This window comes from Salvelinus fontinalis, chromosome 40, assembly GCF_029448725.1.
Source record: "Salvelinus fontinalis isolate EN_2023a chromosome 40, ASM2944872v1, whole genome shotgun sequence".
Lineage (NCBI taxonomy): Eukaryota > Metazoa > Chordata > Actinopteri > Salmoniformes > Salmonidae > Salvelinus > Salvelinus fontinalis.
This window is the reverse complement of record NC_074704.1, coordinates 2,962,516-3,034,604: the sequence shown is the minus strand read 5'-3', so window position 1 is coordinate 3,034,604 and position 72,089 is coordinate 2,962,516. Positions and strand designations below refer to the sequence as shown.

Sequence of the window (72,089 nt, the reverse complement as noted above, 5' to 3'; positions counted from 1 at the left end):
ACTCTGCTCTCTCTCTCTCTCTCTCTGTAGTGTACACTCTGCTCTCTCTCTCTCTGTAGTGTACACTCTGCTCTCTCTCTCTCTCTCTCTCTCTCTCTCTCTCTCTCTCTCTCTCTCTGTAGTGTACACTGCTCTCTCTCTCTCTCTCTCTCTGTAGTGTACACTCTGCTCTCTCTCTCTCTCTCTCTCTCTCTCTCTCTCTCTCTCTCTCTCTCTCTGTAGTGTACACTCTGCTCTCTCTCTCTCTCTCTCTGTAGTGTACACTCTGCTCTCTCTCTCTCTCTCTCTGTAGTGTACACTCTGCTCTCTCTCGCTCTCTGTAGTGTACACTCTGCTCTCTCTCTCTCTCTGTAGTGTACACTCTGCTCTCTCTGTAGTGTACACTCTGTGCGCTCTCGCTCGCACTCAAAGGGTCTGAATACTTCTGTAAATAAGGTATTTCAGTTTTTTATTTGTAATAAATTTGCAAGCATTTCTGAAAACCAGTTTTTGCTCTGTCATTATGGGGTATTTTCTCCGCCCTACCTGTTTCTCCACAGGGCCAAGGGCCCATTTATGGCTTGATAATGAAGTGTTACTCTACTGAGGATCTCCACCGGGGCTTGATAATGAAGTGTTACTCTACTGGGGGCTTGATAATGAAGTGTTACTCTACTGAGGAGAAACACTGGGGCTTGATAATGAAGTGTTACTCTACTGAGGATCTCCACCGGGGCTTGATAATGAAGTGTTACTCTACTGGGGGCTTGATAATGAAGAGTTACTCTACTGAGGATCTCCACCGGGGCTTGATAATGAAGTGTTACTCTACTGGGGGCTTGATAATGAAGTGTTACTCTACTGAGCAGTTACACTGGGGCTTGATAATGAAGTGTTACTCTACTGAGGAGTTACACTGGGGCTTGATAATGAAGTGTTACTCTACTGAGGAGTTACACTGGGGCTTGATAATGAAGTGTTACTCTACTGAGGAGTTACATTGGGGCTTGATAATGAAGTGTTACTTCATTATCAAGAGACAGGACGGACAGCTGATCGTCCTCGCAGTGGCAGACCACATGTAACAACACCTGCACAGGATCGGTACATCCGAACATCACACCTGCGGGACAGGTACAGGACAGGACAACAACTGCCAGAGTTACACCAGGAACGCACAATCCCTCTATCAGTGCTCAGACTGTCCGCAATAGGCTGAGAGAGGCTGGACTGAGGGCTTGTAGGCCTGTTGTAAGGAAGGTCCTCACCAGACATCACCAGACAGGACTGGCAAAAAGTGCTCTTCACTGACGAGTTGTGCTTTTGTCTCACCCAGGGGTGGTGGTCGGATTCACATTTATCCTCGAAGGAATGAGCGTTAAACCGAGGCCTGTACTCTGGAGCGGGATCAATTAGGAGGTGGAGGGTTCATCATGGTCTGGAGCGGTGTGTCACAGCATCATCGGACTGACCTTGCTGTCATTGCAGGCAATCTCAACGCTGTGCGTTACAGGGAAGACATCCTCCTCCCTCATGTGGTACCCTTCATGCAGGGTCATCCTGACATGACCCTCCAGCATGACGATGCCACCAGCCATACTGCTCGTTGTGTGTGATTTCCTGCAAGACAGGAATGTCAGTGTTCTGCCATGGCCAGCGAAGAGCCCGGATCTCAATAATCTCATCGAGCACGTCTGGGACCTGTTGGATCGGAGGGTGAGGGCTAGGGCCAATCCCCCCCTAGAAATTTCCGGGAACTTGCTGGTGCCTTGGTGGAAGAGTGGGGTAACATCTCACAACTAGAACTGGCAAATCTGGTGCAGTCCATGAGGAGGCGATGCACTGCAGTACTTAATGTAGCTGGTGGCCACAGCAGATACTGACTGTTACTTTTGATTTTGACTCCTTCTTTGTTCAGGGACACATTATTCAATTTCTGTTAGTCACATGTCTGTGGAATTTGTTCAGTTTATGTTTCAGTTGTTGAATCTTACGTTCATACAAATATTTCAAGTTTGCTGAAAATAAAACGCAGTTGACAGTGAGAGGATGTTTCTTTTGCCGAGTTTAATTAGCTCGTGGGCTTTTCTCATCAAGGAGGGTATTCTATATGCAGTATGTTGTTGGGATCTGTAACCATGGTTACCCTTAACCTCTTGGAACTATAGGGGGTGCTGTTCCGCATTAGCATATTTGTGTCTCCAAATTAAACTGCCTCGTGCTAAATTCTTGATCGTACAATATGCATATTATTGTTATTATTGGATAGAAAACACCTTCTAGTTTCTATAGAAGTTGAAATTTTGTCTCTGAGTTGTACAGAACAATTTCTACAGCACTTTTCATGACAGGGTTCAGATTTCAATTTTTTTTACCTCTGATCTGGGGTCTGTTTTTAAGGCGACAGTGAATGCTATGAAGAAACCGACACTGCCTACGTCTTCCTCTGGGTGTCTGTACGTCATCACGCTTTCAATGGAATCGATGGGATATTCACAGCCAGTATAAAAGACCAAAATGTATAGAGACCGCCCTTTCTCGTCGTGCGCCTGAAGCGTGAAGGGCATCGGACCTGCCTCGTTCCAAATCGTTTTCTAACCAGCAATATTTCTCCGGTCATGTTTTTACTCGTTTTAGGTGTTAAAAACATCATAATGTAGTTAATTTGAACCGTTTTATAGCAATTTATATCCGTTTAGTGCGATTTTAGAGGAATTTATTTGTTGTGCACTCTGAAACTTTGGACACGTTTTGGGGTGTCGGTCGTTGGTGGTGGACATTTCGAAGGACAGAGGACATCTATCGACCAAAAGACGTTTATAACATAGAAAGGATACATTGCCCAAGAATCTGATGGAAGAACACCTCAAAGTAAGCAATATTTAATATGATAAATCGTGTTTCTGTCGAAATATTTTAAACGCATATTTCGCCATTTTGTTTGGTATAGCTTCACTTGGCGAACCCTGTATTGAAAAGTAAGGATAATTTTAAAAATGTAAATCAGCGGTTGCATTAAGAACTAATTTGTCTTTCGATTCCTGTAAACCCTGTATTTTTTAGTCAAGTATATGATTAGCTATTAATTAAACTAGATCACTCTGAAAGATGGCGACCGACATTTTCAGGCTTGTTTTGCTACTATTTTCATTGTGTAACCACGGTTTTGTATGGCTAAATATGCACCTTTTCGAACAAACTGTATATGTATATTGTAAAATGATGTTACAGGAGTGTCATCGGAAGAATTCTGAGAAGGTTAGTGAAAAAATTAATATCTTTTGGCGATGTTGACTTTTATCGCTCACTTTGGCTAGAATCAATGCTGGGCTGCTATGTGCTATGTGCTATGCTAATATAACGATTTATTGTGTTTTCGCTGTAAGACACTTAGAAAATCTGAAATATTGTCTGTATTCACAGGATCTGTGTCTTTCGATTAGTGTATGCTGTGTATTTTTACGAAATGTTTGATGATTAGTAGTTAGGTAAACACGTTGCTCATTGTAATTATTCTAGTCCATTTGTGACGGTGGGTGCAATTGTAACCTATGGCAGCTACCTGAAATATGCACATTTTTCTAACAAAACCTATCCCATACCATAAATATGTTATCAGACTGTCATCTAATGAGTTTTTTTGTTGGTTAGGGGCTATAAATATCTTAGTTTAGCCGAATTGGTGATGGCTACTGGTGTTGGTGGACAAATAAAAGATGGTGGATTATGCTAATGTGTTTTTAGGTAATAGATGTACATCTTTACATATTGTGTCTTCCCTGTAAAACATTTTAAAAATCGGAAATGGTGGCTTTATTCACAAGATCTGTATCTTTCATCTGGTGTCTTGGACTTGTGATTTAATGATATTTAGATGCTACTATCTACTTGTGAAGCTATGCTAGCTATGCTAAACAGTGTGTGGGGGGTGGGGGGTGCTCCCGGATCCGGGTTTCTGAGGCAGTAGAAGTTTACCCTTAACAGTTTCTTCCCATTCAACAGACAGTTCAGTGATAGATCCATGTCATTTCAGTTGATTTGTCTGTCTGCCTGTCCCTCTGTCTGCCTGTCCGTCTGTCTGTCTGCCCGCCCGCCCGCCCGTCTGTCTGCCTGTCTGTGCGTTGGTATATTGGATTGTGTATAAAAGTGGAACCCCCTGATTGTATTTTCCTTCCTTTTTAGACCACATAGGCCTAATAAAATTGTTAAAATGGTAGGCATCTCTCTCTCTGTAGATCGTTCACCATCCGCTCTCCCTGTTCACCTCTCACACAATCTCCCTTCTCTCTCTCTCACGCTCTCACTCTCTACCACCTCTCTCTCTCTCTCTCTCTCTCTCTCTCTGTGTCTCTGTCTCTGTCTGTCTCTGTCTCTGTCTCTCTCTGTCTCTCTCTCTCTCTCTCTCTCTCTGTCTCTGTCTCTGTCTCTGTCTCTCTGTGTATGTATGGATGTATGTATGTATGGTGACTTAAATAAAAGTAAAGTTAATGCCTCATCATGCCGAATTTATCTGAATTTCTGTCGGTGTCCATTTTGACAGTGCTGAACGAACAGGCCTTTTTTAGTCACAGCTCGTTTGCTTGCACTTGCTCATACTTCATGATATAAGAACAAATATGATGAGTTTACTGAACCTAAATGTAATGTTTGTCTGTGGTTCAAAGTCTAAACTCATTGCGGCGTTCGTTGTTATTGAAGGCGAATGCGGTTCTTATCGAGTTCCACAAGGAGTCACTAGAAGCCATATTTATTTCAGCAAGTCAGCCATGTTTTTTTTTTTTGAAAGGCAGTAAATGAGAATGAATGAACTGTTTCTCTGCCAGACAAGACTCCGCTGATAGCCAGGTAGTGCAGTGGTAAGGATTCACTCCATGGTGCTGAAAACAAATATCACCAAGGCAAGTTTACAAGTCACCGGCAGCGTAAAGTCATCTCTGGTAGAATGGTGGAACTCATTTTAGTGATTGTTTGTAATTAGCACGGCCAGGCACGGAACACCACACAGCCAGACACAGAACACCACACAGCCAGGTACAGAACACCACACAGCCAGGCACAGAACACCACACAGCCAGACACAGAACACCACACAGCCAGACACAGAACACCACACAGCCAGACACAGAACACCACACAGCCAGGTACAGAACACCACACAGCCAGGCACGGAACACCGCACGGCCAGACACAGAACACCACACAGCCAGGTACAGAACACCACACAGCCAGGTACAGAACACCACACAGCCAGGCACAGAACACCACACAGCCAGGTACAGAGCACCACACAGCCAGGTACAGAGCACCACACAGCCAGGCACAGAACACCACACAGCCAGGCACAGAGCACCACACAGCCAGGTACAGAGCACCACACAGCCAGGCACAGAACACCACACGGCCAGGCACAGAACACCACACGGCCAGGCACAGAACACCACACGGCCAGGCACAGAACACCACACGGCCAGGTACAGAGCACCACACAGCCAGGCACAGAACACCACACAGCCAGGCACAGAACACCACACAGCCAGGCACAGAACACCACACAGCCAGGCACAGAACACCACACAGCCAGGCACAGAACACCACACAGCCAGGTACAGAGCACCACACAGCCAGGCACAGAACACCACACAGCCAGACACAGAACACCACACAGCCAGACACAGAGCACCACACAGCCAGACACAGAGCACCACACAGCCAGACACAGAACACCACACGACCAGACACAGAACACCACACAGCCAGACACAGAACACCACACAGCCAGACACAGAACACCACACGGCCAGGTACAGAACACCACACGACCAGACACAGAACACCACACTGCCACACAACACCACACAGCCAGGTACAGAACACCACACAGCCAGACACAGAACACCACACAGCCAGACCCAGAACACCACACAGCCAGACACAGAACACCACACAGGCAGGTACAGAACACCACACGGCCAGACACAGAACACCACACGGCCAGACACAGAACACCACACGGCCAGACACAGAACACCACACGGCCAGACACAGAACACCACACGACCAGACACAGAACACCACACAGCCAGACACAGAACACCACACAGCCAGACACAGAACACCACACAGCCAGACCCAGAACACCACACGGCCAGGCACAGAACACCACACGGCCAGACACAGAACACCACACGGCCAGACACAGAACACCACACAGCCAGACACAGAACACCACACAGCCAGACACAGAACACCACACAGCCAGACACAGAACACCACACAGCCAGACACAGAACACCACACAGGGATGACAAACGTTAGTGAAAAACCCCCATCGCCAAACAAAGTCTTTCGCAACAATTGTTAGTGTGTAATTTAATTGTGCAGCATAACAATATACCTACTCTATTATTTCTGATCTAAGGACCTGGAGAGTTGTAAGACAGATATTCTGATCCTGTCGGAAAGAGCCAGAGGAAGAAACACACAACCTCAGACTAGTTATTGCCTCAACTACTTCGACTAACCGGTGCCCGCCGCACATTGACTCTGTACTGGTACACCCTGTATATAGCCTCCACATTGACTCTGTACCGGTACCCCCTGTATACAGCCTGCACATTGACTCTGTACTGGTACACCCTGTATATAGCCTCCACATTGACTCTGTACTGGTACCCCCTGTATACAGCCTGCACATTGACTCTGTACTGGTACCTCCTGTATATAGCCTCCACATTGACTCTGTACCGGTACCCCCTGTATACAGCCTGCACATTGACTCTGTACTGGTACACCCTGTATATAGCCTCCACATTGACTCTGTACCGGTACCCCCTGTATATAGTCTCCACATTGACTCTGTGCTGGTACCCCCTGTATATAGTCTCCACATTAACTCTGTACTGGTAACCCCTGTATATAGCCTCCACATTGACTCTGTACTGGTACCCCGTGTTTATAGCCTCTACATTGACTCTATACCGGTACCCCATGTATATAGCCTCCACATTGACTCTGTACCGGTACCCCCTGTATATAGCCTCCACATTGACTCTGTACTGGTACCCCGTGTTTATAGCCTCTACATTGACTCTATACCGGTACCCCATGTATATAGCCTCCACATTGACTCTGTACCGGTACTACCTGTATATAGCCTCCACATTGACTCTGTACCGGTACCCCCTGTATATAGCCTCCACATTGACTCTTTACCGGTACCCCCTGTATATAGTCTCCACATTAACTCTGTACCGGTACCCCCTGTATATAGTCTCCACATTGACTCTGTACCGGTACCCCCTGTATATTGCCTCCACACTGACTCTGTACCGGTACCCCCTGTTTATAGTCTCCACATTTAACTCTGTACCGGTACCCCCTGTATATAGCCTCCACATTGACTCTGTACTGGTACCCCCTGTATATAGCCTGCACATTGACTCTGTACTGGTACCCCCTGTATATAGCCTCCACATTGACTCTGTACTGGTACCCCCTGTATATAGCCTCCACATTGACTCTGTACTGGTACCACCTGTATATAGCCTCCACATTGACTCTGTACTGGTACCCCCTGTATATAGTCTCCACATTGACTCTGTACTGGTACCCCCTGTATAAAGTCTCCACATTGACTCTGTACTGGTACCCCCTGTATATAACCTCCACATTGACTCTGTACCGGTACCCCCTGTATATAGCCTCCACATTGACTCTGTACTGGTACCCCCTGTATATAGTCTCCACATTGACTCTGTACTGGTACCCCCTGTATATAGTCTCCACATTGACTCTGTACTGGTACCCCCTGTATATAGCCTCCACATTGACTCTGTACTGGTACACCCTGTATATAGCCTCCACATTGACTCTGTACCGGTAATTCCTGTATATAGCCTCCACATTGACTCTGTACTGGTACCCCCTGTATATAGCCTCCACATTGACTCTGTACCGGTACCTCCTGTATATAGCCTCCACACTGACTCTGTACCGGTAACTCCTGTATATAGCCTCCACATTGACTCTGTACTGGTAATACCTGTATATAGTCTCCACATTAACTCTGTACCGGTACCTCCTGTATATAGCCTCCACATTGACTCTGTACCGGTACCCCCTGTATACAGCCTGCACATTGACTCTGTACCGGTACCTCCTGTATATAGCCTCCACATTAACTCTGTACCGGTACCTCCTGTATACAGCCTGCACATTGACTCTGTACTGGTACCACCTGTATATAGCCTCCACATTGACTCTGTACTGGTAATACCTGTATATAGTCTCCACATTGACTCTGTACTGGTACCCCCTGTATATAGTCTCCACATTAACTCTTTACTGGTACCCCCTGTATATAACCTCCACATTGACTCTGTACCGGTACCCCCTGTATATAGCCTCCACATTGACTCTGTACTGGTACCCCCTGTATAAAGTCTCCACATTGACTCTGTACCGGTACCCCCTGTATATAACCTCCACATTGACTCTGTACCGGTACCCCCTGTATATAGCCTCCACATTGACTCTGTACTGGTACCCCCTGTATATAGCCTCCACATTGACTCTGTACTGGTACCCCCTGTATATAGCCTCCACATTGACTCTGTACCGGTAATACCTGTATATAGCCTCCACATTGACTCTGTACTGGTACCCCCTGTATATAGCCTCCACATTGACTCTGTACCGGTACCTCCTTTATATAGCCTCCACACTGACTGTACCGGTAACTCCTGTATATAGCCTCCACATTGACTCTGTACTGGTAATACCTGTATATAGTCTCCACATTAACTCTGTACCGGTACCTCCTGTATATAGCCTCCACATTGACTCTGTACCGGTACCCCCTGTATACAGCCTGCACATTGACTCTGTACCGGTACCTCCTGTATATAGCCTCCACATTAACTCTGTACCGGTACCTCCTGTATACAGCCTGCACATTGACTCTGTACTGGTACCACCTGTATATAGCCTCCACATTGACTCTGTACTGGTAATACCTGTATATAGTCTCCACATTAACTCTGTACCGGTACCTCCTGTATACAGCCTGCACATTGACTCTGTACTGGTACCCCCTGTATATAGTCTCCACATTAACTCTTTACTGGTACCCCCTGTATATAACCTCCACATTGACTCTGTACCGGTACCCCCTGTATATAGCCTCCACATTGACTCTGTACTGGTACCCCCTGTATAAAGTCTCCACATTGACTCTGTACCGGTACCCCCTGTATATAACCTCCACATTGACTCTGTACCGGTACCCCCTGTATATAGCCTCCACATTGACTCTGTACTGGTACCCCCTGTATATAGCCTCCACATTGACTCTGTACTGGTACCCCCTGTATATAGCCTCCACATTGACTCTGTACCGGTAATACCTGTATATAGCCTCCACATTGACTCTGTACTGGTACCCCCTGTATATAGCCTCCACATTGACTCTGTACCGGTACCTCCTTTATATAGCCTCCACACTGACTCTGTACCGGTAACTCCTGTATATAGCCTCCACATTGACTCTGTACTGGTAATACCTGTATATAGTCTCCACATTAACTCTGTACCGGTACCTCCTGTATATAGCCTCCACACTGACTCTGTACCGGTACCTCCTGTATATAGCCTCCACATTGACTCTGTACCGGTACCCCCTGTATACAGCCTGCACATTGACTCTGTACCGGTACCTCCTGTATATAGCCTCCACATTAACTCTGTACCGGTACCTCCTGTATACAGCCTGCACATTGACTCTGTACTGGTACCACCTGTATATAGCCTCCACATTGACTCTGTACTGGTAATACCTGTATATAGTCTCCACATTAACTCTGTACCGGTACCTCCTGTATACAGCCTGCACATTGACTCTGTACTGGTACCCCCTGTATATAGTCTCCACATTGACTCTGTACTGGTACCCCCTGTATATAGTCTCCACATTGACTCTGTACTGGTACACCCTGAAAATAGCCTCCACATTGACTCTGTACCGGTACCCCCTGTATATAGCCTCTACATTGACTCTATACCGGTACCCCATGTATATAGTCTCCACATTGACTCTGTACCGGTACCACCTGTATATAGTCTCCACATTGACTCTGTACCGGTACCCCCTGTATATAGCCTCCACATTGACTCTTTACCGGTACCCCCTGTATATAGTCTCCACATTGACTCTGTACTGGTACCCCCTGTATATAGTCTCCACATTGACTCTGTACTGGTACCCCCTGTATATAGCCTCCACATTGACTCTGTACTGGTACCCCCTGTATATAGCCTCCACATTGACTCTGTACCGGTAATACCTGTATATAGCCTCCACATTGACTCTGTACTGGTACCCCCTGTATATAGCCTCCACATTGACTCTGTACCGGTACCTCCTGTATATAGCCTCCACACTGACTCTGTACCGGTAACTCCTGTATATAGCCTCCACATTGACTCTGTACTGGTAATACCTGTATATAGTCTCCACATTAACTCTGTACCGGTACCTCCTGTATATAGCCTCCACATTGACTCTGTACCGGTACCCCCTGTATACAGCCTGCACATTGACTCTGTACCGGTACCTCCTGTATATAGCCTCCACATTAACTCTGTACCGGTACCTCCTGTATACAGCCTGCACATTGACTCTGTACTGGTACCACCTGTATATAGCCTCCACATTGACTCTGTACTGGTAATACCTGTATATAGTCTCCACATTAACTCTGTACCGGTACCTCCTGTATACAGCCTGCACATTGACTCTGTACCGGTAACTCCTGTATATAGCCTCCACATTGACTCTGTACTGGTAATACCTGTATATAGTCTCCACATTAACTCTGTACCGGTACCTCCTGTATACAGCCTGCACATTGACTCTGTACCGGTAATTCCTGTATATAGCCTCCACATTGACTCTGTACTGGTACCCCCTGTATATAGCCTCCACATTGACTCTGTACCGGTACCTCCTGTATACAGCCTGCACATTGACTCTGTACCGGTAACTCCTGTATATAGCCTCCACATTGACTCTGTACTGGTAATACCTGTATATAGTCTCCACATTAACTCTGTACCGGTACCTCCTGTATATAGCCTCCACATTAACTCTGTACTGGTACCCCCTGTATATAGTCTCCACATTGACTCTGTACTGGTACCCCCTGTATATAGCCTCCACATTGACTCTGTACTGGTACCCCCTGTATATAGCCTCTACATTGACTCTGTACTGGTACCCCCTGTATATAGTCTCCACATTGACTCTGTACTGGTACCTCCTGTATATAACCTCCACATTGACTCTGTACCGGTACCCCCTGTATATAGCCTCCACATTGACTCTGTACTGGTACCCCCTGTATATAGCCTCCACATGAACTCTGTACTGGTACCCCCTGTATATAGTCTCCACATTGACTCTGTACCGGTACCACCTGTATATAGTCTCCACATTGACTCTGTACCGGTACCTCCTGTATATAGCCTCCACATTGACTCTGTACCGGTAATTCCTGTATATAGCCTCCACATTGACTCTGTACTGGTACCCCCTGTATATAGCCTCCACATTGACTCTGTACCGGTACCTCCTGTATATAGCCTCCACACTGACTCTGTACCGGTAACTCCTGTATATAGCCTCCACATTGACTCTGTACTGGTAATACCTGTATATAGTCTCCACATTAACTCTGTACCGGTACCTCCTGTATATAGCCTCCACATTGACTCTGTACCGGTACCCCCTGTATACAGCCTGCACATTGACTCTGTACCGGTACCTCCTGTATATAGCCTCCACATTAACTCTGTACCGGTACCTCCTGTATACAGCCTGCACATTGACTCTGTACTGGTACCACCTGTATATAGCCTCCACATTGACTCTGTACTGGTAATACCTGTATATAGTCTCCACATTAACTCTGTACCGGTACCTCCTGTATACAGCCTGCACATTGACTCTGTACTGGTACCCCCTGTATATAGTCTCCACATTGACTCTGTACTGGTACCCCCCGTATAAAGTCTCCACATTGACTCTGTACTGGTACCCCCTGTATATAACCTCCACATTGACTCTGTACCGGTAATACCTGTATATAGCCTCCACATTGACTCTGTACCGGTACCCCCTGTATATAGCCTCCACATTGACTCTGTACTGGTACCCCCTGTATATAGTCTCCACATTGACTCTGTACTGGTACCCCCTGTATATAGTCTCCACATTGACTCTGTACTGGTACCCCCTGTATATAGCCTCCACATTGACTCTGTACTGGTACCCCCTGTATATAGCCTCCACATTGACTCTGTACCGGTAATACCTGTATATAGCCTCCACATTGACTCTGTACTGGTACCCCCTGTATATAGCCTCCACATTGACTCTGTACCGGTACCTCCTGTATATAGCCTCCACACTGACTCTGTACCGGTAACTCCTGTATATAGCCTCCACATTGACTCTGTACCGGTACCCCCTGTATACAGCCTGCACATTGACTCTGTACCGGTACCTCCTGTATATAGTCTCCACATTAACTCTGTACCGGTACCTCCTGTATACAGCCTCCACATTGACTCTGTACCGGTAATACCTGTATACAGCCTGCACATTGACTCTGTACTGTAAATAGTCCTGCTATTATTATTTTACTGCTGCTCTTTAAATACTTGTTACTTTAGTTCTTATTCGTATAAAAAAATATATATATATCTCTATTTTATTTCATTTTAAACTGCATTGTTGGTTAAGTTCTTGTCAGTAAACATTTCAAATTAAGGTCTCTACACCTGTTGTATTCGGACGCATGTGACTAATAAAATGTGTATTTGATTTGACAGAATCACATTATGTTAAAACATTATTATAAAGCCTGATAAGCTAAACAATGAGTTTACAGTAATGACTATAAGACCTTGCAGAAGTACTGAGATCGCTGTGTGTTTGTTCAAAGCCGCCGTGGAGGGTTTTGTGAACACGCCCCCCATCTACTTTAGTGGGTGTAATCTGTATTCGATATGAACGCCCGACTTTTAGTGGCTCTCTACGAGCAGACACATATACAATGAAACATTCTAGCTCGTGGATTTGATAATTGTGATGTTTATGATAAAAACGTAATGTTGTTAATATAGTAAGGAGTATATTATATATATTATATATATACGGTAAGGAGGGTATTATATATATTATATATATATGGTAAGGAGGGTATGCCATGGCAGATCCAGAGTGAAATTCCCCCTTTATATCCAGAGGAACACTTTTTACACATGTCACTTTCGCTACATCGATTTATAGCAATCAAAGTTCTCTCATCTCTCTGTAGATCGTTCACCATCAGCTCTCCCTGTTCACCTCTCACACAATCTCCCTTCTCTCTCTCTCACGCTCTCACTCTCTACCACCTCTCTCTCTCTGTCTCTCTCTCTGTCTCTCTCTCTATCTCTCTCTCTCGCTCTCTATCTCTCGCTCTCTATCTCTGGTATCATGAATCAGCACTTTTCTACCCTGCTGAGCGGAATGAAGAAGCAGGCAGATAAAGACCAGGCCATCGAACTGAAGGAGAGAGTCCTGACCTCTGACCTCTGAACCCTAACCTCTGAACACTAACTTTTCACCTTACAGCTCTGAGTCTTGATTGTAATACAAACACACACATATACATACACTGCTCAAAAAAATAAAGGGAACACTTAAACAACACAATGTAACTCCAAGTCAATCACACTTCTGTGAAGTCAAACTGTCCACTTAGGAAGCAACACTGATTGACAATACATTTCACATGCTGTTGTGCAAATGGAATAGACAAAAGGTGGAAATTATAGGCAATTAGCAAGACACACCCAATAAAGGAGTGGTTCTGCAGGTGGTGACCACAGACCACTTCTCAGTTCCTATGCTTCCTGGCAGATGTTTTGGTCACTTTTGAATGCTGGCGGTGCTTTCACTCAAGTGGTAGCATGAGACGGAGTCTACAACCCACACAAGTGGCTCAGGTAGTGCAGCTCATCCAGGATGGCACATCAATGCGAACTGTGGCAAGAAGGTTTGCTGTGTCTGTCAGCGTAGTGTCCAGAGCATGGAGGCGCTACCAGGAGACAGGCCAGTACATCCGGAGACGTGGAGGAGGCCGTAGGAGGGCAACAACCCAGCAGCAGGACCGCTACCTCCGCCTTTGTGCAAGGAGGAGCACTGCCAGAGCCCTGCAAAATGACCTCCAGCAGGCCACAAATGTGCATAGAAAACTTCTGTCTTTGTGGTTGAATCTGTGTTTGAAATGCACTGCTCGACTGAGAGACCTTACAGATCATTGTATGTGTGGAGTACAGAGACGAGGTGGTCATAAAATAATCATGTTAAACACGATTATTGCACACAGAGTCCATGTAACTTCTTATGTGACTTGTTAAGCAAATCTTTACTTCTGAACTTATTTAGGCCATAACAAAGGGGTTGAATACTTATTGACTCGAGACATTTCAGCTTTTCATTTTTTATTATTTTGTAAAAGTCTCTAAAAAAACATAATTCCACTTTGACACATTTCACTTTGTGTGAAGGCCAGTGACATCATCACATCTGAATTGAATACATTTTCATTTCAGGCTGTAAAAAGAACAAAATGCAGAAGAAGTCAAATAGTGTGAAAACTTTCTGAAGGCACCATATATAGTATAATATAATACATATATAATATAATATATAGTATAATATAATATATATATATAATATAATATTACACTTAACCGACGCTTTGGTGTTTTTTAAGGCTATGCCTTATTGGAGTCAGTAGTTGTGGTCAGTAGTTGTGGTCAGTAGTTGTGGTAAGTGGTTGTGTGGTCAGTGGATTTGTGGTCAGTAGTTGTGTGGTCAGTAGATGTGGTCAGTAGTTGTGGTCAGTAGATGTGGTCAGTAGTTGTGGTCAGTAGGTGTGGTCAGTAGTTGTGTGGTCAGTAGGTGTGGTCAGTAGTTGTGGTCAGTAGTTGTGGTCAGTAGTTGTGGTCAGTAGTTGTGTGGTCAGTAGATGTGGTCAGTAGTTGTGGTCAGTAGTTGTGGTCAGTGGTTGTGTGGTCAGTAAATGTGTGGTCAGTAGTTGTGGTCAGTAGTTGTGGTCAGTAGTTGTGGTCAGTAGTTGTGGTCAGTAGATGTGGTCAGTAGTTGTGGTCAGAAGTTGTGGTCAGTGGTTGTGTGATCAGAAGATGTGTGGTCAGTAGTTGTGGTCAGTAGTTGTGGTCAGTAGTTGTGGTCAGTAGTTGTGTGGTCAGTGGATTTGTGGTCAGTAGTTATGTGATCAGTAGTTATGGTCAGTAGTTGTGGTCAGTAGATGTGTGGTCAGTAGATTTGTGGTCAGTAGGTATGTGGTCAGTAGTTGTGGTCAGTAGATTTGTGGTCAGTAGTTATGTGGTCAGTAGTTGTGGTCGGTAGATGTGGTCAGTAGTTGTGGTCGGTAGATGCGGTCAGTAGTTGTGGTCAGTAGTTGTGTGGTCAGTGGTTGTGGTCAGTAGTTGTGGTCAGTGTTTGTGTGGTCAGAAGTTGTGTTGTCAGTAGTTGTGGTCAGTAATGGTGTGGTTGTGGTCAGTAGTTGTGTGGTCAGTGGTTGTGGTCAGTAGTTGTGGTCAGAAGTTGTGGTCAGTAGTTGTGGTCAGTGGTTGTGTGGTCAGAAGTTGTGGTCAGTAGTTGTGGTCAGTGGTTGTGTGGTCAGTAGTTGTGGTCACTAGTTGTGGTCAGTAGTTGTGTGGTCAGTAGTTGTGGTCAGTAGTTGTGGTCAGTGGTTGTGTGGTCAGAAGTTGTGTGGTCAGTAGTTGTGGTCTGAAGTTGTGTGGTCAGTAGTTGTGGTCAGTGGTTGTGTGGTCAGTAGTTGTGGTCAGTAGTTGTGGTCAGTAGTTGTGTGGTCAGTAGTTGTGGTCAGTAGTTGTGGTCAGTGGTTGTGTGGTCAGTAGTTGTGGTCAGTAGTTGTGTGGTCAGTAGTTGTGGTCAGTAGTTGTGGTCAGTGGTTGTGTGGTCAGAAGTTGTGTGGTCAGTAGTTGTGGTCTGAAGTTGTGTGGTCAGTAGTTGTGGTCAGTGGTTGTGTGGTCAGTAGTTGTGGTCAGTAGTTGTGGTCAGTAGTTGTGGTCAGTAGTTGTGGTCAGTGGTTGTGTGGTCAGTAGTTGTGGTCAGTAGTTGTGGTCAGTGGTTGTGTGGTCAGTAGTTGTGGTCAGTAGTTGTGGTCAGTAGTTGTGGTCAGTAGTTGTGGTCAGTAGTTGTGGTCAGTGGTTGTGTGGTCAGTAGTTGTGGTCAGTAGTTGTGGTCAGTAGTTGTGGTCAGTGGTTGTGGTCAGTAGTTGTGGTCAGTGGTTGTGGTCAGTAGTTGTGGTCAGTGGTTGTGGTCAGTAGTTGTGGTCTGAAGTTGTGTGGTCAGTAGTTGTGGTCAGTAGTTGTGGTCAGTAGTTGTGGTCAGTGGTTGTGTTGTCAGTAGTTGTGGTCAGTGGTTGTGTGGTCAGAAGTTGTGGTCAGTAGTTGTGGTTGTATGGTCAGTAGTTGCAGTCAGTAGTTGTGGTCCGTAGTTGTGGTTGAATGGTCAGTAGTTGCGGTCAGTAGTTGTGGTCTGTGGATGTGTGGTCAGTAGTTATATTGTAGCATGGTCTGCGCCATCGTTGCTAATATAGATGAATAAAGAAGAATCTCAATTGTACTTCCTTGATTCCTGGCGTTCTCTATCCCTGACTCCTCAAAACCCCTTGGATGAGAAGGACTGCAATGAATCATGGACATGCAATTGAGATTTTCCCCTTGCCCTGTATTCAACACTGCACTGGAATCTAGGAATCTGGTCCTAGATCAGTGGTTAGGTTAGTATCTAATTGTTCAGGTTAGGACTGGGGGCTATGGGATCTGGTCCTAGATCAGTGGTTAGGTTAGTATCTAAAGGGTCAGGTTAGGACTGGGGGCTATGGGATCTGGTCCTAGATCAGTGGTTAGGTTTGTATCTAAAGGGTCAGGTTAGGACTGGGTCAGGGGAATCTGGTCCTAGATCAGTGGTTAGGTTAGTATCTAATGGTTCAGGTTAGGACTGGGGCAGGGGAATCTGGTCTTAGATCTGGGCTGGGGAGGGTTATGTAACAGGAGTTATAAGATGAGATTGTAGCTGAACTGATAGGAAGTCCAAAGATCACCCCAACGCAAACACACAACGCACACGGCAACACACACGCCCACACACGTGTACACACACACACACGCCCACACACGTGTACACACACACACATGCCCACACACGTGTACACACACACACGCCCACACACACGCCCACACACACATACAGCTGACCCAGCAGTTTCGAACCAGCTAGTTGGAAATCATGGACACAATATTAAACCTAGTCCTGGACTAAAAACACTTTCAATGGACATTACCCATAATGCAAGTTGAGTCCAGGGCCCGTATTCACAAATCGTCTGATAGTTGGAGATTGACATCCAGGGGTATTTTCATTTAATATGTTTATTTGAACAGGGACAATATCAAATCAAAGTTTATTTGTCACGTGCGCCGAATAAAACAGGTGTAGTAGACCTTACAGTGAAATGCTGAATAAAACAGGTGTAGTAGACCTTACAGAGAAATGCTGAATACAACAGGTGTAGTAGACCTTACAGTGAAATGCTGAATACAACAGGTGTAGTAGACCTTACAGTGAAATGCTGAATACAACAGGTGTAGTAGACCTTACAGTGAAATGCTGAATACAACAGGTGTAGTAGACCTTACAGTGAAATGCTGAATACAACAGGTGTAGTAGACCTTACAGTGAAATGCTGAATACAACAGGTGTAGTAGACCTTACAGTGAAATGCTGAATACAACAGGTGTAGTAGACCTTACAGTGAAATGCTGAATACAACAGGTGTAGTAGACCTTACAGTGAAATGCTGAATACAACAGGTGTAGTAGACCTTACAGTGAAATGCTGAATACAACAGGTGTAGTAGACCTTACAGTGAAATGCTGAATACAACAGGTGTAGTAGACCTTACAGTGAAATGCTGAATACAACAGGTGTAGTAGACCTCACAGTGAAATGCTTACTTACAGATTCTAACCAATAGTGCAAAAAAGGTATTAGGTGAACAATAGGTAGGTAAATAAAACAACAGTAAAAAGACAGGCTATATACAGTAGAGAGGCTATATACAGTAGAAAGGCTATATACAGTAGAGAGGCTATAAACAGTAGAGAGGCTATATACAGTAGAGAGGCTATATACAGTAGAGAGGCTATATACAGTAGAGAGGCTATATACAGTAGAGAGGCTATAAACAGTAGAGAGGCTATATACAGTAGAGAGGCTATATACAGTAGAGAGGCTATATACAGTAGAGAGGCTATATACAGTAGAGAGGCTATATACAGTAGAGAGGCTATATACAGTAGAGAGGCTATATACGGTAGAGAGGCTATATACGGTAGAGAGGCTATATACGGTAGAGAGGCTATATACGGTAGAGAGGCTATATACGGTAGAGAGGCTCTATACGGTAGAGAGGCTATATACAGTAGAGAGGCTATATACAGTAGAGAGGCTATATACAGTAGAGAGGCTATATACAGTAGAGAGGCTATATACAGTAGAGAGGCTATATACAGTAGAGAGGCTATATACAGTAGAGAGGCTATATACAGTAGAGGCTATATACAGTAGAGAGGCTATATACAGTAGAGAGGCTATATACAGTAGAGAGGCTATATACAGTAGAGAGGCTCTATACGGTAGAGAGGCTCTATACGGTAGAGAGGCTATATACGGTAGAGAGGCTATATACGGTAGAGAGGCTATATACAGTAGAGAGGCTATATACAGTAGAGGGGCTATATACAGTAGAGGGGCTATATACAGTAGAGAGGCTATATACAGTAGAGAGGCTATATACAGTAGAGAGGCTATATACAGTAGAGAGGCTCTATACAGTAGAGAGGCTCTATACAGTAGAGAGGCTATATACAGTAGAGGGGCTATATACAGTAGAGAGGCTATATACAGTAGAGAGGCTATATACAGTAGAGAGGCTATATACAGTAGAGGGGCTATATACAGTAGAGAGGCTATATACAGTAGAGAGGCTATATACAGTAGAGAGGCTATATACAGTAGAGAGGCTATAAACAGTAGAGAGGCTATATACAGTAGAGGGGCTATAAACAGTAGAGGGGCTATATACAGTAGAGGGGCTATATACAGTAGAGAGGCTATATACAGTAGAGAGGCTATATACAGTAGAGGGGCTATATACAGTAGAGAGGCTATATACAGTAGAGAGGCTATATACAGTAGCGAGGCTATATACAGTAGAGAGGCTATAACAGTAGCGAGGCTATATACAGTAGAGGGGCTATAAACAGTAGAGAGGCTCTATACAGTAGAGAGGCTATATACAGTAGCGAGGCTATATACAGTAGAGAGGCTATAACAGTAGAGAGGCTATATACAGTAGAGAGGCTATAACAGTAGAGAGGCTATATACAGTAGAGGGGCTATATACAGTAGAGGGGCTATAAACAGTAGAGAGGCTCTATACAGTAGAGAGGCTCTATACAGTAGCGAGGCTATATACAGTAGAGAGGCTATATACAGTAGAGAGGCTATATACAGTAGAGAGGCTATATACAGTAGAGAGGCTATATACAGTAGAGAGGCTATATACAGTAGAGAGGCTATATACAGTAGAGAGGCTATATACAGTAGCGAGGCTATATACAGTAGAGAGGCTATATACAGTAGAGAGGCTATATACAGTAGAGAGGCTATATACAGTAGAGAGGCTATATACAGTAGAGAGGCTATAACAGTAGCGAGGCTATAACAGTAGCGAGGCTATAACAGTAGCGAGGCTACATACAGGCACCAGTTACTCGGGCTGATTGAGGTAGTATGTACATGTAGATGTGGTTAAAGTGACTATGCATATATGATGAACAGAGAGTAGCAGTAGCATGAAAGAGGGGTATACTATATATATATACATTATATTATATAACATAAAAGAGGGCTATACTATATATATATTATATTATATAACATAAAAGAGGGGTATACTATATATATATTATATTATTTAATACAAGTGTCAGAAGTGGGAAGTGATGCGTTGCACCAGATTTAGCCAACAGCTCATTTACATCTGCAGTCCTCGAAGTACATAGATATATGCTATGTCATGTCAGGTTATGTCATGTTATTCTCTATAGATCCCATTGGAGATGGACATCCAGGGCTATGTCATGTCAGGTTATGTCATGTTATTCTCTATAGATCCCATTGGAGATGGACATCCAGGGCTATGTCATGTCAGGTTATGTCATGTTATTCTCTATAGATCCCATTGGAGATGGACAACCAGGGTTATGTCATGTTATTCTCTATAGATCCCATTGGAGATGGACAACCAGGGTTATGTCATGTTATTCTCTATAGATCCCATTGGAGATGGACATCCAGGGCTATGTCATGTCAGGTTATGTCATGTTATTCTCTATAGATCCCATTGGAGATTGACAACCAGGGTTATGTCATGTTATTCTCTATAGATCCCATTGGAGATGGACAACCAGGGTTATGTCATGTTATTCACTATAGATCCCATTGGAGATGGACAACAAGGATATGCTGATGCCCAAACGACCAATCAAACTGAGGCTGGAGCCCCATAGCAACACCCCTAGCAACACCACTGCTGCCTTTCTGAAGAGTCTACTAACAACATGACCAAATGCAGAAGTAACCTACCCTACCCTACAGTACCCTACTCTACCCTAGAACACCCTACCCTACCCTAGAGTACCTTACCCTAGAGCACCGTAACCTACCATAGAGCACCCTACCTTCTCCTAAAGTACCCTACCCTACCCTACAGCACCCTACTCTACCATAGAACACCCTACCCTACCCTAGAGTACCTTACCCTAGAGCACCCTAACCTACCCTAGAGCACCCTACCCTCTCCTAGAGTACCCTACCCTACCCTACAGTACCCTACCTTAGAACAACCTATCCTACCCTAGAACAACCTACCCTACCATAGAGAACCCTACCCTGGAGTATACTACCCTGCCCTGGAGTATACTACCCTACCCTGGAGTATACTACCCTGCCCTGGAGTATACTACCCTACCCTGGAATACCATACCCTACCCTGGAGTATACTACCCTGCCCTGGAGTATACTACCCTACCCTGGAGTATACTACCCTGCCCTGGAGTATACTACCCTGCCCCGGAGTATACTACCCTACCCTGGAGTATACTACCCTGCCCTGGAGTATACTACCCTACCCTGGAGTATACTACCCTGCCCTGGAGTATACTACCCTACCCTGGAATACCATACCCTACCCTGGAGTATACTACCCTACCCTGGAGTATACTACCCTACCCTGGAGTATACTACCCTACCCTGGAATACCATACCCTACCCTGGAGTATACTACCCTACCCTGGAGTATACTACCCTACCCTGGAATATACTACCCTACCCTGGAGTATACTACCCTACCCTGGAGTATACTACCCTATCATGGAGTATACTACCCTACCATAGAGAACCCTACCCTGGAGTATACTACCCTACCCTGGAGTATACTACCCAACCCTGGAGTTTACCACCCTACCCTGGAGTATACTACCGTACCCTGGAATACCATACCCTACCCTGGAGTATACTACCCTACCCTGGAGTATACAACCCTACCGTAGAGTACCCAACCCTACCCTGGAGTATACTACCCTACCCTGGAGTATACTACCCTACCCTGGAGTATACTACCCTACCCTGGAGTATACTACCCTACCCTGGAATACCATACCCTACCCTGGAGTGTACTACCCTACCCTGGAGTATACTACCCTACCCTGGAGTATACTACCCTACCGTAGAGTACCCAACCCTACCCTGGAGTATACCACCCTACCCTGGAGTACCATACCCTACCCTGGAGTACCATACCCTACCCTAGAGTACCATACCCTACCCTGGAGTATACTACCCTACCCTGGATTATACTACCTTACCCTGGAGTATACTACCCTACCCTGGAGTACCATACCCTACCCTGGAGTATACAAGCCTATCCTAGAGTACCATACCCTACCCTGGAGTATACAAGCCTATCCTAGAGTACCATACCCTACCCTGGATTATACTACCCTACCCTGGAGTACCATACCCTACCCTGGAGTATACAAGCCTATCCTAGAGTACCATACCCTACCCTGGAGTATACAAGCCTATCCTAGAGTACCATACCCTACCCTGGATTATACTACCCTACCCTGGAGTACCATACCCTACCCTGGAGTATACAAGCCTATCCTAGAGTACCATACCCTACCCTGGAGTATACAAGCCTATCCTAGAGTACCATACCCTACCCTGGAGTATACAAGCCTATCCTAGAGTATACCACTCTACCCTGGAGGATCCTACCCTTGAGTTTCCAACCCTACCCTGGAGCACCCTACCCTAGAGTATACCACACTGCCCTGGAGTATCCCATTATACCTTGGAGTACCCTACCCTCAAGTTTTTTTTATTATTTTTATTTCACCTATCTTACCAGGATGGCCAGTTGAGAACAGGTTCTCATTTACAACTGAGACCTGGCCAAGATAAAACAAAGCAGTGTGACATAAACAACACAGAGTTACACATAAACAAACCTAGAGTACCCTGCCCTACAACACCCTACCCAAGAGTACTCTACCCTGTAGTACCCTACCCTACCTTAGAGTACTCTACCCTATAGTACCCCACCCTACCCTAGAGTACTCTACCCTATAGTACCCCACACTACCCTAGAGTACTCTACCCTATAGTACCCCACCCTACCCTAGAGTACTCTACCCTACAACACCCTACACTACCCTAGAGTACTCTACCCTATAGTACCCTACCCTACCCTATAAACCCTACCCTACCCTACCCTAGAGTACTCTACCCTATAGTACCCTACCCTACCCTACCCTAGAGTACTATACCCTATAGTACCCAACCCTACCCTAGAGTACTCTACCCTATAGTACCCTACCCTACCCTAGAATACTCTACCCTATAGTACCCTACCCTACCCTAGAGTACTCTACCCTATAGTACCCTACCCTACCCTAGAGTACTCTACCCTATAGTACCCTACCTTACCCTAGAGTACTCTACAACACCCTACAACACCCTACAACACCCTACACTGCCCTAGAGGACTTTAACCTACCCTAGAGGACCCTACCCTACCATGGAGTACCCACCCTACCCTGGAGATACATAAGCTAGGGTACCCCCCAGAAATGTCCGGGAACTTGCAGGTGCCTTAGTGGAAGAGTGGGGTAACATCTCACACCAAGAACTGGCAAATCTGGTGCAGTCCATGAGGAGGCGATGCACTGCAGTACTTAATGCAGCTGGTGGCCACAGCAGATACTGACTGTTACTTTTTATTTTGACCCCCTCTTTGTTCAGGGACACATTATTACATTTCTGTTAGTCACATGTCTGTGGAACTTGTTCAGTTTATGTCTCAGTTGATGAATCGTATGTTCATACAAATATTTACACTTTACGTTTGCTGAAAATTAACACAGTTGACAGTGAGAGGACATTTCTTTATGTATTGATATATTGATTGATTGATGTTATTTATCAAGACAAGACAATTTCAAGACAATTTCATTCAACTAGGCTCCCGAGTTGCACAGCAGTCTAAGGCACTGCATCTCAGTGCAAGAGGCGTCACTACAGACCCTGGTTTGATTCAAGGCTGTATCACATCCGGCCGTGATTGGGAGTCCCATAGTGAGATGCACAATTTGGTTAGTGACGCTTCTTGCACTGAGAGGCAGTGCCTTAGACCGCTACGCCACTCTGGAGCCCTGTACATTGCAATATGAATGTTCAATAGGCAAAATAGGCTGAGTTGTGAGGTGATTTCCCACAGTTAAAGTCCCGCAATAAGAGCTACGATGCTAATATTTGTGTTAGCTCTTTAGAATTGTAATCTGTGGGTGTCAATGACTAGGCTGGTACCCCATGTCATGAACCCAAGATCCATAAGGCTGGTACCCCATGTCATGAACCCAAGATCCATAAGGCTGGTACCCCATGTCATAAACCCAAGACCCAGAAGGCTGGTACCCCATGTCATGAACCCAAGATCCATAAGGCTGGTACCCCATGTCACGAACCCAAGACCCATAAGGCTGGTACCCCATGTCCTGAACCCAAAATCCATAAGGCTGGTACCCCATGTCATGAACCCAAGATCCATAAGGCTGGTACCCCATGTCATGAACCCAAGACCCATAAGGCTGGTACCCCATGTCGTGAACCCAAGATCCATAAGGCTGGTACCCCATGTCATGAACCCAAGATCCATAAGGCTGGTACCCCATGTCACGAACCCAAGATCCATAAGGCTGGTACCCCATGTCGTGAACCCAAGATCCATAAGGCTGGTACCCCATGTCGTGAACCCAAGATCCATAAGGCTGGTAACCCATGTCCTGAACCCAAGATCCATGAGGCTGTACAAATTCTGAGATACATGTTGTGATTTTTTTTCACGGTCATGTCATATAAAGCAATAAAACGTTGTGTGCTCAGGTTTAGAACAAATTTAAGCGGAATACATAATACAAAAACAATTGGGCCATTTTCCACAGTAACAGTGCAGGAATTGGTCAAAATTACGAAGCCGCTTTTGAATGGACCCGTTTATGCACTAAAAGTGCGGGGATTGGTCAAAATTGCGAGCTCTCGCATAATCTATGCTGATTGGTTGATTTTTAATTGTATTATGCGATCTCGGAAACCTGGAGGGACTGATTATATTGTCCAATTGTGGCATGATTCCACAATTTATATCCGTTTGCATCAGTTCCAATGGGCAACTTTTATTTTGAACCCGAACAGCCGATTCAACTATTGTTGCTCAGGCAAATGTTGTTCACGACACAATAAGGAGATAGGAGGGAGACTGTGTGAGAGGTGAAAAGCGAAGCAGGGAAGGATGGTGAATGATTCACAGAGAGAGCAGGGGCATATTCATTACAGAAACCGTTTAACGTTTAAGAACGAAATGGAAGCACACAGAGCAAAATGAGAGTTTCTATTGGGATAAATTCAGGTATAACCCTTCACCTTTTGTTCTGTTTGCTTCCGTTTCAAGGCAAACTATTTCCAAAATAGTTTTATGTGAAGCCACACTGTTATTCTAATGATTTGTTTTATTTAGTTTAGTAGAAGCTCATGTCTTAAGGATCCTAAATAGTGCCATAGATTACATTAAAATATATTAAACTAGACGGCAAGAAAAGTATGACGTAAGATGTGAACCTGGTATTCCAACTGATTATAAGCTGCAATATTATCTTCTGATTCAAAATGTTTTTCTTATGTTTTTCTTTCCTGAAAAGGTACTAAACAGACTCTGCCCTTGGAAGGGAGAGGGCTAATACTCGGTTCCAGGAACCGGATGACATGTACGTGACATATGGCATTGGTTCTGGGTCAGAACGAGAAATGTTTTTAATTTGAGCTAATCACTGTTTGTTTTTATTGGAATATGAAGGTGAACTTTGCTCTGTGTGAAGGAGGTGAACTTTACTCTGTGTGAAGGAGGTGAACTTTGCTCTATGTAAAGGAGGTGAACTTTGCTCTATGTGAAGGAGGTGAACTTTGCTCTATGTGAAGGAGGTGAACTTTGATCTATGTGAAGGAGGTGAACTTTGATCTATGTGAAGGAGGTGAACTTTACTCTATGTGAAGGAGGTGAACTTTGCTCTGTGTGAAGGAGGTGAACTTTGCTCTATGTGAAGGAGGTGAACTTTGCTCTATGTGAAGGAGGTGAACTTTACTCTATGTAAAGGAGATGAACTTTGCTCTATGTAAAGGAGGTGAACTTTGCTCTGTGTGAAGGAGGTGAACTTTGCTCTTTGAAGGAGGTGAACTTTGCTCTATGTGAAGGAGGTGAACTTTAAGACCAGAGATTCTCTGCACTGTGTTTATAAATGCAGAAAGTACAAGAGCTGTAAAACGTGTAAGGTGGATAAATAGTTTGTAATGGGACCTGGGCTGTGTATTTACATCCGACGGCCACACAAGGGCGGTATTGGGATCTGAACAGAAACGTGTGTGGATGACCAAGTCGTAACACTACAATTAGGCCCAGCTGAATTAAAATAGAAATATGATAAATAACACAAATCAATCTATATTGATTGTTCTCATGTATATTTGTGTGTGTTTCTGTCTTACGTTTTGTCTTCTGAATGTTAATAAATACACAGACGACCTTGTTCATTAGTGTGATGATTTTTATTGGTTTGTGATGATTAAAGTTGAAGCAAAGCAGCTGCAGGGATCATCTCAACAGACAGTAAAGATTCTATTTTGGAATGACTGGACAGCAGAACCCCCAGAGGAACAGAATGAGAGTTCTACAGAACACCAGCTAGAGTTCTACATGACATCATGCCATGGATTTAATACCTCCTGGTGTCTAACTTTAACAAGACATGTACCCCTAATGCATCCATAGTATTACTATCTTTCTTTCATCTGGTGGAAATGGGTTTCTGAGTCCAACTCAAACCGAGACTGAGACTGAGAGCAGGATTCACTCCCAGCACTTTGTCAGCTATGTGCCGTTTTAAAGTACGTTTCTCATTGATCTGACATATGCAACATTTATCGTGAATGCAGTCTTATTATCATATTATATTAAGTAGCCTATTGAATCCCAGCCTGAATACTCAGTAGCCTATAACAGGGTCAGAACTGAATATTCAGTAGCCTAAAGCAGGGTCAGGACTGAATATTCAGTAGCCTACAGCAGGGTCAGGGTAAGGACTGAATATTCAGTAGCCTATAGCAGGGTTAGGACTGAATATTCAGTAGCCTACAGCAGGGTCAGTGTAAGGACTGAATATTCAGTAGCCTATAGCAGGGTTAGGACTGAATATTCAGTAGCCTATAGCAGGGTTAGGACTGAATATTCAGTAGCCTATAGCAGGGTTAGGATATGGACTGAATATTCAGTAACCTATAGCAGGATCAGGATAAGGACTGAATATTCAGTAGCCTATAGCAGGGTTAGGATAAGGACTGAATATTCAGTAGCCTATAGCAGGATCAGGATAAGGACTGAATATTCAGTAGCCTATAGCAGGGTCAGGAAAAGGACTGAATATTCAGTAGCCAATAGATAGATAGATAGATAGATAGATAGATAGATAGATAGATAGACAGATAGATAGATAGATAGATATATAGATTGTGATATACTTAACAAAAATGTTTCATGACCTGAAATAAAAGATCCCAGAATTGTTCCATACTCACAAAAAGCCAATTTCTCTCAAATGTTGTCCACAAATTTGTTTACATCCCTATTAGTGAGCATTTTATTTTTTGTCAAGATTGTCCAGCCACCTGACAGGTGTGGCATATCAAGAAGCTGATTAAACAGCATGATCATTACACAGGTGCACCTTGTGCTGGGGGAAATAACAGGCCACTATAAAATGTGCAATTTTGTCACACAACACAACGCAATGCCACAGTCAGCATGCTGACTGCAGGAATGTCCACCAGAGCTGTTGCCAGATAAATGAATGTTAATTTCTCTACCATATGCCACCTCCAAAGTTGTTTTAGAGAATTTGGCAGTACGTCCCAACATTCGGCTTCTTCCCCTGCGGATCATCAGCGGGGGAGGGGGCATGCGGAGGAGTATTTATATCTGTAATGAAGCCCTTTTGTGTGAAAAACTCATTCTGAGTGGCTAGCTCCCCAGTGGGTCGGCTTGGCTCCCAAGTGGGTGGACCTATGCCCTCCTAGGCCCAGCCATGGCTGCACCACTGCCCAGTCATGTGAAATCTGTAGATTAGGGCCTAATTAATTTATTTCAATTGATTAATTTCCTTACGTGAACTGTAGCAGAGAAAATTCTTTTAAATTGTTCCATGTTGCGTTTAGATTTTTGTTCAGTATAGTTAGAAAGAGTGATAGGTAGATAGCGTGATCGATCGATAGTACACCAGGATAGGGTACGGTACTCCTGCATTTGGTCATGTTGTTGGACTCTTCAGAGAGGTGGCGGGGGTGTTGCTAGAGGTGTTGCTACGGGGCTCCAGCCTCATTTTGATTGGTCTTTTTGGCATCAGCAGAATCTGCTTGTCCATCTCCAACGGGATCTATGGAGAATAACAGAACATGTTAAAACAGGTGCTGACAATTTTAAAAAGGCGCTGACCATGTTAAAACAGGCAGTGACCATGTTAAAGCAGGCGGTGACCATGTTAAACAGGCAGTGACCATGTTAAAATAAATGGTGACCATGTTAAAACTGGTGCTGACCATGTTAAAACAGGTAGTGACCATGTTAAAACAGGTGGTGACCATGTTAAAACAGGTCCATGTTAAAGCAGGTAGTGACCATGTTAAAACAGGTAGTGACCATGTTAAAACAGGTGCTGAACATGCTACAAATGATGGTGACCATGTTAAAACAGGCGCTGACCATGTTACAACAGGTGGTGGCCAAGCTGACACAGGTGCTGACCATGTTAAAACAGGCGCTGACCATGGTATAACAGGCCTTCCTCTGTGTAGAGGTCCTGAATGGCAGGCAGCTTAGCCCCAGTGATGTACTAAGGACTAAAACAGGTGGTGACCATGTAAAACAGTCCCTGACCATGTTAAAAAAGGCGCTGACCATGCTACAACAGGTGCTGACCATGCTACAACAGGTGCTGACCATTTTATAAAACAGGTAATGACCATGTTAAACAGGTGGTGACCATGTTAAAACAGGTGGTGACCATGTTAAAACAGGTGCTGACCATGTTAAAACAGGCATTGACCATGTTAAAACAGGTGGTGACCATGTTAAAACAAGCTTTGACCATGTTAAAACAGGTGGTGACCATGTTAAACAGGTAATGACCATGTTAAACAGGTGGTGACCATGTTAAAACAGGTGGTGACCATGTTAAAACAAGCAGTGACCATGTTAAAACAGGCAGTGACCATGTTAAAACAGGGGGTGACCATGTTAAAACAGGCGGTGACCATGTTAAAACAAGCTTTGACCATGTTAAAACAGACAGTGACCATGTTAAACAGGTGGTGACCATGTTAAAACAGGTGGTGACCATGTTAAAACACGCTTTGACCATGTTAAAACATGTGGTGACCATGTTAAAACAGGCAGTGACCATGTTAAAACAGGCGGTGACCATGTTAAAACAAGTGGTGACCATGTTAAAACAGGTGGTGACCATGTTAAAACAGGCGTTGACCATGTTAAAACAAGTGGTGACCATGTTAAAGCAGGTAGTGACCATGTTAAAACAGGTAGTGACCATGTTAAAACAGGTGCTGAATATGCTACAAATAATGGTGACCATGCTAAAACAGGTGGTGAACATGTAACAGGTGCTGACCATGCTAAAACAGATGCTGACCATGTTAAAACAGGTGGTGGCCATGTAATAACAGGCCTTCCTCTGTGTAGAGGTCCTGGATGGCAGGCAGCTTAGCCCCAGTGATGTACTGGGCCGTACGCACTACCCTCTGTAGTGCCTTGCAGTCGGAGGCTGAGCAATTGTTGTACCAGGCAGTGATGCAACCAGTCAGGATGCTCTCGATGTTGCAGCTGTAGAACCTTTTGAGGATCTAAGGACTAAAACAGGTGCTGACCATGTTAAAACAGGCAGTGACCATGTTAAAGCAGGTGGTGACCATGTTAAAACAGGTGGTGACCATGTTAAAACAGGTGGTGACCATGTTAAAGCAGGTGGTGACCATGTTAAACAGGTACTGACCATGTTAAAACAGGCGGTGACTATGTTAAAACAGGCAGTGACCATGTTAAAACAGGCAGTGACTATGTTAAAACAGGCGGTGACCATGCTAAAACAGGTGGTGACCATGTAAAACAGTACCTGACCATGTTAAAACAGGCGCTGACCATGCTACAACAGGCGCTGACCATGCTACAACAGGTGCTGACCATGTTAAAACAGGTGCTGACCATGTTATAAAACAGGTGCTGACCATGTTAAAACAGGTGGTGACCATGTTAAAACAGGCGCTGACCATTTTATAAAACAGGTGCTGACCATGTTAAAACAGGCGGTGACCATGTTAAAACAGGCGCTGACCATGTTAAAACAGGGGGTGACCATGTTAAAACAAGTGGTGACCATGTTAAAACAGGCGGTGACCATGTTAAAACAGGTGCTGACCATGCTAAAACAGGCAGTGACCATTTTATAAAACAGGTGCTGACCATGTTAAAACAGGCAGTGACCATGTTAAAACAGACGCTGACCATGTTAAAACAGGCAGTGACCATGTTAAAACAGGTGGTGACCATGTTAAACAGGCAGTGACCATGTTAAAACAGGTGGTGACCATGTTAAAACAGGTGGTGACCATGTTAAAACAGGTGGTGACCATGTTAAAACAGGCAGTGACCATGTTAAAACAGGTGGTGACCATGTAACAGGTACTGACCATGTAAAACAGGTGGTGCGGCAAGTGCAGCCTCTATCTATGAATGATAGTGATGTTTGATGATGTCATATTCTGTCTGCTCAGTTGATTGTCTCACCTCGGTCTCGTTGCAGACGGAGAAAGTGAAACTCTGGAGGATCTCGACCATGGCCAGTTTGATCATGATCAGGGCGAAGCGCATCCCGATACAGTTCCTGGGCCCCGCCCCAAACGGCATGTACGTGTACGGATCAATAGACTCCTTGTTCTCCTTACTGAACCTGGACAGGGAGAGGGCAGACACATTACACATTGTATTGTAGTTGATTTGTGGTTGTGGTTGAGACACATAACACATTGCACTGCAGTATTATAATGCAAAATGAAAAAAGGCTATTGTGTTTGTATTGTGGTTGTGTTATGGTTGTATTAAGGTTGTGTTATGGTTATACTGTGGTTGTTTTAAGGTTGCGTTATGGTTGTACTGTGGTTGTATTAAGGTTACGTTATGGTTGTACTGTGGTTGTATTAAGGTTGTGTTATGGTTGTACTGTGGTTGTATTAAGGTTGTGTTATGGTTGTACTGTGGTTGTATTAAGGTCGTGTTATGGTTGTACTGTGGTTGTATTAAGGTCGTGTTATGGTTGTACTGTGGTTGTATTAAGGTCGTGTTATGGTTGTACTGTGGTTGTATTAAGGTCGTGTTATGGTTGTACTGTGGTTGTATTAAGGTCGTGTTATGGTTGTACTGTGGTTGTATTAAGGTTGTGTCATGGTTGGATTGTGGTTACGGTGTGGTCCAGTACCTCTCTGGTTTGAACTCCTCAGGGTCGGGCCAGATCTCTGGGTCACGGTGGAGGGTCCACGTGGGAACCATGACAACGCAGTCTTTGGGGATGATGATGCCGTTGATCTCCACCGTCTTCTTGGCGACCCTATCCAGTCGCGGGGAGACGGGGTACAGTCTCAGAGTCTCGTTCAACACACAGTCCAAATAGTCCATCTGCATCAGAGCTTCGTACTGGATTGGAGCCTGCACCGTGGTTACACACACATCAGTACCTCACCACATCTGACACCGGGGTTACACACACATCAGTACCTCACCACATCTGGCACCGGGGTTACATACACATCAGTACCTCACCACATCTGGCACCGTGGTTACATACACATCAGAACCTCACCACATCTGGCACCGTGGATACATACAAATCAGTACCTCACCACATCTGGCACCGGGGTTACATACACATCAGTACCTCACCACATCTGGCACCGTGGTTAAATACACATCAGTACCTGGCACCTACACAGTATCTACCTCCTCCTGCAGTTTGGTCATGGTGTGGGGGTTACCTGTTGGGGAACACAGTATCTATCTCCTCCTGCAGTCTGGTCATGATGTGGGGGTTACCTTGTTGGGGAACACAGTATCTACCTCCTCCTGCAGTTTGGTCATGGTGTGGGGGTTACCTTCTTGGGGAACACAGTATCTATCTCCTCCTGTAGTTTGGTCATGGTGTGGGGGTTACCTTGTTGGGGAACACAGTATCTATCTCCTCCTGCAGTTTGGCCATGGTGTGGGGGTTACCTTGTTGGGGAACACAGTATCTACCTCCTCCGGCAGTTTGGTCATGGTGTGGGGGTTACCTTGTTGGGGAACACAGTATCTATCTCCTCCTGCTTTTTGGTCATGGTGTGGGCGTTACCTTGTTGAGGAACACAGTATCTACCTCCTCCTGCAGTTTGGTCATGGTGTGGGGGTTACCTTGTTGGGGAACACAGTACCTATCTCCTCCTGCAGTTTGGTCATGGTGTGGGGCTTACCTTGTTGGGGAACACAGTATCTATCTCCTCCTGCAGTTTGGTCATGGTGTGGGGGTTACCTTGTTGGGGAACACAGTATCTATCTCCTCCTGCAGTCTGGTCATGGTTTGGGGGTTACCTTGTTGGTGATCACAGTATATATCTCCTCCTGTAGTTTTGTCATGGTGTGGGGGTTACCTTGTTGGGGAACACAGTATCTATCTCCTCCTGCAGTTTGGTCATGGTGTGGGGGTTACCTTGTTGGGGAACACAGTATCTATCTCCTCCTGCAGTTTGTTCATGGTGTGGGGGTTACCTTGTTGGGGATCACAGTATCTATCTCCTACTGCAGTCTGGTCATGGTGTGGGGGTTACCTTGTTGGGGATCACAGTATCTATCTCCTCCTGCAGTTTGGTCATGGTGTGGGGGTTACCTTGTTGGGGAACATAGTATCTATGCCCTCCTGTAGTTTGGTCATGGTGTGGGGGTTACCTTGTTGGGGATCACAGTATCTATCTCCTCCTGCAGTTTGGTCATGGTGGGGGGGTTACCTTGATGGGGAACACAGTATCTATGTCCTCCTGCAGTTTGGTCATGGTGTGGGGGTTACCTTGTTGGGGAACATAGTATCTATGTCCTCCTGCAGTTTGGTCATGGTGTGGGGGTTACCTTGTTGGGGAAAACAGTATCTATCTCCTCCTGCAGTTTGGTCATGGTGTGGGGGTTACCTTGTTGGGGAACACAGTATCTATCTCCTCCTGCAGTTTGGTCATGACACAGGGGTTGGTTGCCAGGTTATAGGCCAGGAAACTCATCGTACTGCTGCAGGGCTCGTAGCCGGCGAAGATGAAGATCATGGCCTGAGACAAGATCTCATGATCAGTCAGTCCTGTGGAGGGAGAGAGAGAAAGAGAGAGAGAGAGAGACCAAGATAATAGTTTGTAACAGGTGTGTGTTTGTAACAGTAGTTTACAGGTGTGTGTTTGTAACAATAGTTTACAGGTGTGTGTTTGAAACAGTAGTTTACAGGTGTGTGTTTGTAACAGTAGTTTACAGGTGTGTGTTTGTAACAGTAGTTTACAGGTGTGTGTTTGTAACAGTAGTTTACAGGTGTGTGTTTGAAACAGTAGTTTACAGGTGTGTGTTTGTAACAATAGTTTACAGGTGTGTGTTTGTTACATTTTTTTACAGGTGTGTGTTTGTTACATTATTTTACAGGTGTGTGTTTGAAACAGTATTTTACAGGTGTGTGTTTGTAACAGTATTTTCTAGGTGTGTGTTTGAAACATTATTTTACAGGTGCGTGTTTGTTACATTATTTTACAGGTGTGTGTTTGAAACAATAGTTTCCAGGTGTTTGTTCGGCAGGTACCTTTACTCTGTTCCTCTCCTGTCTTTGTGTCGCTGTCTTTCTGAGAGTCGATCATCAGCTGTAAGAAATCCACCCGATTCTGGAAGCAGAAAGACTTGAGGTCAAATCCATCCAATCACAACCAACACAAACATATTCTAATGGATCTCGTCCAATCACAACCAACACAAACAGATTCTAATGGATCTGGTCCAATCACAACCAACACAAACCTATTCTAATGGATCTCGTCCAATCAAAACCAACGCAAACAGATTCTAATGGATCTCGTCCAATCACAACCAACACAAACCTATTCTAATGGATCTCGTCCAATCACAACCAACACAAACATATTCTAATGGATCTCGTCCAATCACAACCAACACAAACAGATTCTACTGGATCTCGGCCAATCACAACCAACACAAACAGATTCTAATGGATCTCGTCCAATCACAACCAACACAAACATATTCTACTGGATCTCATCCAATCACAACCAACACAAACAGATTCTAATGGATCTCGTCCAATCACAACCAACACAAACAGATTCTACTGGATCTCGTCCAATCACAACCAACACAAACAGATTCTAATATGAATGTAGATGTTTGGGTCCCAATAATAGTGTTTTTAAATTCCAACATAATATCGATATGGACATTTCATATTGGTGCCAATCACCAGTTAATAAATTTCATAGTTACATAGTTTTATAGTAAATAAATACACAATATTACAATACAAATATAAATGTACAGAATTAAATATCAACAATACAATCAAATATAAATATAAAACACGTTTACAGTTGATTTCCCAGTGTCACGTCCAGATTTGATCTTAGCCAGTGAGGCGTAAAAGAAGTCAAACGCCGCAGTCGGGAAGAAAGAAAACTTCATCTTCTCCATGATAGGACCAGTGAAGGGAAACAAAGCTGGGGAAGGAGACGTGGGGAGAAGAGGAGAGGAAGAGGGGAGGACGGGAGAAGAGAAAAGCAGAGGGGAGGGGAGGACGGGAGAGGAGAAGAGGAGAAGAACAATTTATAGAAAGGTATACAACTTCATATGATTAAAAAGTACAAGTCTGCGTCCGTGTGTGTGTGTGCATGTGTGTGTGGTCTCACAGGCTAGGAGGAACAGTGGGTTTAAAATGTCAAACTTGACCATCTTCTTGACGTTGGAGACGAAGGGGTCTGAAGGGTTGTTCAGAGAGTCCATTTCCACACTGAAGGCTGTGCTGGTGACCACGTCCATACTGTAGGGCCCAAAGAACCTGCAACACAAACACAATTACACACCACACAACTACCAACCACACAACTACTGACCACAACCACTGACTACAACCACACAACTACCGACCACAACTACTGACCAAAACGACACAACTACTGACCACAACTACTGACCACAACCGCACAACTACTGACCACAACTACTGACCACAACCACAACTACCGACCATAACTACCGACCACAGCTACCGACCACAGCTACCGACCACAGCTACGACCACAGCTACGACCACAGCTACGACCACAACTACCGACCACAACTACCGACCACAACTACCGACCACAACTACCGACCACAACTACCGACCACAGCTACGACCACAACTACCGACCAAAACCACCGGCCCCAACTACCGGCCACAACTACCGACCACAACTACAGACCACGACTACCGACCACAGCTACCGGCCACAGCTACCGGCCACAGCTACCGGCCACAACTACCGACCACAGCTACGACCACAACTACCGACCACAACCACCGGCCACAACTACCGACCACAACTTTAGACCACAACCACTGACCACAACCACACAACGACAGACCATAACTACTGACCACAACCACACAACTACTGACCACAAATACTGACCACAACTACCGACTACAACTACTGACCACAACCACACAACTACCGACCACAGCTACCGACCACAACTACCGACCACAACTACCGACCACAACTACCGACCACAACTACCGACCACAACAACCGACCACAACTACCGACCACAACTACCGACCACAACCACCGGCCACAACTCCCGACCACAACTACCTACCGGCCACAACTACCGACCACAGCTACGACCACAACTACCGACCACAACAACCGACCACAACTACCGACCACAACTACCGACCACAACCACCGGCCACAACTCCCGACCACAACTACCTACCGGCCACAACTACCGACCACAGCTACGACCACAACTACCGACCACAACCACCGGCCACAACTACCGACCACAACTACTGACCATAACCACTGACCACAACCACACAATGACAGACCACAACTACTGACCACAACCACACAACTACTGACCACAACACTGACCACAACTACTGACCACAACTACTGACCACAACCACACAACTACTGACCACAACTACTGACCACAGCCACCGACCACAACTACCGACCACAACTAACGACCACAGCTACCGACCACAGCTACCGACCACAGCTACCGACCACAGCTACCGACCACAGCTACCGACCACAGCTAACGACCACAGCTAACGACCACAACTACCGACCACAACCACAACTACACAACCACCGACCACAACTACCGACCACAACTACACAACCACAACTACCAACCACAACTACCGACCAAAACTACCGACCACAGCTACCGACCACAACCACAGACCACAACTACCCAACCACCGACCACAACTACCGACCACAACCACCGACCACAACCTTCTAACATGAGTCTTCAATATTCCCAGTTAAGAAGTTTTAGGTTGTAGTTATTATAGGAATTATAGGACTATTTCTCTCTATACCATTTGTATTTCATATACCTTTGCCTATTCTTTGACTGTTCTGATGTTCTTATAAGCACTTTAGTGTTGCCAGCCTAATCTCGGGAGTTGACAGGTTTGAAGTCATAAACAGCGCTGTGCATCCCAGCATTGCCTCTTGGCACACAGATCCCTTTAGCGGGATCATTTTCGTCAACATCCGCTGAATTGCAGAGCACCAAATTCTAAAAAAATTACTACAAATATTTAATTTCATGAAATAACAAGTGCAATACACCAAAACACAGCTTTGCTTGTTGTTAATCCACCTGTCGTGGATATGCTTTACAGCGAAAGCAATCCAAGCGTTTGTGTGAGTTTATCGATCAGTAGACAAAACAATATGAACAGCTAGCAGCAAAGTAACTTGGTCACGAAAGTCAGAAAAGCAATAAAGTTAATCACTTACCTTTGATGATCTTTGGACGTTTGCACTCACGAGACTCTCAGTTACACAATAAATGTTCCTTTTGTTCGATAAAGATTATTTTTATATCCAAAAACCTCCATTTGGTTGGCGCGTTATGTTCAGTAATCCACAGGCTCGTGCAGGTCATGAAGGGCAGACGAAAATTCCAAATAGTATCCGTAAAGTTTGTAGAAACATGTCAAATGTTTTTTATAATCAATCCTCGGGTTGTTTTTAACATTAATAATCGATAATATTTCAACCGGACGGTAAACTATTCAATACAAGAGAGAAAGAAAATGTCGAGCTACCACTGTGGCGCGCATGAACTAATGGAAGGACATCTGGCAGTCCACTGACGCGATGTGATAAATCTCGCTCATTTTTCAGAATAAAAGCTTGAAACTATGTCTAAAGACTGTTCACACCCTGTGGAAGCCACAGGAAAAGGAATCTGGTTGATATCCCTTTAAATGGAGGAAAGGCAGGCAATGGAACAGGGATTTTTCAAAATAAGAGGCACTTCCTGGTTGGATTTCCTCAGGTTTTCGCCTGCAAAATCAGTTCTGTTATACTCACAGACAATATTTCGACAGTTTTGGAAACTTTCGAGTGTTTTCTATCCTGATCTGTCAATTATATGCATATTCTAGCATCTGGGTCTGAGAAATAGGCCGTTTACTTTGGGAACGATATTTCTCCAAACATAAAAATAGTGCCCCCTAGCTTCAAGAGGTTTTAAGAGCTGCTGTTCGAATGAATGCTTAAGAGCCTGCTGCTGCTTACCACCGCTCAGTCAGACTGCTCTATCAAATAATATACTTAATCATAATATAATAAACACACAGAAATACGAGCCTTTGGTCATTAATATGGTCAAATCTGGAACCTCTCATTTCGAAAACAAAACGTTTATTCTTTCAGTGAAATACGGAACTGTTACGTATTTTATCGAACGGGTGGAAACCCTAAGTCTAAATATTACTTTTACATTGCACAACCTTCAATGTTATGTCATAATTACCCTTAATTCTGGCAAATTAATTACGGTCTTTGTTCGGAATAAATGGCCTTTCAACAGTTCGTAACGAGCCCGGCGGCCCAAAAATGATGCATATACCCTGACTCTGCTTGGTCTGAAGGGTTGTTCAGAGAGTCAATGTCCACACTGAAGGCTGTGCTGGTGACCACATCCATACTGTAGGGCCCAAAGAACCTGCAACACAACCACAATTACACACCTACTGACCACACAATTACTGACCACAATTACACAGATACTGACCACAACTACACATCTACTGACCACAACTACTGACCACAACTACTGACCACAACTACAGACCATACAACTACAGACCACAACAACCGACAACACAACTACCGACCACAACCACCGACCACAACTACCGACGACACATGTACAGACACACCTACCGACCACAAACACTGACCACAACTACTGACCACACAACTACCGACCACAACTTCTGACCACAACTACTGACCACAACTACTGACCATAACTACCGACCACAACCACACAATAACTGACCACAAACACAAGTACCAACCACACAACCACTGACCAAACCTACTGACCACATAACCGACCACAACTACCGACCACAAATACTGACCACAGCTACACAACTATTGAGCACAGCCACAGACCACAACTACCGACCACATAACACTGACCACAACCACACAACCACCGACCGCAACCACTGACCACAACCACACAACCACCGACCACAAACGCCGGACACAACTACTGACCACAGCTACTGACCACAACCACACAACTACTGACCACAAATGCCGACCACCACTACTGACCACAGCTACTGACCACACAACTATTGACCACAACTACCGACCACAGCTACTGACCACACAACTATTGACCACAACTACCGACCACAACCACTGACCACAACTACTGACCACAAATGCCGACCACCACTACTGACCACAGCTACTGACCACACAACTATTGACCACAACTACCGACCACAGCTACTGCCCACAAAACTACTGACCACACAACTATTGACCACAACCACTGACCGCAACCACACAAGTACTGAATACACAAGTATTGACCACACTAGAGGTCGGCCGATTATGATTTTTCATCGCCGATACCGATACTGATTATTGGAGGACCCAAAAAAGCTGATATCGATTAACCTGTTGAGGATGGGGGCGCTGTTGTGACTATTTATGCTAATCGTGTAATTTTTGAAACGGCTTCCCACAAAATCCTTGATCGTACAATATGCATATTATTATTATTATTGGATAGAAAACAGTCTATAGTTTCTATAGGAGTTGAAATTTTGTCTCTAAGTGGAACAGAGCCCATTCTACAGCAATTTCACTGACATGGAGTCAGATTTCAGAAATTTTGGCCCCTGATCTGGAGTCAGTTAAAAGGGCACTGTTATTGCTATGACTATACGGACACTGCTTACGTCTTCCCCTGGATGCCTTTACGTGATGACGATTTGAATGGGGTCGATTGCGCGTTCACAGGCACTACAAATGAAAAAACCCTGTAGCTAGTCACTCTTTTGGAGCTGCGTCATGCGCCTAGAGGACACCGGCCCGCACCTGTTCCAAGCATTAGTGGAGGGAGTAATATTACTCGGGTCATGTTTCTACTCGTTATGGGAGTTAAAAACATCATAAGGTAGTTAATTTAAAGCGTTTTATAGCAATTTATATCCGTTTAGTGTGATTTTGGGACATTTATTTCTGAAACGCTCTGAATTGCTGGGCACGCTTCCAGTTCATCCCGAACGCAGTTGGCATTTCCACATGGCAAGAGGACAGCTTTCCACCAAAAGACGATTACTCCCAAGAAAGGATCCTTTGCCCAAGATACTGATGGAAGAACAGCTCAAAGTAGGACATTTTTATTATGATAAATCGTGTTTCTGTCGAAAAATTTTAGTGGCTTAGGACGCCATGTTTTTTGACGTAGCTTCGCTTGGCGCAAACTGTATTGAAAAGTAAGGATAAATTAAAAAATGTAATTCCGCGATTGTATTAAGAATTAAATTGTCTATCAATCCCTGTCCACCCTATATTTTTTAGTCACGTTTATGAGTATTTATGTATAAGAGTAGATCACTGTCTAAGTGGCGCACGGACATTTTCTCACCAGCTTGGGTACATTTCACATTGTCTAACCATGATTTTGGTGGCTAAATATAAACATTTTCGATCAAACTCTATATGGATTGTGTAATATGATGTTACAGGAGTGTCATCTGAAGAATTCTGAGAAGGTTAGTGAAAAAAATTAATATATTTTTGGCGATGTTGACGTTATCGCCCACTTTGGCTAGAATCAATGCTGGGCTGCTATGTGCTATGTGCTATGCTAATATAACGATTCATTGTGTTTTCGCTGTAAGACACTTAGAAAATCTGAAATAGTCTGTATTCACAGGATCTGTGTCTTTCGATTAGTGTATGCTGTGTATTTTTACGAAATGTTTGATGATTAGTAAGTAGGTAAACACGTTGCTCATAGTAATTATTCTAGTCCATTTGTGACGGTGGGTGCAATTGTAACCTATGCCATCTACCTGAAATATGCACTTTTTTCTAACAAAACCTATCCCATACCATAAATATGTTATCAGACTGTCATCTGATGAGTTTTTTTCTTGGTTAGGGGCTATAAATATCTTAGTTTAGCCGAATTGGTGATAGCTACTGGTGTTGGTGGACAAATAAAAGATGGTGGATTATGCTAATGTGTTTTTAGGTAATAGATGTACATCTTTACATATTGTGTCTTCCCTGTAAAACATTTTAAAAATCGGACGTGTTGGCTGGATTCACAAGATCTGTGTCTTTCATTAGCTGTATTGGACTTTAATGTGTGAAAGTTAAATATTTAAAAAAAATATTTTTTTTGAATTTCGCGGCTCTGCCTTTTCAGTGGGGGGGGGGGGGGGGAGTGCCGCTAGCGGCACTCTCATCCTAGACAGGTTAATTTATGTTTATTTGTAATAAATGAGAATTACAACAATACTGAATGAACAATGAACACTTTTATTTTAACTTAATATAACACATAAATAAAATTTGTTGTCTCAAATAAATAATGAAACATGTTCAATTTGGTTTAAATAATGCAAAAACAAAGTGTTGAGAAGAAAGTAAAAGTGCAATATGTGCTATGTAAGAAAGCTAACGTTTAAGTTCCTCGCTCAGAACATGAGAACGTATGAAGCTGGTTGTTCCTTTTAACATGAGTCTTCAATATTCCCAGTTATTAAGAAGTTTAAGGTTGTAGTTATTATAGGACTATGTCTCTCTATACCATTTGTATTTCATATACCTTTGCCTGTTCTTTGACTGTTCTGATGTTCTTATAAGCACTTTAGTGTTGCCAGCCTAATCTCGGGAGTTGACAGGTTTGAAGTCATAAACAGCGCTGTGCATCCCGGCATTGCTAAGAGCTGCTGTTCGAATGAATGCTTAAGAGCCTACTGCTCTCTACCACCGCTCAGTCAGACTGCTCTTTGAAATAATATACCTAATCATAATATAATAAACACACAGAAATACGAGCCTTTGGTGACCGCTTATGGCTGCAGTCCCGATATCGGGACCAATATGACAACAGCCAGTCCAAGTGCAGGGCGCCAAATTCAAAAACCAGAAATCTCATAATTAAAATTCCTCAAACATACATGTGTCTTATACCATTTTAAAGGTAATCTTGTTGTTAATCCCACCAAAGTGTCCGATTTCAAATAGTCTTTCAGCGAAAGCACTACAAACGATTATGTTAGGTCACCACAAAACCAAAAATAATCAAAGCCATTTTTCCCAGCTAAATATAGCATCACAAAAACCAGAATAGAGATAAAATGAATCACTAACCTTCGATTATTTTCTTCAGATGACACTCATAGGACTTCATGTTACACAATACATGCGTGTTATGTTTGATTAAATTCATATTTATATCAAAAAATCTGAGTTTACATTGAGGCTACAAGATTCACTAAATGCAAAAACATCAAGTGACTTTGCATAGCCCACCGTTTCAACATGAATACTCATCATAAATATAGATGATAATACAAGTTATACACATTGAATTATAGATATACCTCTCCTTAATGCAACCGCTATGTCATATTTTTTTAAAAGCTTTACGGAAAAACAATTGCACGCTATAATCTGAGACGGTGCTCAAAGTAGCATACCACAGCTGCAAAGATAGCGTCACTGTAAACAATAAAATACATGATAAACATTCCATTACCTTTGTTGATCTGGATCAGAAAGCACACCAGGAATCCCAGGTCCACAATAAATGTTTGTTTTGTTCGAAAAAATCCGTTATTTATGTCCAAATACCTTCTTTTGTTAGCACGTCTGGTTTACATATCCAAACGCTAATTCTGGGCAGCGTTATATCGGACAAAAACTTCAAAATGTGATATTACTGGTCGAAGAAACATTTCAAACTAAGTACTGAATCAAACATTAGGATGTTTTTAACATATAGCTTCAATAAAGTTCCAACCGGAGTATTCCTTCTTGTCTGCGTGAGCAATGGAACGTCAGTGTCGTGCATGAGGAAGTGACATGATAAGCGCATGGCTGCTTGATGGACACCTGACTGATTCTGCTCTCATTCTCTCCCACAACATCATAGAAGTCTCATTGGAGTTTCTATTGATTGCTGACATCTAGTGGAACCCATAGGCAGTGCAACATCATTCATAACACAATTGGATTTCTTAAGGGACTCTGGTGAATACAGACAAGCTCAGATTTCTGACTTCCTGTTTTGATTTCAACTCAGGATTTTGCCTGCCAATATGAGTTCTGTTAATCTCACAGACATAATTCAAACAGTTTTAGAAACTTTGGAGTGTTTTTTATCCAATACTAATAATAATATGCAAATATTAGGAACTATGACTGAGGAGCAGGCCGTTTGAAATGGGCACCTTTCATCCAAGCTACTCAATACTGCCCCTGCAGCCATAAAAAAGTTAATATGGTCAAATCTGGAACCTCTCATTTCGAAAACTAAACTTTTATTCTTTCAGTGAAATACGGAACCGTTCCTGTCACGTTCTGACCTTAGTTGTTTTGTTATTTCTTTGTGTTAGTATGGTCAGGGCGTGAGTTGGGTGGGTTATCTATGTTTGTTTTTCTATGTTGGGTTTTTCGTTTGGCCTGATATGGTTCTCCATCAGAGGCAGGTGTTAGTCGTTGTCTCTGATTGGGAACCATATTTAGGGAGCCTGTTTTCTATTGTGTTTTGTGGGTGGTTGTTTTCTGTGTCTGTGTGTTCCACACGGAACTGTTTCGGTTTTCGTTAGTTCACTTTATTGTTTTGTATTTCAGTGTTCAGTTTGACCCATTAAATATTCATCATGAACAATTACCACGCTGCGCATTGGTCCTCATCTCTTTCTCCCAATGAAGATCGTCACAGTTCCGTATTTTATCGAACGGGTGGAAACCCTAAGTCTAAATATTACTTTTACATTACACAACCTTCAATGTTATGTCATAATTACCTAAAATTCTGGCAAATTAATTACGGTCTTTGTTCGGAATAAATGGCCTTTCAACAGTTCGCAACAAGCCAGGCGGCCCAAAATGCTGCATATACCCTGACTCTGCTTGTACTGAACGCAAGAAAAGTGACACAATTTTCCTAGTTAATATTGCCTGCTAACATGAATTTATTTTAACTACATATGCACGTTTAACTAAATATACGTGTGTATTGATTTTAAGAAATGCATTGATGTTTATGGTTAGGTACGTTATCGCAACGATTGTGCTTTTTTCGCGAATGCGCTTTTGATAAATCATCAAGTTGAAGTAGGCTGTGATTCGATGATAAATTAACAGGCACCGCATTGATTATATACATTCTTCTTTTAATAAACGAAGAACACTTAAACAAACTAACCAAACAAAACGAACGTGGCGCTATAAACACTGAGTGCATGCAACTACACATAGACAATAACCCACAAACCCAAAATGGAAAATGGCAACCTAAATAGGATCCCAAATCAGAGACAACGATAAACAGCTGCATCTGATTGGGAACCAATTCAGACCACCATAGACCTACAAAATCCCCATAGATAAACAAAAACCCTAGACAAGACAAAACACACATACCCACCCTCCTCACAACCTGACCTGACCAAAATAATACAGAAAACATAGAAAACTAAGGTCAGGGTGTGACAGCTAGTTAACCTAGTAATATCATCAACCATGTGTAGTTAACTAGTGATTATGTGAAGATTGATTGTTTTTTATAACGTAAGTTTAATGCTAGCAACTTACCTCGGCTCCTTGCAGCTGTAACGGATGTGAAATGGCTAGCTAGTTAGGGGGTACGCGCTAGTAGCGTTTCAATCAGTTACGTCACTTGCTCTGAAACCTAGATGTAGTGTTGCCCCTTGCTCTGCAAGGGCCGCGGCTTTTGTGGAGCGATGGGTTGTTGATGTGTGCAGAGGGTCCCTGGTTCGCGCCCGTGGCGAGGGGACGGTACTAAAGTTATACTGTTACATTGGTGCCGTGACCCGGATCACTGGTTACTGTTACACAGCCACAAGGTCCTTCTGATGCTGCACTCGCGTAACAGATGGTCAGTCTGCCACGCAGTCTCCTCGTGGAGTGCAATGTAATCGGCCATAATCGGCGTCCAAAAAGGCCGATCACCGATTGTTATGAAATCTTGAAATCGGTCCTTAATTAATCGGCCATGTAATCGGTCGACCTCTAGACCACACAAATAATGACTAAAACTACTGACCAGCTGGCAGTTTCATTAAATAGTACCCGCAAAACACCAGTCTCAATGTCAACAGTGAAGAGGCGACTCCGGGATTCTGGCCTTCTAGGCAGAGTTCCTCTGTCCAGTGTCTGTGTTCTTTTGCCCATCTAATCTTTACTTTTTGTTGGCCAGTCTGAGATATGGCTTTTTCTTTGCAACTCTGCCTAGAAAGCCAGCTTCCCGGAGTCGCCTCTTCACTGTTGACGTTGAGACTGGTGTTTTGCATGTACTATTTAATGAAGCTGCCAGTTGAGGACTTGTGAGGCGTCTGTTTCTCAAACTAGACACTCTAATGTATTTGTCCTCTTGCTCAGTTGTGCACCGGGGCCTCCCACTCCTCTTTCTATTCTTGTTAGAGCCAGTTTGCTCTGTTCTGTGAAGGAAGTAGTACACAGCGTTGTACGAGATCTTTAGTTTCTTGGCAATTTCTCGCGTGGAATATATGTTATATATATGTTATAATATATATATGTTTGTAGGTGTATTACAATTAAGACTCAGAGGTGTAAGGTGAAAAGCCAGAGGTCAGAGGTTAGGAATCAGGACTCACTCCTTCACTTCGATGGTCTGGTCTTTATCTGCCTTCTTCTTCATTCCATTCAGCAGGGTAGCAGAGTGCTGCTTCATGATACCAAACATCTAGAGGAGAGAGAGAGAGAGAGAGAGAGGTAGAGAGATATAGAGAGAGAGGGAGGTAGAGAGAGGGAGGTAGAGAGAGGGAGGTAGAGAGAGAGAGGTAGATAGAGAGAGAGAGAGGGAGGTAGATAGAGAGAGAGAGAGAGGGAGGTAGAGAGAGAGAGAGAGAGGTAGATAGAGAGAGAGAGAGAGAGAGAGGTAGATAGAGAGGTAGAGGTAGATAGAGAGGCAGAGAGAGGTAGAGGTAGATAGAGAGGTAGAGAGAGGTAGAGGTAGATAGAGAGGTAGAGAGAGGTAGAGGTAGATAGAGAGGTAGAGGTAGAGGTTAGCAGAGTGCTGTTTCATGAGTAGGGTTGAATGGACATAACCCGGATACCGAGATTAATGCACAAAACCGCTCCCTTTTCCTGGGATAAATAACTAAGAGAAACCAGTAAATTAGGCTCCTTAGCTCTTGGATTCCCATTCAGGAACAGCTAGACTAGAATAGCTTGCTGGACATTTAGGCTCCTTAGCTCTTGGATTTCCATTTAGGAACAGCTAGACTATAATAGCAAATGCAAATGAATTACTTAAAAACCATACAATGTGATTTTCTAGATTTTTGTTTTAGATTCCCTCTCTCACAGTTGAAGTGTACCTATGATAAAAATTACAGACCTCTACATGCTTTGTAAGTAGGAAAACCTGCAAAATCGACAGTGTATCAAATACTTGTTCTCATCACTGTATATAGATATATATAGAGTTGAAGACAGAAGTTTACATGCTGTAACGATTGTCCTCCTCCTCTTCGGAAGAAGAGGAGGAGTAGGGATCGGACCAAAGCGCAGCGTGGAATGTGGACATAATGAAGTTTATTAAAGTAAAGACGAAAACCACTTTAACACACTTTAACAAACTACAAAATAACAAACGAACGTAGACAGACCTGAACTATGAGAACTTACATATAACACGAAGAACGCACAAACAGGTACAGACTACAACAAACGAACGAACAAACCGAAACAGTCCCGTGTGGTGCAACATGCACAGACACGGAAGACAACCACCCACAAACAAACAGTGTGAACAGCCTACCTTTATATGGTTCTCAATCAGAGGAAACGTCAAACACCTGTCCCTGATTGAGAACCATATACGGCTAATTACAAATGACCTAAACATAGAAACACAAAACATAGAATGCCCACCCCAACTCACGCCCTGACCAACTAAACACATACAAAAATAACAGAAAACAGGTCAGGAACGTGACACATGCACCTTATCCAAATACATTTAAACTCAGTTTTTCACAATTCCTTACATTTAATCCTAGTAAAAAATTCCTGTTTTATGTCAGTTAGAATCACCACTTTATTTTAAGAATATGAAATGTCAGAATAAAAGTAGAGCGAATAATTTATTTCAGCTTGTATTTCTTTCATAGCATTCCCAGTGGGTCAGAAGTTTACATACGCTCAATTAGTATTTGGTAGCATTGCCTTTAAATTGTTTAACTTCGGTCAAACGTTTTGGGTAGCCTTCCACAAGCTTCCCACAATAAGTTGGGTGAATTTTGGCCCATTCCTCCTGACAGAGCTGGTGTAACTGAGTCAGGTTTGTAGGCCTCCTTGCTCGCACACGTTTTTTCTTTTTCAGTTCTGCCCACACATTTTCTATGGGATTGAGGTCAGGGCTTTGTGATGGCCACTCCAATACCTTGACTTTATTGTCCTTAGCCATTTTGCCACAACTTTGGAAGTATGCTTGGGGTCATTGTCCATTTGGAAGACCCATTTGTGATCAAGATTTAACTTCCTGACTGAAGTCTTGAGATGTTGCTTCAATATATCTACATAATTTTTGTTCCTCATGATGCTATCTATATTGTGAAGTGCACCAGTCCCTCCTGCAGCAAAGCACCCCCATAACATGATGCTGCCACCCTTGTGCTTCACAGTTGGGGTGGTGTTTTCGCCTTGCAAGCCTCCCCCTTTTTCCTCCAAACATAACGATGGTCATTATGGCCAAACTGTTCTATTTTTGTTTCATCAGACCAGAGAACATTTCTCCAAAAAGTACAATCTTTGTCCCCATGTGCAGTTGCAAACCGTAGTCTGGCTTTTTTATGGCGGTTTGGAGCAGTGGCTTCTTCCTTGCTGAGCGGCCTTTTGGGTTATGTCGATATAGGACTCATTTTACTGTGGATATAGATACTTTTGTACTCGTTTCCTCCAGGATCTTCACAAGGTCCTTTGCTGTTGTTCTGGGATTGCACTTTTCGCACCAAAGTACGTACATCTCTAGGAGACAGAATGCGTCTCCTTCCTAAGCAGTATGACGGCTGTGTGGTACCATGGTGTTTATACTAGCGTACTATTGTTTGTACAGATGAACGTGCCACCTTCAGGCAATTGGAAATTGCTCCCAAGGATGAACCAGACTTGTGTAGGTCTCCAATTTTTTGTCTGAGGTCTTGGCTGATTTCTTTTGATTTTCCCATGATGTCAAGCAAAGAGACACTGAGGTTGAAGATAAGCCTTGAAATACATCCACAGGTACACCTCCAATTGACTCAAATTATATCAATTATGCTATCAGAAGCTTCTAAAGGCATGACATCCTTTTCTGGAATTTTCCAAGTTGTTTAAAGGCACAGCCAACTTAGTGTATGTAAACTTCTGACCCACTGGAATAGTGATACAGTGAATTATAAGTGAAATAATCTGTCTGAAAACAATTGTTTTTAAAATGACTTGGGTCATGCACAAAGTAGATGTCCTAACCGACTTGCCAGAACTATAGTTTGTTAACAAGAGATTTGTGGAGTGGTTGAAAAACTAGTTTAATTGACTCCAACCTAAGTGTATGTAAACTTCCGACTTAAACTGTAATTTCATACTCCAGAATTCGACATTGCTTATCCTAATATTTCTATATTTCTTAATTCCATTATTTTACTTTTAGACTTGTGTGTATTGTTGTGTATTGTCAGAAATTACTGCACTGTTGGAGCTAGGAACACAAGCAATTCACTACACCCACATCTGCCTAAATATGTGTTAGCGACTAATACAATTTGATTTGATTTAGGTTTGAGTTCATAACAAGCTATAATGAGTTAATAAAGAGTTTATAACAAGCTATAGTGAGTTTATAAAGAGTTTATAACAAGCTATAATCAGTTAATAAAGAGTTTGTAGCAAGCTATAAAGAGATTATAACAAGCTATAATGTGTTAATAGTTTATAACAAGCTATAATGAGTTAATAGTTTATAACAAGCTATAATGAGTTAATAGTTTATAACAAGCTATAATGAGTTAATAAAGAGTTTATAACAAGCTGTAATGAGTTAGTTAATAGTTTATAACAAGCTATAATGAGTTAATCAAGAGTTTATTAAAAGCTATAATGATTTAATAGTTTACAACAAGCTATAAAAAGTTTATAACAAGCTATAATGCGTTTGTAAAGAGTTTAAAGCAAGCTATAAAGAGTTTATAACAAGCTATAATGATTTAGTAGTTTATAACAAGCTATAATGAGTTAGTAAAGAGTTTGTAACAAGTTTTAATGAGTTAATAAAGAGTTTCTAACAAGCTATAATGAGTTAGTAAAGAGTTATAACAAGCTATAATGAGTTTATAACAAGTTATAAAGCGTTTATAACTTGTTGATAAAACATAGAAAGGGAGAGATGGAGGGATGGTTCTACCTCTTTTAGTCGTCCAGAGGTAAAGGAAGGTGAGAGGACACTGCGGATCCGTTTCCATGTATCGTCCTTGGCAACGGACAACGCATCAAACATCTCGCCGTTCAGATAGAAGTCCTAAAACATGGAGGACAGTTGTATTAATTCTTGTCAATATGGGGGCGCTGTTTCCACTTTGGAAAAAATCGTGCCCAAATTAAACTGCCTCGTACTCTGTGGATATGCATGCACTGCATACGCCTTCCACTAGATGTCAACAGGCAGTGGAAGGTGGAATGGGGTGTCTAGCTTGATCTGAGGTCGAACAAGAGCTCTTGGAATGACGTGTCCAGAATTTCCTTTCTCTACCTAGGCGCGGGAAGCACCTCCCTATTGTCTTATGATAAGCGTTCGGTATACACGGCTAATATCTCCGGCTTTGTTTTTATTTGATACATATTAGAAAAACATCATAAAGTAGGTTTTTTCAACCGAGTTTCATCAGTTTATTCAACGTTTAATGGGACTTTTGGAGTTTTCCGTTCTCTGCGTCGAGAAAAATTGGGAACGTCATCAACATTGGCTAGCCTTGTGGAGCAAATTCGACAGGAGAGAAGGACATTCTAAAGCCAAACAACGATTTATTCTGGACAAAGGACTCCTTGTACAACATTCTGATGGAAGCTCAGCAAAAGTAAGAACAATTTATGATGTTATTTCGTATTTCTGTGGAAAATGTTGAGTCCTATTATTCGCGTTTTGGCGGGCGCTGTCTCGCTATAACGTAAGCTGTTTGTTATGGTAAAGTTATTTTTAAAAATCTAACACGGCGGTTGCATTAAGAACTAGTGTATCTTTCATTTGCTGTCCAACATGTATTTTTTAGTAAAGTTTATGATGAGTTCTTTGGTCAGATTAGGTGAGTGTCCAAAATTGCTCCGGACAATTTGGTGAATCGATGCTACATATTCACAATGTATAACCACGGTTTGCAGCTCTAAATATGCACATTTTCGAACAAAACATAAGTGTATTGTATAACCTGATGTTATAAGACTGTCATCTGATGACGTTGGTCAAGGTTAGTGATTAATTTGATATCTTTTGCTGGTTTTTGCGATCGCTACCTTTTGCTGCTAATAAATGCATTTGTGTGTTTGGCTATTGTGGTAAGCTAATATAATGCTATATTGTGTTTTCGCTGTAAAACACTTAAAAAATCGGAAATATTGACTGGATTCACAATATGTTTATCTTTCATTTGCTGTACACCATGTATTTTTCATAAATGTTTTATGATGAGTATTTAGGTATTTCACATTGCTCTCTGTAATTATTCTGGCTGCTTTGGTGATATTTTTGATGGTAGCTGCAATGTAAAACTATGATTTATACCGCAAATATGCACATTTTCGAACAAAACATACATTTATTGTATAACATGTTATAAGACTGTCATCTGATGAAGTTGTTTCTTGGTTAGTGACTAATTATATCTCTATTTGGTCGGTTTTGTCATAGCTACCTATGCGGTAGAAAAATTGTGAAAATATGCGGTTGAGTCTTTTGCTATTGTGGTTAGCTAATATAAATACATATTGTGTTTTCGCTGTAAAACATTTTAAAAATCGGAAATGATGGCTGGATTCACAAGATGTTTATCTTTCATCTGCTGTATTGGACTTGTGATTTCATGAAAATTATATTATATGATATCCCTGTCGCGTTTGGCTAGGCTATGCTAGTCAGTTTTTTTGATGACGATGCTCCCGGATCCGGGATGGGTAGCAATGAAAGGTTTAATTATCAAACAGCTCAACATTTAGACAGAAGTACTAAAACATGGAGGACAGTTGTATTAATGATCAAACAGCTCAACATTTAGACAGAAGTACTAAAACATGGGATCATAGTATTTACATAATATTCACACTACTTTAAAATGTATGAATAATGAATGCCACAAATAATGTATTAATAATATCAGTAATAATGTTAGGATTATTATTAGTTCAGATTATTATTAGGGGATGTGTGTGTGTGTGTGTGTGTGTGTGTGTGTGTGTGTGTGTGTGTGTGTGTGTGTGTGTGTGTGTGTGTGTGTGTGTGTGTGTGTGTGTGTGTGTGTGTGTGTGTGTGTGTGTGTGTGTGTGTGTGTGTGTGTCTCACCCTGTGGTTGATGAAAATGTTGTAACACTCTTTAATCAGGACGGTCTTGATCATGCTTTTGTCCATGATACACAGAACAGGCTGCCTCCCATCATAGATCCTTCACAGAGGAGAAACACACACCTGGCTTTAACCACTATATATAAACCTACATGATACACAGAACAGGCTGCCACCCATCATAGATCCTTCACAGAGGAGAAACACACCTGGCTTTAACCACTATATATACACCTACATGGTACAGGCTGCCTCCCATCATAGATCCTTCACAGAGGAGAAACACACCTGGCTTTAACCACTGTATATACAACTACATGGTACACAGAGCAGACTGCCTCCCATCATAGATCATTCACAGAGGAGAAACACACAGGGTTGTATTTGTTGTATTGTCTGTTCAGATGTGTAGGAGGAGACTAGACGAAGCTTACATAACCAACCCATGAAGTAAAATGTATTGCCACTTAAAGGGAAAGTAATCTAAAAGCAACTGAATGTAATCGGATTACGTTACTGAGTTTGGGGTAATGTTGGACAGGTAAAACTAGTAACTGAATGTAATCAGATTACGTTACTGAGTTTGGGGTAATGTTGGACAGGTAAAACTAGTAACTGAATGTAATCAGATTACATTACTGAGTTTGGGGTAATGTTGGACAGGTAAAACTAGTAACTGAATGTAATCAGATTACATTACTGAGTTTGGGGTAATGTTGGACAGGTAAAACTAGTAACTGAATGTAATCAGATTACGTTACTGAGTTTGGGGTAATGTTGGACAGGTAAAACTAGTAACTGGATGTAATCAGATTACGTTACTGAGTTTGGGGTAATGTTGGACAGGTAAAACTAGTAACTGGATGTAATCAGATTACATTACTGAGTTTGGGGTTAATGTTGGACAGGTAAAACTAGTAACTGGATGTAATCAGATTACATTACTGAGTTTGGGGTTAATGTTGGACAGGTAAAACTAGTAACTGAATGTAATCAGATTACTTTACTGAGTTTGGGGTAATGTTGGACAGGTAAAACTAGTAACTGAATGTAATCAGATTACATTACTGAGTTTGGGGTTAATGTTGGACAGGTAAAACTAGTAACTGAATGTAATCAGATTACATTACTGAGTTTGGGGTTAATGTTGGACAGGTAAAACTAGTAACTGAATGTAATCAGATTACTTTACTGAGTTTGGGGTAATGTTGGACAGGTAAAACTAGTAACTGAATGTAATCAGATTACTTTACTGAGTTTGGGGTTAATGTTGGACAGGTAAAACTAGTAACTGAATGTAATCAGATTACATTACTGAGTTTGGGGTTAATGTTGGACAGGTAAAACTAGTAACTGAATGTAATCAGATTACTTTACTGAGTTTGGGGTAATGTTGGACAGGTAAAACTAGTAACTGAATGTAATCAGATTACGTTACTGAGTTTGGGGTAATGTTGGACAGGTAAAACTAGTAACTGGATGTAATCAGATTACGTTACTGAGTTTGGAGTAATGTTGGACAGGTAAAACTTGTAACTGTAATGGATTACATTTAGAAAGTAACCATGCCAACACTGGAAACCCACACATTTAACCACCTCTTATAAAATTACATAGAAAACAATATTCTAGTTGTGGTTGATATTATTCATATTTTTCATGGTCACATGACAGCTCGAGCAGGTGATGAATTGAAAGAGCATAGAACAGTTGTGAGTCATCCTGGTACGGTACAGACAACTGAACTCACCCCCAGATTCTCCCATACTTCTGAAAGCACTCTGTGTCAAAGTTAGCGATGCCCTGTAGAGGTGAGAGACATAGAGAGAGAGAGAGACAGACAGACAGACAGATAGAGAGAGAGAGAGAGAGAAGAAACAGCTGATTCATGCCCCAGGAGGTCACATAGGTGTGTCTTACACCTGAACAGAGAACACCTGAAACAGGTGAGAGTTGAGGAGGGTTTGTTCTTTTCTATGGTCCCCAGGGTCAAAAACACAACTTCTAGACTGATCAAGTCTCATATGATATTTTATTTATCTATTGTTTAAACAACCGTCTAGTCCTCATTTTCCTTCTCATTGTATTGTTTTACATGGGGGGAAATAACACTATTGTTGACAATATGAGATGTTTATTCTGAACGGGTACTAACCTTTCTATACTCCATCATTGTGCCAAAGTAAGGTAGGGGTTTGGGACCAGGGACACCCATCTTAGTGAACACACCATAGGGCCAGTACCCATACCTGTACACACACACGCACGCACGCACACACACACACACACACACACACGCACGCACGCACGCACGCACGCACGCACGCACGCACGCACGCACGCACGCACGCACGCATGCACGCACACGCACGCGCGTTAACTAGTAATATGTTCTAGAGAAGTGTACAAAATATATAACTTATCTTGCATTGTTGGAAAAGGACCCCTAACTAAGCATTTCACTGTTAGTCTACACCGGTTAACTTCGATAAATGTGACAAATAACATTTGATTTGAAGACCTTACACTACAATGAGGGTGATGAGGAGGGCCAGGAGGGTCCAGGTCTCAGCGGAGAAGTATGGCAGAAAACTCATCATCTTTCCTCCGGTTCGGCTCCCTGCTGCTTCTGAAAACAAAGGCTCCGTTTTCTCTCAGGCTCGTTCGAGTTCACTTCTCCGATGGTCTGACAGGTTTTGAGTTGTTTTTTTCTGTCCGGTTCTAGTGTGGTTCTTCTGTGCACGCGACAGATCTCGACTACCGACCGTTGCTCTTCTCCGTACTCTGTTTGAGACCGTGCAGGTTGCAAGTGATTATTGTATCCCTTCAGAAAAACACCTGTGTGATGCTAGCTAGAATAATGATGAGCCAAAATGGATGTTGCGCTTCGCCTTCAAAATAAGAGTCCCATACTGAAACTAATGCAAATGGCAGATTTGGACAAGATAATTCTAAACAAGGTTAGAAGAAGTAGCACTGTGGCTGTATTAGATACAGCACTGTGGCTGTATTAGAATTATTAGAATTAGAATTGCATTGGGACAGACTTCTATTGCACTGTACAGCGTCACCTCTGGATCTTGGGTCTATGAAATGTGAAGAGTTTACACAAATATTAGCATCGGAGCTCTTATTGCAGGACTTTAACTGTGGGAAATCACCTCAAAAAATCACCTCAAAAAAAATAAGAACATTTAACCTTATTTATTTAACTAGGCAAGTCAGTTAAGAACAAATTCTTATTTACCCCGGCCAAACCCAGTCGATGCTCTGGGCCAATTGTGCGCCACCCTATGGGACTACCAATCACGGCCGGATGTGATACAGCCTGCATTCTAACCAGGGACTGCAGTGATGCCTCTTGCATAGAGATGCAGCGCCTTAAACCGCTGCGCCACTTGGGAGCCCTGTACATTGGGGAGCCCTGTACATTGGGGAGCCCTGTACATTGGGGAGCCCTGTAAATTGGGGAGCCCTGTACATTGGGGAGCCCTGTACATTGGGGAGCCCTGTACATTGGGGAGCCCTGTACATTGGGGAGCCCTGTACATTGGGGAGCCCTGTACATTGGGGAGCCCTGTACATTGGGGAGCCCTGTACATTCAAATATGAATGTTCAATAGGCACTATAGACTGAATTGTGAGGTGATTTCCCACAGGTAAAGTCCCGCAAAAAAGAGCTGCGATGCAAATATTTGTGTAAACTGTTTAGAATTGTAATCTGTGGGTGTCAATGAGTAGGCTGGTACCCTATGTCACGAACCCAAGATCCATTAGGCTGGTACCCCATGTCACGAACCCAAGACCCATAAGGCTGGTACCCCATGTCACGAACCCAAGACCCATAAGGCCATGTCATGAACCCAAGATCCATAAGGCTGGTACCCCATGTCATGAACCCAAGACCCATAAGGCTGGTACCCCATGTCATGAACCCAAGATCCATAAGGCTGGTACCCCATGTCACGAACCCAAGACCCATAAGGCTGGTACCCCATGTCATGAACTCAAGACCCATAAGGCTGGTACCCCATGTCACGAACCGAAGACCCATAAGGCTGGTACCCCATGTCATGAACCGAAGATCCATAAGGCTGGTACCCCATGTCACGAACCGAAGATCCATTAGGCTGGTACCCCATGTCACGAACCCAAGACCCATAAGGCTGGTACCCCATGTCACGAACCCAAGACCCATAAGGCTGGTACCCCATGTCATGAACCCAAGACCCATAAGGCTGGTACCCCATGTCACGAACCCAAGACCCATAAGGCTGGTACCCCATGTCACGAACCCAAGACCCATAAGGCTGGTACCCCATGTCATGAACCCAAGATCCATAAGGCTGGTACCCCATGTCACGAACCCAAGACCCATAAGGCTGGTACCCCATGTCACGAACCCAAGACCCATAAGGCTGGTACCTCCTGTCATGAACCCAAGACCCATAAGGCTGTACATTGAAGGTATGTTTCAGTACTGAAAACTATACATCCACAGGGCAATTTCAACTGATTTTTTGGGGGGACCTCAAATTAACAAACGATTGTCTTTTGTTAAATTCATTTAACAATATTCCAAACTTGTTTCGAATTATCTTGTCCAATTGTAGCATGATTCTCCGTTTTCATCAGTTTCAATGGGTAACTTTTATTTTGAAAACCCGAACCGCCGATTCTACTATTGTTGTTAAAGGCAAATGTTGTTCACGACACACACGCAATAAAGAGATACGAGGGACACTGTGTGAGAGGTGAATGCGAAGCAGGGAGATTGATTTTCCCTTTTGTACTTTAACTATTTGCACTTCATTACAACACTATGTGTAGACATAATATGACATTTGAAATGCTTGAATTGTTTATTCCACTTGTGTTTATTATCTATTTCACTTGCTTTGGCAATGTAAACATCTGTTTCTCATGCCAATAAAGCCCCTTAAAATGAATTTAAATGGTGAATGATCGACAAGAGAGAGCAGGGGCATATTCATTATGGAAACCGTGTAACGTTTAAGAACTAAATGGAAGCAAACGGAGCAAAATTTGAGTTAATATTAGATAAATACAGGTAGGTCCCTCCACGTTTCGTTCGGTTTGCTTCCGTTTATTAAATGTTTTGCAACTAGGCCCCTGGCAGAGAGAGGGGATAACTTTGATTGCAAGAGACTTATGAGGTCATTTCTTTATTGCCTGAAGATTGAAGCCATGTGGAAAAGTGTTCATATGGATATTTACTTTGTTCGAAATGACGGTTAAAATCAAAAATACAATAACAAGATAGCTCACTTCCTCGTTACATTAGGATGCACTCTTTCTCTCTCACTCTCGCGCGCACACACACACGCACGCACGCACGCACGCACACACACACACACACACACACACACACACACACACACACACACACACACACACACGCGCGTTAACTCCGCCTGACCCGACACAGCCACTCAGCTGTAATCGTCAGTCCTGGTGCCGTGCCAACAGTAACAACACAGCATTTCCCACTCACAACAGTCAATCACAGATCGAACAATGAGCCAGATGTTTCACCGGATGGATAAATCTGAAACATCCGGTTGGTATTTCCACTCCAAATATGGTGACGAGAGGAAGTCCAGTGGCCATCAGTGGGAGAAGAAGGAGCGAGATTCTCATTGATGAAACATAATATCTCGGTAGGTTTTCTGTTTCCCAAACTAGAATCTGTTGTAGACTTTACCTTTTGCCAAAGTTACAAAAAAATTCCGCTGCTTATGATCCGATCCATTGCACACCACCCAGGACAATGGATCGGATCCCAGCCGGAGAACCAAAACAACGACGCTGTAAAAGGGGCAGACATAGCGGTCTTCTGGTCAGGTTCCGGAGACGGGCACATCGCGCACCGCTCCCGAGCATACTACTCGCCAATGTCCAGTCTCTTGACAACAAGGTTGATGAAATCGGAGCAAGGGTAGCATTCCAGAGAGACATAAGAGACTGTAACGTTCTTTGCTTCACAGAACCAATGGCTCACTCGAAACACGCTATCGGAGTTGGTACAGCCACCTGGTTTCTTCTCGCATCGCGCCGACAGAAACAAGGATCTTTTTGGTAAGAAGAAGGGCGGGGGTGTATGCCTTATGATTAACGAGGCGTGGTGTGATCATAACAACACACAGGAACTCAAGTCCTTCTGTTCACATGACTTAGAATTCCTCTCAATCAAATGCAGACCGCATTATCTCTTCGATTAAACCCCCCCCCCCCCCCAAGCAGACACATCGATGGCCCTGAACAAACTTTATCTGACTCTATGTAAACTGGAAACCACATATTCTGAGTCTGCATTCATTGTAGCTGGGGATTTTAACAAGGCTAATCTGAAAACAAGACTCCCTAAATTCTATCAGCATATCGATTTTGCTACCAGGGCTGGTAAAACCCTGGATCATTGTTATTCTATCTTCCGCGATGCATATAAGGCCCTCCCCCGACCCTCCTTTCAGAAAAGCTGACCACGACTCCATTTTGTTGCTCCCTGCCTATAGACAGAGACTAAAACAGGAAGCTCCCGCCCTCAGGTCTGTTCAACGCTGGTCCGACCAATCTGATTCCACGCTTCAAGATTGCTTCGATCACGTGGATTGGGATATGTTCCGCATTGCGTCAAACAACAACATTGATGAATACGCTGATTCGGTGAGCGAGTTTATTAGCAAGTGCATCGGCGATGTCGTACCCACAGTAACTATTAAAACATTCCCAAACCAGAAACCGTGGATTGATGGCAGCATTCTCGCGAAACTGAAAGCGAGAACCACTGCTTTTTAATCAGGGCAAGGTGACTGGAAACATGACCGAATACAAACAGTGTAGCTATTCCCTCCGCAAAGCAATCAAACAAGCTAAGCATCAGTTTAGAGACAAAGTGGAGTAGCAATTCAACGGCTCAGACACAAGAGGTATGTGGCAGGGTCTACAGTCAATCACGGACTACAAAAGAAAAAACAGCCCCGTCGCAGACCACAACGTCTTGCTCCCAGACAGACTAAATAACTTCTTTGCTCGCTTTGAGGACAATACAGTGCCACTTACACGGTCCACTACCAAAACCTGCGGACTCTCCTTCACTGCAGCCGACATGAGTAAAACATTTAAACGAAAGAATAACAATAACAATGACAATAACATACAGCTGGCGGGTTATACACTGTATTGGCAGGATAGAACAGAAGCTTCTGGTAAGACAAAGGGTAGCGGTCTATGTATATTTGTAAACAACAGCTGGTGCACGATATCTAAGGAAGTCTTAAGGTTTTGCTCGCCTGAGGTAGAGTATCTCATGATAAGCTGTAGACCACACTATTTACCAAGAGAGTTTTCATCTATATTCTTCGTAGCTGTCTATTTACCAGCACAAACCGATGCTGGCACTAAGACTGCACTCAATGAGCTGTATACTGCCATAAGCAAACAGGAAAACGCTCATTCAGAGGCGGCGCTCCTAGTGGCCGGGGACTTTAATGCAGGGAAACTTAAAGCAGGAAGCACCAGTGACTCGGTCAATAGAAAAGTGGTCGGATGAAGCAGATGCCAAGCTACAGGACTGGAATATATTCCGGGATTCTTCCGATGGCATTGATAGGAACACCACATCAATCACTGGCTTCATCAATCAGTGCATCGATGATGTCGTCCCCACAGTGACCATACGTACATAACCCAACCAGAAGTCATGGATTACAGGCAGCATCCTCACTGAGCTAAAGACTAGAGCTGCTGCTTTCAAGGAGCGGGACTCTAACCCGGAAGATTATTGGAAATCCCTCTATGCCCTCCGAGGAACCATCAAACAGGTAAAGCATCAATACAGGACTAAGATAAAATCTTATTGCACCAGCTCTGAAGCTCGTTGGATGTGGCAGGGCTGCAAACCATTACAGACTACAAGGGGATGCACAGCCAAGTGCTGCCCAGTGACACAAGGATCCCAGACAGGCTAAACTACTTCTATGCTCGCATCGGGGCAAATAACACTGAACCATGCATGAGAGCACCAGCTGTTCCACAAGACTGTGTGATCACGCTCTCCACAGCCGATGTGAGTATGCCCTTCACAAGGCCGCTGGGCCAGACAGATTACCAGGACTTGTACTGCGCTGACCAACTGGCAAGTGTCTTCACTGACATTTTCAACCTCTCCCTGTCCGAGTCTGTAATACCAACATGTTTAAGCAGACCACCATAGTCCCTGTTCCCAAGAACACTAAGGTAACCTCCCTAAACGATTACCGACCCACTCACGTCTGTAGCCATGAAGTGCTTTGAAAGGCTGGTCATGGCTCACCTCAACACCATCATCCCAGAAATCCTAGACCCACTCCAATTCGCATACCGCGCCAAAAAATCAACAGATGATGCAAATTCCATTGCACTCCACACCGCCCTTTCCCACCTGCACAAAAGGAACACCTATGTGAGAATGCTATTCATTGACTACAGCTCAGGGTTCAACACCATAGTGCCCTCAAATCAATAAGCTAAGGACCCTGGGACTGCCTGATGAGCCACCCCCTGGTGGTAATGGTAGGTAACAACACATGCGCCATGCTGATCCTCAACACTGGGGCCCCTCAGGGGTCAGTCCCCTCCTGTACTCCCTGTTCACTCAAGACTGCACGGCCAGGCATGGCTCCAACACCATCATTACATTTGCTGATGACAACAGTCGTAGGCCTGATCAACGACGAGACAGCCTATAGGGAGGAGGTCAGAGACCTGGCCGTGTGGTGCCAGGAGAACAACCTCTCCCTCAACGTGATCAAGACAAAGGAGATGATTGTGGACTACAAGAAAAAGAGGACCGAGCACGCCCCCATTCTCATCGCCGGGGCTGCAGTGGAGCCTGTTGAGAGCTTCAAATTCCTTGGCGTCCACATCATCAACAACCTAACATGGTCCAAGCACACCAAGACAAAGGGGGCACGACAAAACCTTTTCCCCCTCAGGACACTGAAAAGATTTGGCATGGGTCCTCAGATCCTCAAAAGGTTCTACAGCTGCACCATCGAGAGCATACTGACTGGTTGCATCACTGCCTTTTATGGCAACTGCTCAGCCTCTGACCACAAGGCACTACAGAGGGTAGTGCAAACGGCCCAGTACATCACTAGGGACAAGCTTCCTGCCATCCAGGACCTCTATACCAGGCGGTGTCAGAGGAAGGCCTTACAAATTGTTAAAGACTCCAGCCACCCTGGTCATAGACTGTTCTCTCTGCTACCACACGGCAAGCGGTACCGGAGCGCCAAGTCTGGGTCCAAGAGGCTACTAAACAGCTTCTACCCCTGAGCCATAAGACTCCTGAACATCTAGTGAAATGGCTACCCAGACTATTTGCAGTGCCCCCCACCCCCCTCACCCCTCTTTACTCTGTGGTCATCTATGTATAGTTACTTTAATAACTCTATCTACAAGTACATACCACGTCAAATAACCGGTGCCCCCGCACATTGACGCTGTATCGGTACCTGCCTGTGTAACAGTATAACTTTAGTCCGTCCCCTCGCCCCGACCCGGGCGCGAACCAGGGACCCTCTGCACACATCCTGCACACATCAACAACAGTCACCCACGAAGCATCATTACCCATCGCTCCACAAAAACCACTACTTCAAGGTCTCAACGCGAGTGACGTCACCGATTGAAACGCTATTAGCGCGCACCACCGCTAACTAGCTAGCCATTTCACATCGGTTATACCTGTATATAGTCTCACTATTGTTATTTCAATGCTGCTCTTTAATTACTTTTATCTCTTGTTCTTATCTGTATTTTTTTGAAACTGCATTGTTGGTTAGGGGCTCGTAAGTAAGCCTTTAAATGTAAGGTCTACACCTGTTGTACTCGGCGCATGTGACTAATCCAATTTAATTTGATTTGATTTCCGTTAGGGAACACCTACTCTGTGAGGTTAATGTGTGCATTGACTCAATGCCCTCATCCTAAACCACGTCATTTGTTTTATAACTTGGGCAAAGGCTAAAGTCGACAACAGATTCTAGTTTGGGAAACAGAAAACCTACCGAGATAATATGTTTCATCAATGAGAATCTCGCTCCGTCTTCTCCCACTGACGGCCACTGGATTTCCTCTCATCACCATATTTGGAGTTGAAATACCAACCGGATGCTTCCGATTTATCCATCCGGTGAAACATCTGGCTCATTGTTCGATCTGTGATTGACTGTTGTGAGTGGAAAATGCTGTGTTGTTACTGTTGGCACGGCACCAGGACTGACGATTACAGCTGAGGGGCTGTGTCGGAGTTAACGCGTGTGTGTATGTGTGTGTGCGCACGCGAGGCTCCTTATGTAACGAGAAAGTGAGTTAGCTTGTTATTGTGTTTTTTGATTTTAACCGTCCTTTCGAACAAAGTGAATATCCAGATGAACACTTATCCACATCCAGATTTCAAATGTCATATTATGTCTCAGTGTTGTAATTATGTGCAAATAGTTAAAGTACAAAAAGGAGAATAAATATCCCTGCTTCGCTTTTCACCTCTCACACAGTCTCCCTCCTATCTCCTTATTGCCTGTGTGTCGTGACCAACATTTGCCTGAGCAACAATAGGAGAATCGGCGGTTCGGGTTTTCAAAATAATAGTTACCCATTGAAACTGATGCAAACGGATGCAAATGGAATCTTGCTACATTTGGACGAGATAATTCATAAACAAGTTTGGAATATTGTTATATAAATTCAACAAAAGAAAATAATTAGTTAATTTGACACCAAATAAAATATTTTAAAATTGCCCTGTGGATGTATAGTTTTCAGGACTGAAACATACCTACAATGTAAAGCCTTATGGATCTTGGGTTCATGACATGGGGTACCAGCCTACTCATTGACACCCACAGATTACAATTGTGATGAGTTTACACAAATATTAGCATCGTAGCTCTTATTGCAGGACTTTAACTGTGGGAAATCACCTCACAAATCAGTCTATAGTGCCTATTGAACATTCATATCGCAATGTACGGGGCTCCAGAGTGGCGCAGCGGTTTAAGGCGCTGAATCTCAGTGCAAGAGGCATCACTGCAGTCCCTGGTTCGAATGCAGGCTGTATCACATCCGGCCATGATTGGGAGTCCCATAGGGCGGCGCACAATTGGCCCAGAGTATCGTCTGGGTTTGGCCGGGGTAGGCCGTCATTGTAAATAAGAATTAGCTCTTAACTGACTTGCCTAGTTTAATAAAGGTTAAAGGTTATACTTTTTTAAATAAAATTATGGAATTGTGAGGTGATTTCCCATAGTCAAAGTAATGCAATAAGAGCTCCGATGCTAATATTTGTGTAAAATCTTCACATTTCATGGACCCAAGATCCAGAGGTGACGCTGTACAGTGTAATAGAAGTATGTCCCAGTGCAATTCTAATACAGCCACAGTGCGACTTCAACTATGTTGTGTGTGTCAAATGAACATCTTATTTTATTTTGTTGAATTCACATATATATTCATATATTCTTACCTTGTTCAGCATTATCTTGTCCAAATATGGCATTATTACATTATTTTTATCCGATTGCATCAATTTCAGTATGATACTTTTATTTTGAAGTCGAACAGCAAATTCCATTGTTGCTCATCCTTATTCTAGCTAGCATCACACAGGTGCTTTTCCGACGGGATACAATAACCGCTTGTAACCTGCACAGTCTCAAACAGAGTACGGAGAAGAGCAACGATCGGTAGTTGAGATCTGTCGCGTGCACAGAAGAACCACACCAGAACCGGACAGAAAAAAAACAACTCAAAACCTGTCAGACCATTGGAGAAGTGAACTCGAACGAGCCTGAGAGAAAACGGAGCCTTTGTTTTCAGAAGCAGCGGGGAGCCGAACCGGAGGAAAGATGATGAGTTTTCTGCCATACTTCTCCGCTGAGACCTGGACCCTCCTGGCCCTCCTCATCACCCTCATTGTAGTGTAAGGACTTCAAATCAAATGTTATTTGTCACATTTATCGAAGTTAACCGGTGTAGACTAACAGTGAAATGCTTAGTTAGGGGTCCTTTTCCAACAATGCAAGATAAGATATATATTTTGTATACTTCTCTAGAACATATTACTAGTTAACGTGTGTGTGTGTGTGTGTGTGTGTGTGTGTGTGTGTGTGTGTGTGTGTGTGTGTGTGTGTGTGTTTACAGGTATGGGTACTGGCCCTATGGTGTGTTCACTAAGATGGGTGTCCCTGGTCCCAAACCCCTACCTTACTTTGGCACAATGATGGAATATAAAAAGGTTAGTACCCGTTCAGAATAAACATCTCATATTTTAAACAATAGTGTTATTTCCCCCCATATAAAACAATACATTGAGAAGGAAAAGGAGGACTTGTCGGTTGTTTAAACAATAGATAAATAAAAGGTAATATGAGACATGATCAGTCTAGAAGTTGTGTTTTTGACCCTGGGAACCATTGAAAAGAACAAACCCTCCTCAACTCTCACCTGTTTCAGGTGTGTTCTCTGTTCAGGTGTAGGACACACCTACATGATCTTCTAAGGCATGAATCAGCAGTTTTTCTCCCCCCCCCCCCTCTCTCTCTCACTCTGCTAACACCTCTCTCTCTCTCTCTCTCTCTCTCTCTCTCTCTCTCTCTCTCTCTCTCTCTCTCTCTCTCTCTCTCTCTCTCTCTCTCTCTCTCTCTACCTCTGTCTCTCTCCAGGGTTTCACTAACTTTGACACAGAGTGCTTTCAGAAGTATGGGAAAATCTGGGGGTGAGTTATGTTGGCTGTACCGTACCAGGATGACTCACAACTGTTCTATGCTCTTTCAATTCATTACCTGCTTGAGCTGTCATGTGACCATGAGGAATGGTATTAATAATGTCAACAACAACCAGAATAATGTTTTCTATGTAGTTTTATATGAGGTGGTTAAATGTTTGGGTCTCCAGTGTTGGCATGGTTACTTTCTAAATGTAATCTGTTACAATTACTAGTTTTACCTGTCCAACATTACCCCAAACTCAGTAACGTAATCTGATTACATTCAGTTACTAGTTTTACCTGTCCAACATTAGCCCAAACTCAGTAACGTAATCTGAGTACATTCAGTTACTAGTTTTACCTGTCCAACATTACCCCAAACTCAGTAACGTAATCTGATTTCATTCAGTTACTAGTTTTACCTGTCCAACATTACCCCAAACTCAGTAATGTAATCTGATTACATTCAGTTACTAGTTTTACCTGTCCAACATTACCCCAAACTCAGTAACGTAATCTGATTACATTCAGTTACTAGTTTTACCTGTCCAACATTACCCCAAACTCAGACAACGTAATCTGATTACACTCAGTTACTAGTTTTACCTGTCCAACATTAGCCCAAACTCAGTAACGTAATCTGATAACATTCAGTTACTAGTTTTACCTGTCCAACATTACCCCAAACTCAGTAATGTAATCTGATTACATTCAGTTACTAGTTTTACCTGTCCAACATCACCCCAAACTCAGTAATGTAATCTGATTACATTCAGTTACTTTTAGATTACTTTCCCCTTAACCCTTTCTCCTACGCTGAGTCTCTTCCTACACATCTGAACAGCCAAATACATCTCTGTTGCTAGACAGAACCTTAGTGATACCTGTTCTTCCTCACTTCATCTGACCTGACCTCTGCCCCAAAGTGCTCACTCCTCCCCAACTCACGGCTGTCATGGTGACTGGTACCAGACTGTGTCTTTCCTCCCCCCATAGGATCCTTGATAACAATAACATATCCTGACATAATGTAAACAAGATTAATTCCACTCTCTCCCTAAGTGACAGGAATAAGTATATTTCATGATTTCATAAATCAAGAAATCATAACCCAGCACTACTGTATATAATAATACTATTAAACAACTTTAAACTTGCACCTCTTTTCAATTCTGATTTGAATGTCATTGAGAAAACAGACAAGTGTCAAAGATATTTTTTAGCAAACATCTTTTCTGCATTTAAAGTAATCTTCAAAGTAATAAGCTAGTTTTTCAAAAATATCTGTAATCTGATTATAATATTTTTTTGCTGGTTATGTAACAGATTACGGTTACCGTTTAAAAAAATATCCCTTACGTGTAATCCGTTACTCCCCAACCCTGTGTGTGTCTCCTCTGTGAAGGATCTATGATGGGAGGCAGCCTGTACCATGTAGGTGTATATATAGTGGTTAAAGCCATGTGTGTTTCTCCTCTGTGAAGGATCTATGATGGGAGGCAGCCTGTACACTGTAGGTGTATATATAGTGGTTAAAACCAGGTGTCTGTTTCTCCTCTGTGAAGGATCTATGATGGGAGGCAGCCTGTACCATGTAGGTGTATATATAGTGGTTAAAGCCAGGTGTGTTTCTCCTCTGTGAAGGATCTATGATGGGAGGCAGCCTGTTCCATGTAGGTGTATTTATAGCGGTTAAAGCCAGGTGTGTTTCTCCTCTGTGAAGGATCTATGATGGGAGGCAGCCTGTTCTGTGTATCATGTAGGTTTATATATAGTGGTTAAAGCCAGGTGTGTGTTTCTCCTCTGTGAAGGATCTATGATGGGAGGCAGCCTGTTCTGTGTATCATGGACAAAAGCATGATCAAGACCATCCTGATTAAAGAGTGTTACAACATCTTCACCAACCGCAGAGTGAGACACACACACACACACACACACACACACACACACACACACACACACACACACACACACACACACACACACACACACACACACACACACACACACACACACACACACACACACATCCCCTAATAATAATCTAAATAATAATAATCCTTACATTATTACTTATATTATTAATACATTATTTGTGTTTCAGAAATTAATTCTGAATGGTGAGCTGTTTGATAGTTAATAGAACTGTCCTCCATGTTTTAGAACTTCCATCTGAACGGCGAGCTGTTTGATGCGGTGTCCGTTGCCGAGGACGATACATGGAGACGGATCCGCAGTGTCCTCTCACCTTCCTTTACCTCTGGACGACTAAAAGAGGTAGAACCATCCCTCCATCTCTCCCTTTCTATGTTTTATCAACAAGTTATAATCACTTTATAGCTTGTTATAAACTATTAACTCATTATAGCTTGTTATAAACTCATTATAGCTTGTTTTAAACTCATTATAGCTTGTTATAAACTATTAACTCGATATAGCTTGTTATAAACTAACTCATTATAGATTATTATAAACTCATTATAGCTTGTTTTAAACTCATTATAGATTAACTCATTATAGCTTGTTATGAACTCATTATAGCTTGTTATAAACTCATTATAGCTTGTTATAAACTAACTCATTATAGAATATTATTGACTCATTATAGATTGTTTTAAACTCATTATAGCTTGTTATAAAACTATTAACTCGTTATAGATTATTATTAACTCATTATAGCTTGTTATTAACTCATTATAGCTTGTTATAATGTATTAACTCATTATTGCTTGTTATAAACTCTTTACTAACTCTTTATACCTTGTTATAAACTCTTTACTAACTCTTTATAGCTTGTTATAAACTCATTATAGCTTGTTATTAACTCATTATAGCTTGTTATTAACTCATTATAGCTTGTTATTAACTCATTATAGCTTGTTATAAACTCATTATAGCTTGTTATAAACTCATTATAGCTTGTTATTAACTCATTATAGCTTGTTATTAACTCATTATAGCTTGTTAATGACTCATTATAGCTTGTTATAAACTCATTATAGCTTGTTATAAACTCATTATAGCTTGTTATAAATTCTATAAACTGATTATAGCTTGTTATAAATTCTATAAACTCATTATAGATTGTTATTAACTTATTATAGCTTGTTATAAACTCTTAATTAACTCATTATAGCTTGTTATAAACTCTTTACTAACTCATTATAGCTTGTTATAATGTATTAACTCATTATTGCTTGTTATAAACTCTTTACTAACTCTTTATACCTTGTTATAAACTCTTTACTAACTCTTTATACCTTGTTATAAACTCTTTACTAACTCATTATAGCTTGTTATAATGTATTAACTCATTATTGCTTGTTATAAACTCTTTACTAACTCTTTATACATTGTTATAAACTCTTTACTAACTCTTTATACCTTGTTATAAACTCTTTACTAACTCATTATTGCTTGTTATAAACTATTAACTCTTTATAGCTTTTTATAAACTCATTATAGCTTGTTATAAACTCTTTATTAACTCATTATAGCTTGTTATAAACTCTTTACTAACTCTTTATAGCTTGTTATAAACTATTAACTCTTTATAGCTTTTTATAAACTAATTTTAGCTTGTTATAAACTATTAACTCTTTATAGCTTGATAGAAACTATTAACTCTTTATAGCTTGTTATAAACTCATTATAGCCTGTTATAAACTCATTATAGCTTGTTATAAACTAACTCATTATAGAATATTATTGACTCATTATAGATTGTTTTAAACTCATTATAGCTTGTTATAAACTATTAACTCGTTATAGATTATTATTAACTCATTATAGCTTGTTATTAACTCATTATAGCTTGTTATTGACTCATTATAGCTTGTTATAAACTCATTATAGCTTGTTATAAACTCATTATAGCTTGTTATAAATTCTATAAACTGATTATAGCTTGTTATAAATTCTATAAACTCATTATAGATTGTTATTAACTTATTATAGCTTGTTATAAATTCTTAATTAACTCATTATAGCTTGTTATAAACTCTTTATTAACTCATTATAGCTTGTTATAAACTCTTTACTAACTCTTTATACCTTGTTATAAACTCTTTACTAACTCTTTATAGCTTGTTATAAACTCATTATAGCTTGTTATTAACTCATTATAGCTTGTTATTAACTCATTATAGCTTGTTATTGACTCATTATAGCTTCTTATAAACTCATTATAGCTTGTTATAAACTCATTATTGCTTGTTATAAATTCTATAAACTCATTATAGCTTGTTATAAATTCTATAAACTCATTATAGATTGTTATTAACTTATTATAGCTTGTTATAAACTCTTAATTAACTCATTATAGCTTGTTATAAACTCTTTACTAACTCATTATAGCTTGTTATAATGTATTAACTCATTATTGCTTGTTATAAACTCTTTACTAACTCTTTATACCTTGTTATAAACTCTTTACTAACTCTTTATATTTTGTTATAAACTATTAACTCTTTATAGCTTGTTATAAACTATTAACTCTTTATAGCTTGTTATAAACTATTAACTCATTATAGCTTGTTATAAACTCTTTACTAACTCATTATAGCTTGTTATAAACTATTAACTCTTTATAGCTTGTTATAAACTATTAACTCATTATAGCTTGTTATAAACTCTTTACTAACTCATTATAGCTTGTTATAAACACTTTATTAACTCATTATAGCTTGTTATAAACTATTAACTCATTATAGCTTGTTATAAACTACAACTCATTATAGCTTGTTATAAACCATTAACTCATTATAGCTTGTTATAAACTTTTAACTCATTATAGCTTGTTATAAACTATTAACTAATTATAGCTTGTTATAAACTTTTAACTCATTATAGCTTGTTATAAACTATTAACTCATTATAGCTTGTTATAAACTATTTACTCATTATAGCTTGTTATAAACTCTTTACTAACTCATTATAGCTTGTTATAAACTATTAACTCTTTATAGCTTGTTATAAACTATTAACTCATTATAGCTTGTTATAAACTATTAACTCATTATAGCTTGTTATAAATTCTTTACTAACTCATTATAGCTTGTTATAAACTCTTTACTAACTCATTATAGCTTGTTATAAACTATTTACTCTTTATAGCTTGTTATAAACTCATTTTAGCTTGTTATAAACTCTTTGTTAACTCATTATAGCTTGTTATAAACTCTTTATTAACTCATTATAGCTTGTTATAAACTATTAACTCATTATAGCTTGTTATAAACTCATTTTAACTTGTTATAAACTCTTTATTAACTCATTATAGCTTGTTATAAACTATTAACTCATTATAGCTTCTTATAATATCTTTACTAACTCTTTATAGCTTGTTATAAACTATTAACTCATTATAGCTTGTTATAAACTATTAACTCATTATGGCTTGTTATAAACGCTTTATAAACTCATTATAGCTTGTTATAAACTAATTTTAGCTTGTTATAAACTATTAACTCATTATAGCTTGTTATAAACTCTTTATTAACTCATTATAGCTTGTTATAAACTATTAACTCATTATAGCTTCTTATAATATCTTTACTAACTCTTTATAGCTTGTTATAAACTATTAACTCATTATAGCTTGTTATAAACTATTAACTCATTATGGCTTGTTATAAACGCTTTATAAACTCATTATAGCTTGTTATAAACTAATTTTAGCTTGTTATAAACTATTAACTCATTATAGCTTGTTATAAACTCTTTATTAACTCATTATAGCTTGTTATAAACTCTTTTGCTAACTCTTTATAGCTTGTTATAAACTATTAACTCTTTATAGCTTTTTATAAACTCATTTCAGCTTGTTATAAACTATTAACTCTTTATAGCTTGTTATAAACTATTAACTCTTTATAGCTTGTTATAAACTATTAACTCTTTATAGCTTGTTATAAACTATTAACTCATTATAGCTTGTTATAAACTCTTTACTAACTCATTATAGCGTGTTATAAACTATTAACTCTTTATAGCTTGTTATAAACTATTAACTCATTATAGCTTGTTATAAACTCTTTACTAACTCATTATATCTTGTTATAAACTCTTTATTAACTCATTATAGCTTGTTATAAACTATTCACTAACTCATTATAGCTTGTTATAAACTCTTTATTAACTCATTATAGCTTGTTATAAACTATTAACTCATTATAGCTCGTTATAAACTACAACTCATTATAGCTTGTTATAAACTATTAACTCATTATAGCTTGTTATAAACTATTAACTAATTATAGCTTGTTATAAACTATTAACTCATTATAGCATGTTATAAACTATTAACTTATTATAGCTTGTTATAAACTATTTTCTCATTATAGCTTTTTATAAACTCTTTACTAACTCATTATAGCTTGTTATAAACTCTTTACTAACTCTTTATAGCTTGTTATAAACTATTAACTCATTATAGCTTGTTATAAACTATTAACTCATTATAGCTTGTTATAAACGCTTTATAAACTCATTATAGCTTGTTCTAAACTCATTTTAGCTTGTTATAAACTATTAACTCATTATAGCTTGTTATAAACTCTTTATTAACTCATTATAGCTTGTTATAAACTATTAACTCATTATAGCTTGTTATAAACTAATTTTAGCTTGTTATAAACTCTTTATTAACTCATTATAGCTTGTTATAAACTCTTTACTAACTCTTTATAGCTTGTTATAAACTATTAACTCATTATAGCTTGTTATAAACTATTAACTCATTATAGCTTGTTATAAACGCTTTATAAACTCATTATAGCTTGTTATAAACTCTTTATTAACTCTTTATAGCTTGTTATAAACTATTAACTCATTATAGCTTGTTATAAACTATTAACTCATTATAGCTTGTTATAAACTATAAACTCATTATAGCTTGTTATAAACTCATTTTAGCTTATTATAAACTCTTTATTAACTCATTATAGCTTGCTATAAACTCTTTACTAACTCTTTATAGCTTGTTATAAACTCATTTTAGCTTGTTATAAACTATTAACTCATTATAGCTTGTTATAAACTATTAACTCATTATAGCTTGTTATAAACTATTAACTCATTATAGCTTGTTATAAACGCTTTATAAACTCATTATAGCTTGTTATAAACTATTGAGTCATTATAGCTTGTTGTAAACTATTTACTCATTATAGCTTGTTATAAAGTCATTATAGCTTGTTATAAACTCTTTACTAACTCATTATAGCTTGTTATAAAGTCATTATAGCTTGTTATAAACTATTGAGTCATTATAGCTTGTTATAAACTATTAACTCATTATAGCTTGTTATAAACTACAACTCATTATAGCTTGTTATAAACTATTAACTCATTATTGCTTGTTATAAACTATTAACTCATTATAGCTTGTTATAAACTATTAACTCATTATAGCTTGTTATAAACTATTAACACATTATAGCTTGTTATAAACTATTAACTCATTATAGCTTGTTATAAACTATTAACTCATTATAGCTTGTTATAAACTATTAACTCATTATAGCTTGTTATAAACTATTAACACATTATAGCTTGTTATAAACTATTAACTCATTATAGCTTGTTATAAACTATTAACTCATTATAGCTTGTTATAAACTATTAACTCATTATTGCTTGTTATAAACTATTAACTCATTATAGCTTGTTATAAACTATTAACTCATTATAGCTTGTTATAAACTATTAACTCATTATAGCTTGTTATAAACTATTTACTCATTATAGCTTGTTATAAACTATTAACTCATTATAGCTTGTTATAAACTATTAACTCATTATAGCTTGTTATAAACTATTTACTCATTATAGCTTGTTATAAACTCTTTACTAACTCATTATAGCTTGTTATAAACTATTAACTCATTATGGCTTGTTATAAACTATAATTCATTATAGCTTGTTATAATCTCTTTACTAACTCATTACAGCTTGTTATAAACTATTTACTAACTCATTACAGCTTGTTATAAACTATTAACTCATTA

At 41.7% G+C, this 72,089-nt stretch overlaps 3 protein-coding genes across 4 annotated transcripts in view; 2 read left to right on the top strand and 1 right to left on the bottom strand.

Moving 5' to 3' along the window:
- The window catches only part of gpank1 (G patch domain and ankyrin repeats 1), an 8,906-nt gene extending 6,882 nt beyond the window's left edge, over window positions 1-2,024 (top strand). Inside the window, exon 5 of the mRNA XM_055906920.1 lies at window positions 1-2,024. This exon is cut by the window's left edge and continues 1,432 nt beyond it. The gene's annotated coding sequence lies outside the window, so the exon portion shown is untranslated.
- Window positions 2,025-26,350: 24,326 nt separating this feature from the next.
- On the bottom strand, window positions 26,351-54,522 carry LOC129839790 (cytochrome P450 3A27-like). 2 transcript variants are annotated; one of them, XM_055907429.1, is made up of 13 exons: window positions 53,835-54,154; window positions 53,464-53,557; window positions 53,059-53,111; window positions 51,309-51,408; window positions 49,164-49,277; window positions 45,373-45,461; window positions 34,844-34,992; window positions 34,527-34,654; window positions 33,733-33,811; window positions 33,089-33,249; window positions 31,357-31,583; window positions 30,669-30,831; window positions 26,351-28,245 (listed from the first exon to the last, which is right to left on the bottom strand). In XM_055907429.1, the coding sequence occupies exons 1-13, from the start codon at window positions 53,906-53,908 to the stop codon at window positions 28,120-28,122; spliced, it is 1,557 nt and encodes a 518-aa protein (XP_055763404.1). In that variant the 5' UTR covers window positions 53,909-54,154; the 3' UTR covers window positions 26,351-28,119. The 2 variants fall into 2 exon arrangements, with proteins under 2 accessions (XP_055763404.1, XP_055763403.1); XM_055907428.1 differs by lacking the exon at window positions 26,351-28,245 and adding an exon at window positions 29,026-29,735 and having other exon boundaries at window positions 53,835-54,522.
- Window positions 54,523-62,979: 8,457 nt separating this feature from the next.
- Window positions 62,980-72,089, top strand: part of LOC129839791 (cytochrome P450 3A27) — a 23,059-nt gene continuing 13,949 nt past the window's right edge. The window contains exons 1-5 of the mRNA XM_055907430.1: window positions 62,980-63,294; window positions 63,516-63,609; window positions 64,037-64,089; window positions 65,892-65,991; window positions 66,244-66,357. Coding sequence (XP_055763405.1) covers window positions 63,221-63,294; window positions 63,516-63,609; window positions 64,037-64,089; window positions 65,892-65,991; window positions 66,244-66,357 — 435 coding nt within the window. The 5' untranslated portion in view covers window positions 62,980-63,220. The remainder of the gene's footprint in view (window positions 63,295-63,515; window positions 63,610-64,036; window positions 64,090-65,891; window positions 65,992-66,243; window positions 66,358-72,089) is intronic.

Excerpts from the sequence above, each read along its gene's own strand:
- LOC129839790 (XM_055907428.1), bottom strand. The coding sequence starts at position 53,908 with ATGATGAGTTTTCTGCCATACTTCTCCGCTGAGACCTGGACCCTCCTG. Across the intron at positions 53,558-53,834 it reads CTCATCACCCTCATTGTAGT|GTATGGGTACTGGCCCTATG; the intron begins GTAAGGTCTTCA and ends GTGTGTGTACAG. Across the intron at positions 31,584-33,088 it reads ATACTGTGTTCCCCAACAAG|GCTCCAATCCAGTACGAAGC; the intron begins GTAACCCCCACA and ends ACCACGGTGCAG.